The sequence below is a fragment of the Molossus molossus genome, unplaced genomic scaffold, assembly GCF_014108415.1.
Source record: "Molossus molossus isolate mMolMol1 unplaced genomic scaffold, mMolMol1.p scaffold_m16_p_5, whole genome shotgun sequence".
In the NCBI taxonomy this organism is placed as follows: domain Eukaryota; kingdom Metazoa; phylum Chordata; class Mammalia; order Chiroptera; family Molossidae; genus Molossus; species Molossus molossus.
This window is the reverse complement of record NW_023425388.1, coordinates 16,252,208-16,324,296: the sequence shown is the minus strand read 5'-3', so window position 1 is coordinate 16,324,296 and position 72,089 is coordinate 16,252,208. Positions and strand designations below refer to the sequence as shown.

Sequence of the window (72,089 nt, the reverse complement as noted above, 5' to 3'; positions counted from 1 at the left end):
CCCACAACCTGGGCATGTGCCTTGACTGGGAATTTAAATGTAAACCTCTTGGTGTATGGCTCAATGCTCAACCACTGAGCCATGCCGGCCAGGCATCGACCATCTTTAAATTAGTTTTTAAAAACGATATATATTAATATGTAAGATATTTTATTTTTTACATTCCTGTATTGTTTACATATGTTTAATTTGTTCTTTAAAACAATTTCAAATGATATTCTGTATTCTATTTTCTCTGAATTTTCAATTTAGATTCTACCTCAAAGGGCTTATGAAAGCATATTCTTTCAAGTTTTTCCTTTTTTAAATTAGATCAGCTGTGAAACACTATGGTTAAATTCAGTTTGATAGGAAAAAATGCAAATAACAGCAAACAAATATCAAATCCTTCCTTTCAAGATTAGAATTTTTTTGCCAAGTTATTGTTCATAATTTTTGTTTTATTTTTTGTTTATACACAGGAAGACACTTAAATATCAGAGTCCTTATTTTCCTTAGAAATGAGTATTAACCATACTTCAGACCACATCTTGGCAGGCAAAAGCCACCTTACAAATGGTCTGCTTCTGAGTGTGAGCGATAACAGAAATCCACTGAGACCATTGTTCTACTGGCCAAGGTTATCTGCTTACAGCCGGAGGAGATGGGGGAAGACATGTAAGCAGTAAATTTGCAGAAGTCACACAGCTAAATAGATCATTTTTATGATGGTACACATTTCCAAAGGTATTTTTGCTGTAAATATAATAATTGTCTATTATAAATTTAGTGATGTATACATATAATAAGCTACATGTACACATATTAAAAATAATGAGTCTCCCTTTCACCCTAATTTCATTCTTGCCATCACAAAGTCTCAAAAAATAATCACTTTTAAAAGCTTAGTGAAAATTTATACCACTAGAGAGACAAGACCACTAGGTCGTTTTAAGACAGAGACTCAGTACCTTCCTGATAGGTTTTGGTCCTGACTGATAAGGTTGTTGTGAGGACCATAGGGTAAGTACGGTCCTGACCTCCAGGAGCATAGTGAACATCACGTAGGTGTTTGATGTTTTTAAAAACTCACTAATTAATTAATTTATTATTTACATATAAGACACTTAGTGTACAATGTTAAAAAAACAAAAAAGCACAGTCTGGAGCCTGGTGGCTTAAGCTCAGATTTCAGATCACTCACGTACTGGCCATGTGACGTTGGGCTATGTATTTATTATTCTTTGTGGCTCACTTTTGTTCCTTTTCTATGAAATAAGAATGATGCCTGCCTAACGAGTTGTAATAAGGATTAAATAAATTACTGTTTATAAGCTAAGCACACTATGTAACTATTTATGAAAGTTCTACCACTTACAAAATAAAAGATTCATGATAAATCAGAACTAGAGCATTTCAACAAAAATAAAGAAAATCTAATGATATATATCACATAAGACAAAAGAAGATAATTATGTTGTATTAACATTTATCACAAAGATGCCATTTCTTCTTCATATACGTGTGTGTGTGTGTGTGTGTGTGTGTGTGTGTGTGTGTGTAAATTTGAAAAAAATATCTCATGGCTTTGTTTGTTTGGTTGCATTAAAAAACCTATTACTGCCCTGGCCGGTTTGGCTCAGCGGTTAGAGCGTCGGCCTGTGGTCCAGAGAGACCTGGGTTCAGTTCCCACTAAGGGCATGTACCTCGGTTGCAGTTTGTCCCCGGCCCTGGTCGGTTGTGCGGGTGGCAGCCACTCGATGTGTCCCTTTCACATTGATGTTTCTCTCTCTCTCTCTCTGTTCCTCTCTCTCCCTCCCACTCTACCTGAACAAAAAATGGAAAAATGTCCTCTGGTGAGGATAAAAAAAAAAAAAAAACCTATTACCCATCTGGTGTTTAATGTACTATACTATTACATTAATTTAATAAAAAATAAAATTGCAACATGATTGGGAAAATAAATCTGTATAACAATAATAGACATGAACAAAATGAATAATAGTTTGTGTATACCAATTTTATATATACACCAAAACACAATGATAAAATATCCTATAAAATGTAAATGCAGAATATATGCACACACTTATTTTAAATGTTTTATTTGTACTAACTCATTTAGTTCTCACAAAACTATCATGTTTTAAGTTTGGTTATTGCCATATTTAGTTGAGAAAACTGAGGCACTTTGAGTTAAAAACATGTCCCCCAGATTTGGGACCAAGGAAGAGCCCACAGAAGAGAAGCTTCTAAGATAGCTTGCATTTTCTTTTCCGTAATGACACATAAATATTTTACACTATGAGGGCCAAAGCGAATGCTCGTGGGGTCCTAGCTGTGATACTAATCACCAAAAATAATTTGACTTATTTTTAGTCCCTAATAAATGATGGGTAATTGAATTTCTTACTCCCAAGAACTGACTTTCTAAAGAACAAGTACAAAATTTGGCTACATCTGCTGTGTACTTGTGATTACCACTATTTTTAATTTAAAGAATTCTTTTTCTCTCACTATTCCTTTTTATAGCACAAAATTTTTCTTCCAAATCTGAATCAAACTCAGAAATCTTACTGATAAAATACTTACTGAGTTTTAAGTGATTTTTCTTTTATTAAATGCACTGTTGTTCTTTTGGTCCCATCGACTCTAAATTACTTATACTGGTCCCATCACATTTTTCTTGCATGTGCTCAAAAATTAAATAAATTACAGTATAGGGAAAATAGTCAATAATATTGTAATAACGATGCATGGGATCAGGTGGGTACCGAAAATATCGGGGGGGGGAGGGCAACCACTTTGTAAAGCATATGACTGTCTAATCATGATGCTATATGCCTGAAACTAATACAGAATAAAGCTGAATCTGAACAGTAGTTGAAAAACAAATAAATAAAAATACATAGGGATGTAAAAAATAAAATAAAATAAAAGTGGCTCTCAAACCCAAGTAAATAAATAGAGTTGTAGTGCAGTCAGCATCTGCAGCTTGTGTAACACATTTGGGCATAGTGTAGGTCACTGGGGTCAATTCAGATGCCTCTTCATCGCTGCTTGGCATAGTCTTAGGCCGTAGAGAAGCTGGTGTTGATTGCATTCTTTGGGAAGTGGGCAGTTGGGAATGGACGACTGACCGTGCAGGCTTCCCTTCCTTCCCTAAGAAACCTAAAGGATTCAGAGCATGAGGGGGCAACCAGTATAATAAGTACTGCCAATTTCACCGATATTGATTATTTTCTAAGAGCAGAACAATTGTTGAAGTTACAGTTGTGTTATCTATAGAGAAGACCTTGATGACATTCCGGAAGTCCACAGTGTTTGGTGTGCAATGTCCCCTAATGGGCTCACCTCCCCAGCCTCTGCTGAGAGGTCTCTGGCGGATACTTGTACTTCAGGAGAACATGATTGCCTATGGGAAACAGCAACAGGGTTATTTTTATAATAGAGACTATTAGAAAAGCATTCTTGTTCTAACTCTATTTTTTAGATTCTGTGTTGGTGTATTTTATATCCATTCATCACAGGGACAATAATATTAATCATAATTTCTTATTTTCTATATTTTTAAGCTTTTTAAAAATATGTGTTTATTGACTTTTTAGAGAGAGAAGAAGGGAGAGAGAGAGAGAAACAGTGATGTGAGAGAGAAACATCAATCGGATGCCTCCTACATGTCCTCCACTGGGTATCTAGCCTGCAGCCAGGGCATGTACCCTGATCTGGAATTGAACCAAGACCTTTCAGTCCATTGGTTGATGCTCAATTCACTGAGCCACACCAGCTGGGCTATTTTCTATATTTTAATGCTCTGGAATTTGAGAGCCTGCAGACTGAAGGAGAAACGCCCCCTCCTGTGCTAGCTAATTCTTAAAAATAATAACACCTGCCTACAAACAAGTCTTTCAAATATGAGCCTTTTTATTTCAATCTCATACACCAAGCAATATTTTCCCTGCCCTAAATCATCCAAGGGCCACATACCAGACAACTAGTAACAGCCCCTGTAACCCCAAGACTAGCCTTGATGTTCCCGTGGACACCCCAGTGCAGGTTCTGACCCAGGCTTTCCTCTCCTTCCTTCCTTCTGTCTTTGACTGTCCTGATGTTTGTCCTGTGAGTGATATGGTAAGTCATTCTCTCAAGAAATGTAAATAATAAGCACTAAATTCTCCTTTTTTTCTTTACCAGCTTTATTGAGATATAATTGACATACAGCACTATATAAGTTTCAGGTGTACGTTGTACCACAATAAGTTTAGTTAACATGCATCATCCCATGTAGATACCAAAAAAATAAATAAATAAATAATAAGTTTTTTCTTGTAATGAGAACTCTGAGGATCTACTTTCTTAACAACTTGCAAATATACCATACAATACCAATAAAGTCTTCTTTTCATCACACTGGCTTCTCCACGTCATCACTTAGTTATACCTCTATGAATTAAAGTCTGGGTATAATCCTAGGTAGTTCTACTGGGCCACTCCATCGCCCCATGTTTGCAATGACAGCTTGCAAGTGGCTTCCTTAGTTCACTCTATGATACATTTGCTCAATTCTAGCAATACAATGAATTTTCCACCATTCCATTGACTTGGAATATTCAGATTTGTATTACAGTTGATATTGTATCACATTCTCTGGCAGATAGGACTGACATGCAATCAGTTTTCTATAAAATGTAATAACTGATAAAGACTGCTGTTTTGGAGGAGAGTTTATGTTCTCAGACTGTAGTTCATTAAAATATAATACATCTAATAACCAAATGCATGCAGGAAACCAGTGCTTCCTTAAGAGGTCCCGGCTGACCCCAGGGCCGCAGCAAGGTGCATTCCACCTCGGGATGCACTTACATGTCTCTGAAGCCAAGGCAGTCTTCAACCCCTGCTGTTCTCCCTGGTGCTCTCCTCTCTTCTTCCGGTGACTTCAGTCGCTGCTACTCGCCTTAGTGACAGTCCCTGATGTGGACAGGCTAAGCAGCAGTGTATGTGGAAGTGTGACAGTTACCAGACTTGACAGCAGTGAACACAATAAAGTGCAAGTGGGGGATGCCATTAAAATAAAAATGAAGGAGAAGCAAGATGAAGAGGAGAAAGATATGACCTGTGGTTGCTCAGGTGATACAGCTGGATTTAGTTTCAGGATGAAAGGAAACTGTTAGCCCAGGTCAGCAGAGAATTTAGGGTCAGAAGAGACAATAGAGCAAACTGTGGTTTAAGTTAAAGTTTTAATTTAGTCTTACTGCTGCAAGTCTCGAGTGCCTAAGATAGTTGAATTTTTTTAGAGTATCACATACAGTAACTTGAACTGTATTTAAAATGCTCATTTTCTCTGAAGTTCATCACTGAAAATGCCTATTGAGACCCTGCTAAACTCATGTTTGATTAAGCAGCACTAAAATTAAAATCGAGGAAAATCTTCGCTAGCTAATATTTTGTTGGCTAAGCAATGTCAGTTATTGTCTGTCATTCTAATTTCGTTTTCGCCAAGTTTATTTTTGTTCCTTTTGGTTTTAATTATGCTTCCAATCCATTCACTTTTATTTACATTTATATTTTAATTCAATGTTGTATATCATTTAAAATTATACATTTCAAAACATCTGGTTTAATTATGCTTTCCCTCTTATTACCATCTTTGCTGCAGCTGTTTCCTGCATAGACTGCTACCAGAAGTTTATTTTGCCTCATTTTTTAAATTTTGTTTTCCTCCTCTGAGCAAGAAGATTTTTTTTCCCTCTTTAGAACAACTATTTTCTTCGTTATATTTCTAATAGTTGAGTATGTGTTCTTTAAGGAAGAAACAGTGTTGGAACAAGGCGTAAGTGTAACCAAGAGTAAGAGAACTCCATGGGGAGCTTTGCATGCACTTGACTAGGCTTCTACTCCACGTGAAACATACCACCACAGGCGGGACTCTGGGGGCAGAGGGCTCAAAATTGTGAGCACAAGAGATATAGGCAATTTTCTTTGCATCTGACACTACCCAGTAACCCTCACTAAGACCTGTAATAACATAAGAAATGCTTGGGAAACTGATTCACAAAGAGGTTTTCATCTTTAAAGGTATAAATTTCTAATTTGCTGAACTGGCAATCTAGGGAAGCAAAGAGATGAGTCTTATCTAGCTCAGAGAGGGTACAATGTTTAAATGTTCTCAATATAAATTTGAGTTCTAAGCCCAAGATGGATAATGCCATTTTGAGATTAAACATAGATTCCATATTATGCCATCACATTGATATCTCAAAAATTAAAATATTATCACTTAAATGAAACACTTAGTACTACTTCCACATTTGTAACTTTATTTTGGAAACACCTATAATAACAATAATAATAATAATAATAATAATAATAATAAAAGGTTGTGATATTGAAATAATAATTGGTGCTTAATAACCCTTATATTTACACCTTCAGATCTCCAAGACAATGCTAAATCATATTCTCCACCAAGTAGATGAGAAAAGTAAAATGCAGAAAGTGTAATGGACCTACCCAAAGTCATAGATATAGTCCAGCCTTTGGCCTTCAATCTTAGGTTTCTTTTATCTTAATGGGAGTAATCAAATATCCCCAGTCTAAGGGTCAGGCGATTGAGATTCTAACTCCAGCTCTATCATTCATAAGATATTTGACTGTTGGAGAATTATTTTGTGTCTCTGGGACCAGATCCAAGGATTTAGATGTAAGGTAAAGAATTTAGAGTCTAAAATATCCTATTTCAGGGATTTTAAGAAGAGAGTTTCCAAATTCATTGTTAGTTGGGATTATTTTAGTTAAAGTAATTATTTCTTAATAGGTCAACACTTCGTTTTCCATTACTATGCCTTTGCTCTTCAAGAGGTCTTTTATACATTACAACAATCTGGAGAGAAGAGAGCCTTGTAAAATAAAGGATTTTTGTTTGTTTGTTTTTTAACTAATTAATTTATTTATTTTTAACTCATCTTTATTGTTGAATGTATCACAAATGTTTCCCCCTTTTTTTTCCCCATTGACCCCTTTCTCCCCGATACCACGCCCCTCCTGCCTTCCCCACACTATTGTCAGTGTCTCTGGCCAGTTTGGCTCAGCAATTAGAGCATCGGTTCGTGGACCAGAGAGTGCCAGGTTCGGTTTCTGCTAAGGGCACGTACCTCTGTTGCAGTTTGTCCCCGGTCCTGGTTGGGATCATGTGGGTGGCAACCAGTCGATGTGTCTCTCTCACATCGATGTTTCTCTCTCTCTCTTCCTCTCTCTTTTCCTCCCACTCTATCTGAAGATACATGCAAGAATGTCCTCAAGTGAGGATTAAAAAAAAGAGGAGCTGCCTGAGCTCCCACAGCCTCAGCCTCCCTGAGCCTCAGTTCACACTGGTTTTTCCAGCCAGAAGTGATGGGGATTCTCTTCCTGGCACTGGAACCCTGAGCTGGGCACCTGGTGTGGGACGGGAACCCCTCAGTCCTCAGGGAGGACCTTCCCAGCCGAGGTGTCCTCCTGATTTTTATCTGACACACGTGGGTGTGGGACCAGCCCCTCTGCCTCTGCCCCTCCTACCAGTCTCCATGCGGCTGCTGCTTTAATTCCGTAGTTGTAGGACTTCCATTCAGCTAATGTCAGGCGGTTCTGAATGATGGTTGTGCTGTAGTTTAGTTGTAATTTTGATCCTGTTGTGGGAGGAGGTGATACCGTGTTTACCTACACCTGCTGTCCTGACCGGAAGTCTGTAAAATACAGTTTTAATTGTCAGTTTATAAAAGACAGGCATGATGAAAAAAAAAAAAAAAAAAAAAAAAACACTCTCCTACTTTTCAAAATATATATTTGGACAGTTTGTATGAAATTAGAAATCTTATCTTTGAAATAACACACCTATTTATTTGTCTTTATAAGTATAGAAAGCTAGAATGACAAATCACTTCTTTCTAAAAGTCTTTCATTCTTACAGAACCAATTTTTGAGGTTTACATTAAGGAATTCTGAATATAGGTAATTTATCTTATAAGTAAGAAAGGACACAGGAAATTGTTGTAATAGAATATCTAAATAAAACTAGAAAATGATCACATGAATATCTACACTAATTGCTGGGACAATTATTTGCTAGGGAACACAATGACAAAATATTGTTTTAAAAATTATTTTGAGCCCACCTGGTGTGACTCAGTGGATTGAGCATCGTCCCATGGACACAGTTCAATTCTAGATCAGGACACGTGCCCAGGTTGCAGGCTTGGTCCCCAGTGGGTGGCATGCAGGAGGCAGCTGATGGATGTTTCTCTCTCACATCCATACTTCTATCTCTCTCTCCCTTCTTCTCTTTCTAAAAAAATCAATAAAAACATTTTAAAAAATTATTTAGGACACATTGCAATCAACACCTTATATTATAACCAGGTGGCTCAATGTAAGAGGTTATCAGAAGACTTTTTTTGAATTGAGCAGAATTTCAGTGAGTTAAATACATACTCTACTTTTAAATGAATTATAGGAATGCTGAACATTTTAACAGTCCTTAGATATAAAAGTACTGAGAAAACATAATAGTGAATCTCATTAAAAATTTAGGACAAGTTTAAAACTGTGATTTATAAAAACATGCAATTTGATATGAGTTTGTGATTCTGAATGTGTATAGATAAATTCCAGGTTATTATATAGTATCTTCATGTGAGTTATAAAGTTGTTCATGTTTTGACATGGAGACTTTTTTGTAGTTCTGATTGCAAATGGCATTTGTTGTGGGTGGGTGCTTGAATAAGAACATTTTTAAGTAGCAATGGATTATCATATGGATGGCTTATTTTTTTTTACTTCTACCCAACACAACATCCAGCATTACCCAACTATAGGTCTCTCATATATTCTCCTAGCACATTAACATTGGTTGTTCGATAATGTTCACTTTCATGTTTCTGAAACAGTTGTAATAAGGTAGAGAAAATGTACTAACTAGTCAGAAACAGATGTGTTAATACTACCTAAGCCCCAGATTATCCTAAAATGTGTTTTTGAGTACATTCATTGCAATATCACTTTTTTTTCCATTGCTCTAAGTTTTTATTTTAAAACTCTTCATCTTTATCCAACACAATGGTCATAAATTATGTTCTAAACACAGGGTATAAAATGTTTATTTCTTAAACACTAAGAACAAGTAATGCAGAGATTTCAAGCAGGTGCAAGTCTCCACCTAATAGGCATATGTTATATCTTAGAAACTGACCTTGAGAGACTGACCTTCCGTTCAATCATTTGTCATGGAGAAGTCCCCACAAGGCCTCCAGCTACCAGTACTTTTGGTCACATACACCTTCATGAACACACTTTCTTCCATCAGTTTGGAGAATGCTAATGAATTTCCTAATCAAGTGTGTGGGGAAGATATATCTTTTAATTTTTTTTCCATAAAAATGTGTCCAAATAAACAAATTCTTAACTAATTACACATTAGTTCAATTTCTAACCCTTCTTGTGGCTTCATAAGTATTTTGAGTATCTACATCAAAGAGCTTTTCTGCATCCTTTACTTTTATGATGAGTCTTGAACACAGTATCATTTGGGGGAAAATGGTTCTTTTGCCCTCTGGATCTGGAAAAATCCTAGATTTTTATCTTAATCCTATTGTTTGACTCTACAATAGTAAATAACTAATTCAGCGGAAAATAAAAAAATATATATAATCAATAAATTTATATATGATGGTTTGATAGAATTGTATATTTTCACTTCATTTGAATGTGATCATGTGGACATTAGGCGCCGGTCAGAGAACTGCAGTCTGTGTGTCCCTGGAAACTCTAACTGGGGGGTTTTGGGAACATCTCACACCATTTAATGCATGTTTTTGGAGTTTATTCAGTCTGCTTGGTGCACATCTAATGAATCAGTGTTCTTGCAGATAAAATTGCAATCCATTCTTCCCTTGTATTTCACATTATGGGGTAAATATCATTAAGTCAAAGTTATTTCAGGAAGAAATATGATGTTTTCTAAAAATATCAGGCATGTCAGTCTTCAGTACACTTATTGACACCTAATATCAATGTCTTTCGATGTGAAATAGCATTAGAACATTTTAAACATATAGTATTGATATAAATAAAAGTATGTCCTCAGGTTACACTTAGGATTATAACATAGCACAGTGAAGCTTTTCCAGATGCTTTAACATAAGCTTCCAAAGTAAGGTTTTAAACAGCAACAACAAAAAACTCCGCAGAATACACTCAAATTAAGAAAAAGAAAAAAATAATAAAGATGAAAGCAGAAATTAATGACTTAGGAAAAGCATTTCAGTAGCAAAAATCGCCCCACTGAAAACTGATTTACTGAAAACAACTAACAAATTATACAAACCTCTGAGTAATTACTAATAAATAAAGTACATAATAGGAATAAAAAGGAAATATGAAATAAACTGTTACAGCATAAACTGTTAAAGATGGGTTCAATTAATAATTTCATGTCAATAGCATAAAAATTCAGATAAGTTGATGTAGGTCTAGACAAAAAAATCAAAATTAAAGAAATTTTATGTTCAAAAGATATTGGAAGCCTAAACAGTGCTAAAATTTTTAGAAAAATGAGTTGGTAATTAATTTTTTCTTCAAATAACATAAGTCTAGAGGGCTCTAATTTCACCAAGTATTAATAATTAGTTTGTTTTAAACTTATAAAACTGATTGGATAATAGATAAAAGGTTCAACGTCAAACTTATTATACAGGTATAACTTTTATAAAAACAAAAGCACTGGAAAAAAGAATAATTGTACATTTATCTTACTCAAAAAAATTGATTCAAGAATCTTTATGTAAATGTTAATAAATTGAGTTCAGTGATGCATGAAAAAATGTTTATATAGAATAACCCATTTGGCCAAATATCATGAATATAAGAGTAGTTTGGTATCGTTGAGCATTTCTTCATATGTCTCTTGGCCATTTGTATGTCCTGTTTTGGAGAGGTGTCTAGCTCCTCAGCCCATTTTTTAATTGTGTTCTTTTTCTTCCTTTTGTTGAGCTGTATGAGCACTCTATATAATTTGGAAATTAACACCTTATCTGATGTATCTTGGCAATTATGCTCTCCCATACAGTGGGTTCCCTTTCCATTTTGATAGCTGTTTCTTTTGCTGTGCAGAAGCTTTTTAGTTTGATGCAGTCCCATTTGTTCATTTTTTCCTTTGTTTCTGTTGCCTCAGGTGATGTATCAGTGAAAATTCGACTGCATGTGATGTCTGAAATTTTGTTGCCTACATTTTCTTCTGGGACTTTCATAGATTCACAAGTCACATTTCAGTCTTTTATACATTTTGAGTATGGTGTAAGTTGATGGTCTAATTGCATTTTTTTTGCAAGTAGCTGTCCAATTTTCCAAACACCATTTATTAAAGAGGCTGTCTTTACTCCACTGTATGCTCTTGCCACCTTTGTCAAATATTAATTGAGCATAATGTTTTGGGTCAATTCTGGGTTCTCTGTTCTATTCCATTGATCTATATGCCTGTTCTTGTGCCAGTACCAGGCTGTTTTGTATATGTACCCCTATGTTCATAGCAGCAAGATTTACCATCACCAAGATCTAGAAACAGCCCAAGTGTCCATCGATAGATCAGTGGAATACTATGCAGCTATAAGAAAGAAAGATCCCTTATCCTTTGAGACAACATGGAGGGACCTTGAGAGTATTATGCTAAGCAAAATAAGCCAATCAGAGAAAGAAAAGTACCATATGATCTCACTTATTTGTGGAATATAATGAACAAGGTGGGCTGATGAACAAAATAGACAGACAAACATAGAAAGGAGTATGGTTCAGACTGACAAACCTCAGAGTAGGGAGGCGAGGGGGATGGATGAGATGAACCAAAGAAATTATATACATGTATGTATAACCAATGGACATAGACAACAATGCTAGGGGGTATGGGGGCAGGATGGGGAGGAGGGTGTCTGGGGGGAAAAGGAGAAACATTTGTTACAAAAATAAATTAATAAAAAAAGAGTAGTTTAGTATCAATCAATTCATGAATGTGATTTCATATAATAAAAGAAATTATTAGGAAAAAATTACAAATAATGTATCCCTTTCACATCGATGTTTCTCTCTCTCTTTCTCTTTCTCTCTCTCCCTCCCACTGTATCTGAACAAAAAATGGAAAAATGTCCTTGAGTGAGGATAAAAAAAAATTACATATAAATCAATATGTAAAATTTGATATTTAATAACAAATATCACTTTATTTGATCTGATAAGAGAAATTTGCATAATATTTTAAAGCAGAACAATAATAATTGGTGAAAATTACAATTTTTGTTAAATGACATTAATAATACCTAAATGCAGAGTGAGAGAGGTGTCACATGTTTCTGTAAATGAAAGATTTAATAGAAAGAAGATGGTGTTTCCTAGATGACTATTAAGATGAATACAAATTTTTTCAAACTTAAATAAAAGGGAATAGGACAAATGAAGGAGAAAATGGCCAAGAATAACTGAGACCAATAAAAATAACAGTGTGTCATAGTTTCTCTGTCGGACATCAAGCTAGGTAATACAAATTTAGTAATTAAGATTCTTTTTTATTTGCATAGATATAGACAAATGAATCACTTTTTGATTTCAAAGAGTAAACCCATGCCAAATTAAAGAACGTGTGGGAGACTTGACTTATTCCAGAACAGTTATGACACTAACAATGAGTTAATTCCATAATTTGGAAACGATACTGTTTACTCTAGAGAAAAACAATACGAAGACAATAAGTACTTTTGGAAAAATAACTTCTCCAGGTGAAAGAAACTAACCGGATACCTACTTCACAACATGTACAAAACTCAATTTAATTTGCATAAAGAATTAAAAAGATAAAGCTATAAAACTTTTAGAACATAATAGAAAAGGAGGCTTTTGTACTTTTCATGGGGAAGGAAGAAATGAAATGCATACTATAATGGGAAGGTTTATAACATGGACTATATGAAATTCCTAAGAAGCATACATTAAAGAGAAAAACTCCACGTGTCTGGATGAGACTACATCCAGCAAAGAATATTTAATTAGAATATAAAGTTCCATCAATAATTCAAATATATAAAACAGTCAGATGATAAAATGGTTAAAAGATATGATGAGGCATTTTATAGAAGAGAACCACAATGTGTCCATAAACATGAAAATATAATCAAATTTATGAAATCAGGACAAAATAACTGAGGCCCAAGGAAATGCAATTTTATATTTAGAAAATTGGCAACAATTAATTGCAAATGTTGCTAAGAATGTGTAGAAAGTGGCGAAAGTGCTATTGGTACTATCAGTTTGGAGTGTTTAGCAATATCTAGAGAGTAGCACCTGCACTTCCAGCATTGCACATGGGACAATTAGGAAGACCACATGAGAGGCGACAAAGGAACTACTCCCTAATCTAAGTGGTGGGGGCCATAGACCTTTATTTTTCTTTTATCATTTAATCTGAATAGACCATAGAAGTAAATATATGCACACTTTCTTTCCATAAGAAAAAGTAATAAAACAATATGTGCAAAAGTATTGCTAAGTAACTGGTGCACTAGTGTTGCTAACATGCAGCACATTTTAAGTAGTGCACATATATATGTATGTATGAAATGTTCTTATTTAATCCCACTATATTATAAGGAGGGACCTCAAAAATTCAATATCATTTAAACATTCAAATTATTTCCAGCCATATGCATAGGTCACTGAGTGCGATTCAGTGTACATATACAATGAGTTAATAATCTCTGGTCTCACTATATAAAAACTCACATGACATGGTCACCCATCCTTAGTAATTTAAAATATTATGAAATATAAATGAACCAAAGATAAAGCATTAAAAACCCTATAACATCTAAATTATCATACAGATGGTAATCTTTGCAATTTTTGTAAATGTCAGAATTTTTAAATAGGTCTTTAAATGTATGATTTCCTTTCCACACTAACTAGGAGACAGCTTTAAAACAAAAACAAATTTTAAAAAACGAACAAATTCATGAAATGCAACCCAACACAAGTGAAAATATACTCAGTATTTAACCCACACAACATGATGCCATAGGTACTGTCATTATTCCCATTTTACAGATCAGAAAATTAAGGTATACAGAGATGTCGAACATATTGCTCATGGTCATAACCACTAGGCACTGAAACTGGGGTAAAACCTGTATCCAGTGCCTAAATCACTGTGAGCATCACAGTAGCAGGCATAGAGGTAGGGTTCAAGCCCAAGTCTGTGCTTACAACACCCTCTGAGATAACACAGGTATCTCCCCTTTTAATTACCAGTGACAAGATAAAAACCAGATCTGTCTGGTCACAATATCTAGTCTTTACCATCCTCAAAGAAAAGTCCAAAAAGCGACCTAAAGATGCATGTGATGTAACCAGTTTAGCTTCCTTTTCCATGTCAAACATATCTCTCTTAGGCTTTTTTCAACTTGCCTATCACCACTGAATCTGCTATTTAAATACAATGTTTGCTTTCTCGCTGTCTATGTGGATATTGTGCTTGAAACACCTCTTTGCATCTCACGTTCATGGATTGTGGAACTTGCACTTTAGGTTTTCATTTCACTGTTCCCCAGTCACAGGGGCAGCCCAACCCACTCTTATTCAGAAGCTTGTTTCTAAAGAGGAAAGTAGAAGCTTTTTTCTCCTGAAAGAAGGAGCAATGAGAAAGTAGCAGTATACACACTTATCTTTTCTTCACTCAGTGTTTGGCCAACTACTCACTTTCTAAAATAAATTTTGGGGACTTTCCAGAAGTTCTTTCTGCATGTAGCTTTCCCCATCGTGTACGTACATACTGCACATAACACTGTAACTCTACTTCTCCACAATTTTGCAAAAGTTATCTTTTCGATGAAAACTCATCTTATATCTTAACTCAAAACAATTAATTGTACCCATTTTAAACAAGATCATTTAAAAACACTTAACATGATAGACAAGGGCATCTTGAAATTTCTTGCATGTGTATGTTGAGGAATAAAATTGCTTTAGCATCACTGCAGGTATTATCATTTGCCTACCCAGTAGACATTTATGTAATTCTTCTTCCTAATAGATCCTAATTTATTGAAGATAAATACCTGTTTCTTCTACTTCCATCATGCCTCAGGGGAAGCTGAATGTAGCTGCATATTCTGTCTTGGGATAATCTCCAGTATCTTGCCGGAGACTGGTGAGGGAGTGAACTAGCATCATTCTACCATGACTGCTAGCAGCAGATTCTGAAACTGCAGAGAAAGTGTTCTCACTTTGGAGAGAGACTACAAGAAGAAACAGGATTCTCGTTTTCCTCCGGATGTACTTGTACCTGGGGACATGAAAATTGGAATGAGTATATCCATCTTACTACCAGCCTGAGAATGAATTAACAGAAGAAGGTTACAAATAGGTCATTAAATATGCTGTTAACTTGCTAAAAGAACCACCCCTGAAGACTGTTCCACTCTAGACTTCTTTAAGGGAGGAGCATATATTGCATTATTTTTTTTTAAGTTATTTTTTTCTTCTTCTTTATTTTTTAAAGAGAGAGGAAGGGAGAGGGAGAGATAGAAACATCAGTGAGAAAGAACATCAATTGACCGCCTCCTGCATGCCCTCCACTGGGGATTTGGCCCACAACTTGGGCATGTGCCCTGACCAGGAATCAAACTGGTGACCTCTTGGTGCATGGGTCTATGCTCAACCACTAAGCCACCCTTGTCGGGCATTTATTGCATTATTGATTAAACCAATTTGAGATAAAATTTCTATTACTGAAGGCAAAAATATCCTAAAATATATGTAATGTCTGAGGATGATATATACCAAAACTCTCATATTTCCTGGTTTTCCTCAAACCAATCAATCCATATCATTCGTGGCTTCAGGGAGAACAGCATATTTCCAAACAGACTATTTTCATAGTTAGCAGAGATATTAATGCTAAACAGATAGAGTTTTATTATGAAAGCTCGGCTGATTTGGAGATTAACAATGCCAAAAGCCTGAGAGGCTCACAGCCTAAAACATGTACCATAAACTACAGAGTGGAAAGCAATGGAGAATTATGTGAAATCTAAGCTTCCTTCCATTGAGAAAAGAGGTACACGTTTGAACCAAAGTACCAGAATAAATTAGGGATGTTAGAGAACAGAATACATTGTGTTCACAACCCAAAGAGACATAGGGTGACTGCACATATAACAAAATGCCCAGTCCCAACGTGGAGTGACAATGTTTGAGGAGTAATCGGCAAATCAGAAGTCAAGACAAAAAGACCTTACTGTAGAACCACAGAGACCTGGGCATCTCAGTGGGGTTCAGCTCAGTAGTCCAAAAGCCAAGAATGGAAAAAGCCTGAGGATCCTATGATCAGGTGGCAAGGGCTACAGAGCACATCATCATGGGGATTGGAGGCCATGGCATGAATGGATTTCAGCATCTAATTCCAGTGTAAGATCATCCATGGTGATGAAGAAAGAGTAATATGATGTTCAATTCAGTAGATGCCAGCAGATCAGCTGAAGACCTCTCTTCATTAACTGAATGATGCTTAGACTTCCCTCATTACCCCCAGTAACATGAGAACTGTCTCTTGTAATCTGGAGCTTAGTATATTCTGTAAGAAGAATATAAGCAAAAGAAAAGACAGCATATCCATTGCATCACGGAGTAATATTTTTGAGTCAGTAGCATCTAGAATGGGAAACCTCCTATTAGATGTGGGTGTTTGGAATTCTGATATCTGATCAGAATCTCCTCAGCCGCACTTGATTACTCACCACTGAAAGATGATCTTGAGCTCCTGGTTGTAATGATAACTAAGAAAGCTCATAAATTCCTTAGTCACATTCTTCCGTCAACCACCTTAAGAGAGGTTTGTCAATGACTAATTAAGTGCACTGGAAGTATAGGACTGTTTTATCAGGATGGCCATGATGGTACCTCACAGAACAGACTCGGAATTTCATTAGCAAAATATGCCCTTCAAAAATGTAGATGCTGAATTATTTTTCCAGACCAATAATGTATGCGAGCTGGGTAGCCGATGGGTCTGCAAGACAGCAATCTCTAGAGCTAAGATTGTGTAGCAATTGTGAATGAGGTTGGCCTGTGGTTGAAGATATTGAGGAAAGAGCCCCCAAAATATTCATTGTGGCCCTGGCCAGTTTGGTTCAGCGGTTAGAGCGTCGGCCTGCGGTCCTGAGAGACCCGGGTTCGGTTCCCGCTAAGGGCGCATACCTCGGTTGTAGTTTGTCCCCGGCCCTGGTCGGTTGTGCGGGTGGCAGCCACTCGATGTGTTCCTTTCACATCGATGTTTCTCTCTCTCTCTGTTCCTCTCTCTCCCTCCCACTCTACCTGAACAAAAAATGGAAAAATGTCCTCGGGTGAGGATAAAAAATATATATATATATATTCATTGTGGTGAGGGCAACTTCTTGAAACAGAAGCAATCAAAACAGGAAAACAATGCATCGAAAGCAGATGATAAGAAATAGAAAGATGGAGAGTTGTTAAAGATTCCAAGCTGATTTTTGAAAGACATATTCAGCCACTGAGTATGATAAAAAATAGGAAATGGAACATGCTGCTAAGACTCTAGCTTTACTAAACCAAATGAAATGGGATGTCTTAAACCAAAATAACATTAGAATAAATATTCCTTAAGGGATGTTGATGAGAATGCATTTAGTTTTGAGCCTAAAAATTAAACGTTTCCTTTTAAATAGGTCAGAATCCCATAATGAAACAAATGTTGCACTTTTATTGTGAATCTTGAGAAAGTTAATGAACAGACCACTTACAGTGTTGTGTGAATGTTTAGAGAAACCACGGAGGATGGTGAGATGCTCAAGGAGTAAGAGGATGGGGTTTGGGCACAAGGTTCAGAAAACAAACATAGTTATTCTCTTTCTTTGTTGCCTGGCCTTGAAGTTGGTTTTCTTAGCTAAGTGTTCAGATGGAGAACAAGCACAAAGAATTCAAAACAAATTTGTGTGTATGTTCATATGCACATGTATGTGTGTGTATATGCACATGTATGTGTGTGAGTGTGTCTCTATGGCTTGGAGCCAAATGAAAAATATTACATCTTCTTCCTGAACACAAAGCATCTGAGAAATCACCTGTTTCAGGCAACTTCTATATAAATTTTTATAAACATCTTGTTCAAAGCTGTAATCCTTACTATGTGTTCCTAAATCTGTGGTCAAGAATGGCTTTTTTTTTTTTCTCTTGTATAATACGTAAATTCCGACTTAGGCAGGAAGTACCCAAAATATACTTTTTGTATGTAGGTGGTGTGCATGTGTGTATTTTAAAAACTAAAAGTTTTGCCCTGACTGGTTTTGCTCAGCGGTTGGAGCATTGGCCCATGGACCAAAGGGTGTGGGTTCGATTCCGGTCAAGGGCATGTACCTGGGTTGCAGGTTCAATCCCCGACCCCAAAGAATGAAGGAATATATGTACATATCAGCATATGTAAAATAAATAAAATTTTAGATTAATCAACTTATTTTTGTCACTTGTTACTAATATAGCTAAAGTTTCATTTTACCCAGGTTTTTCAAACTAACTCAAAGTTTAGAAACATCATTCATTCTCTTAATATATGCTCACCTAGATTATCTAAAGATTCATCTCTAACTTCTAATATCAATATAGTCACCGTGACTAACAATGTGAATGTTAGTTTTTTTGTTTCTTTAAATACCCTGTAATAAAATCTAAATTTATCCTTTAAAAATCACTGACTTGGTTATATTTCCATTCCAAATTGCACGCTCTCATTTGATCTGATGACCTATTTTTGTCACCATTTACACTAAATATCTTTGTTATGTGTCCTGTAATGATAGCCAAGAGGCAGTAATGTGTACAGAGCAGCAGATGGGGTCTCCAGTCAAACAGAAGTGTGAAGGCAGGCATGCCCAGTGGACACAGAGGTGCCTGATACCTTATCCAGGTGATTCTTCCTACAGGACTACCAGAAAAATAGGGCAGCAAAATATTAGCAAACAGATTCAGAATAATTCAGTGACCTCTTACAGACCAATTCTTTTCATTCTGTCATTGAACTCAGTTAAACAGCTATTTGAATATAAATGCATTCCTTGCTACCCTACTGAAATCGAATGTTGCTTTCTTCTTATCACAGAGTGAATGTGTAGATGTAGTGGTCAAATTAGTCTGAAAGAAACATTTTAAGATCTCAGTCCAGGTGACATGCGTAGGTGGCCTGCCAGACCTCTGTCATATGTGGTGGTGGAAACTGCTCATGGGGTGGATCACAAATGAGAACTTAGGCAGTTTTCTCTGGAAAACTTCAGACCACAGGAAGTTATAGCATTCAGAGTTGCCAAGGGTCAAGGCCAATAGGAGCATAACATATGGGCAGGGACATATCTAAGGGAAAATAAGTCACAACCTTAGAATTGCACTGTGCAAGCTTTGGAGTTAAGGGGAAGAGGAGATTATACTTGTGGCAATGATGAAACAAGAGGTCAAGTTTCTAGAAAATACATATGAGAAAAATTATTTTTCTCCAAAAACCTAAAGAACTTAAATAATGTATATGTGTGTGTGTGTATATATATATATTTATGTGATTAATTAAATACAAATAGTCTTCTAATTATATATTTTAACTTTGCAATGTTGTGAAAGTGATAGACATTTAGTAGAAACTCTATGTCCAATTGTGAATTTTGAATTTTCTGGGGCTAATGATATGCAGTATAATAATTTTCCATGATGCTAGACAGTGAAGTGAAATGATTTTGTCCAACTTTAAGCTCATGTAAGTGTTCTGAGCACATTTAAGGTAGGCTAGGCTAACCTATGATGTTTGGTGGGTTAGGTGTACTAAATGCATTTTTTACTTACAATATTTTGAACTTAAAATGGAGTTTTTAGTACATAACCCCATTGTAAGTTGAGGAACATCAGTATAGATATTTGGCTATTACTGTGATAATTTTATTCTTTTGACTTTAAGACAATAATAACAAAGATAACTTGAATTAATTGAGTATAAATTGTGAGGCATGCATTTTACAGATATTTTCTCTTGGCTTTAAAACACTCCTGAGCCCAGCCGGTGTGGCTCAGTAGTTGAGCATCAATCAATCCATGCATCAAGAGGTTGCCGGGTCGATTCCCGGTCAGGGCAATAAAAGGTCTGAGCCGGCGGGAGATCACATCCAGAAAGCATGGCCAGTGTAGAGCAAAACAGCTTTATTGCATATGCCTGGGTGCAGGTGGACTGAGTCGCAAATTTCGAGCTCAGCAATGAAATCTCTTTATTCTCTAGCTTTTATAGGCCCAAACTACAGAAACATACAAAAAAATACTACATTCAAAATAACCCACATTCTCTTGGCACCGCTTAATTGGTGCCGGGGCTGATACAAGCTGTCTCAGAGGTAAGGAAGAGTTTACTTCAGCAGAGGCCAGGGCCGTCATTAATCGCTTTCTTTTTTCTGGTCCCTCCAAGCTTTCCAAGGCCACCGTTAACCCCTTACCTTCATGGTTCCTCTGAGTGTCATCCCAGGGTTTTTAGAAAACTGCTCAGGTGTTTTCCTGCAAGAATAACTGGTCAGAATGGAGTTTAATTTTGCTAAAAAAGTATTAACCCTTTCAGGCACATGCCCAGGTTGTGTGCCAGATCTCCAGCAGGGGCATGCAGGAGGTGGCCAATCAATGTTCTCTCTCATCGATGTTTCTATCTCTTTCTCCCTCTCCCTTCCTCACTCTCTAAAATTAGTAAAGAAAAAAAAAAAATTTAAACACTCTTGAGCCTGGCCAGTGTGGCTCAGTGGTTGAGCATCGACCCATGTACCAAGATGTCACTGGTTCGATTCCCGATCAGGGTACATGCCCTGGTTGTAGGCTCAACCCCCAGTGGAGGGCATGCAGGAGGCAGCCTATCAATGTTCTCTCTCATCAATATTTCTATCTCTCTCTCCTTTCCTCTCTCTGTAAAACCAATAATATATTTTAAAAATTAAAGAAAAATAAAACCCTCTTGAAAGATAACTCTTATCATTCTTATATTACCAAGGAGACTCTAGATATAAAATCTAGATTCAAAACTTTGCTCAACAACAAAAAGAAGTAATTGGCCAAACAATAATTCAAACTTAGAAAAAGTACTTATGTTTTCAAAAGTTTAGTCGTATCAAAATATATCATACCACTTTCATTTCCTCAATATCAGATATAGATATAATCATGTATGATGATGTCCAAATTATGTTATATTATTTATCTCACAAGAATTGTTGCCATCTGGATCATTTACATAAAACAGATTATAAAACAAAAAACAAGACAGTTGCACAAGGAGATTATAATAACTCTGAATTAATGTGCAGATTCAGTGTTATTCTTTGGATGACCATGTGAAATAAGTCTGATGTCACAAACCAGCAAGAGGGAAATGGAACACTAGGATATAATTTTCACAGGAAATTACATTCTTAAAATAATCACCAACTGCTTTTTCCTCTCTCATGAAAATGTGTTTAAAGCTACAGAAGCAAACCAAATCAAGAATGCTATAATATCTTTTGAGATATGAGTCATTTTTTAGGTGTGGTACAGATATACTCTTGAATTTCATTTAGATGAAGTATATATATTATATATTATGATATGTTATTTATATAAAATAGTTATTGCAATATCATATATTAACCTGTTACATTTATTATATTGTATACATGTAAATAACAGCATCAACCAAAGCTCTAAGACTCAGACCTACTGCAATCTGTTTTTGTTTTCTTTTTTAGTGCCATTTTATCACCATCATTTGCACCCATGCAAAGTATATAACATTCAAACAGGATCAGTAACACCAAGACTTCGAAGAGAATCATTCTTTCCATGTCACGTGCTAATAGCATATACTGATACTGATCACATGGCTGATGCCGAATTGGTATGATATATTAAAGAAGCTGTTTAGATGGAATTTACTGGGGAGACTAAAGGCAGAGGGATCAGTAGAAACATTTCAAGATACTTTAAAAAACAATGTAAAACACATCAGCACATCCTCAGCTTGCCTGGGAACTACAGGTCACAGGAACCTGGGTTGTTGTCAAATTGCAGTGACTTCTTAAGCCGAAGCTCCAAAAGTAATTCCATGTTTGCAGTCTCCAGCTACAGAACAGACAGCAGGGAATATATCAGCCTTTCTGGCCAGAAATGCTCACATAGGTGGGGATCAAGGTCAATGGAAAGTAACTATTTCATTCTCGTCAGAGCCACTAGACAAAAGAAAGACAACCTGCAAGGAGAGTTTAGCGCTGCAGTATATCAGAGGGGGAGGAAACATCAAAGTCATTTTTAAAGTTTTCCCCAACCTGACTGATAATTCTAACCACCTGGAATGCTTTGAAATTTATTGATTTATTCCATTCAAACTTCCCCATTCAGAATTGGCAGTTCAGGTAGTGGGACTCAGGAATCCACATGTTTTTTGTTTTGTTTTTTTTTAAGTTCCCGAAAGGATTGTAATGAAGATCCAGGTTTCAGGACAACTGATTTCCTCTTACCTATTTCCACCTCAAACTTACCACTTTAGACATTTGATGTGCATAAATCCCAGATAAATAGATCTGATTTTGCCCTGAGAAAAAATAAATGGAATAAAGGTAGACAAAAAGGAAAGAATTAACTTTATATATTTAGCAACAAGTATAATTTTTAAAAACTGTATTTCTTTGGCATCACTGACAACCTGGGATTGTTCTTGGTTTTTTATCACCCTATATAAAGTGTTCATTTTCATGCCTTGTTTTCCCACCTCTAAAATCTCTCCTTTATTTCCAACATAATTTTATTATATTAAGTAATTTGGTCACAGTTTCTAGAAAACTGAACACATACACACACACGCACACGTACTCTGTAAGCAACCCCACTGATAAGGTCCTGAATTTTTGGAAATCCATGTGAAAATAAAATTACACAATGCCCAAGGTACACATTAAGCTCTCACAAAGAAAGGGGATAGAAACTAATATGGCAGATATGGATTGGGTTTGGGGACGAGGTAAACTGGATAGTGTGTATTTCTGATCTGGATCATTTTGATTCATTGTTATGCTTAATACAACAAAACTTGACCTGTCATCTAGGCACATGTAAATGAAAATGCCTAACAGGATTGCTGGAGAATGCAACCCCCAGTGAAAGGATTGTAAATTAAACATTGTTCTCCCTGATGTTGATAAGCCTGAAAGTAATGCTTTTTACACCCCTTGAGAATGATAAATTGCTTCAGCTCTTTTTTTTTCTGATTGTCCCATGTTTTCCTAAGGTTCTACATATCATATCTAGTATATTGTTTGCTACCTCATTAATAAAATGTGGTAAATTTGCCTTTTCTTATGTCCAACATCAATAATCCCACCAGAGTCACTAAGAACCCCCACAAAAGAAAATTAAAAACCCAATAAACCAAACCAACTTCTATTGTTATTGAGTTATTCCTATTCGGTTTCAGAAGAAAACAAAAACATCTAGTTAACTAATAAAGCTGCCAAAGTGGTCCACAAAATGTATGGGAAAATGATAAACTATTTATTTGTAAAGACTAAATCTGGAACTCAGCTACTATTTTCTCTCTGTAATGCAAAGATGATAATAAAACCCAACTCAGGAGCTGTTGAAAGGGCGAAGTAAATTAATTCAAATATAACCTTTAAAAAGTCTTAGCTATCATATTTAGTGTTATAGTAGACATGATATATGTTGAAGATATTTTGTAAGATAATTGCTTGATGTGTTAATCATCTTTTCTTTAAATTTATCAATCCATTCATTTATTGATTGATTAAATATTTTCTGAGTGCATCCTGTATTTCAGACAATGTTCTAGGCAGTGGGGATTTTACCAAGGTAAAGATTCCTGTTCTTATAGAGATGACATTCTAGATGAGGATAAATTCTACACATTCATAAGCAGCTAAATAAATGAGTGCTCCCAGGAATGACATGCATTATTGAAAAGGCAAGTCTTCTGCAGACAACCTCCTTAGGTAGTGCAGAGACCCCGCCCCTGGCTGTTGTAATTCCCTTACATCCACCAACCGCCTAAACTACAGTGAAACTAGAAAGCCCCTAAACACCCCAAGCTCAGTGCTCAGCCTATGGAGGTGACTCCGCTAGGCCGGCACCAGTACGCATTAAACAGTCATTGTCTAATCCTCCCAGTGCATGTAGTCTGTCTCTCCCCACCGACCGAATGTCTGCCACAACATTATTAAGAAAATAAGACAGAATAAATTGGGACTGCATGTTAGGTAGGCTGCTCTGGAAGTCCTGTTTGATGATCTGACCTTTTAGCCGAGATCTGAATGGACTGAGGAAATAATGTACATGACTGGTAAGAGACGGTTTCAAGAGAGTCAACAAAGGCAAAGGCTAGTGCATTCTTGATAAGTCTGAAGAAAAGCCAGAGGGCAAGTACGGAGCATGAAACCGTGGGCCAGGAGCTGAGACATGAAGTTAGAGTGACTCAGGAGCCAGGTCGTAGAAGGCTTTGAAGAATATACTTATAAATTCTGGAAACAGAAATGAAAAAATGAGTCTTTAGAAGAAATGCTTTTCTTTCTAAATGGAAGGTTATATCAATTTTAAAACTATGTTATATAGAATATTAACTAATTAAAGAGTTAAAACCTTTTCAAATCACAGGATGAAAAAGAGAAATAAGCCACATTTGGTAATTTGCTATCTATTTGGAATTGATGAACTAGGGCTGGTTTAAGAATATAATATATGCAGTGATTTATAATTGCAGAGTTTAAATTTTAAGAGAGATAAATAGTTCATAAATGGTTATATTATTTTATTAGAATGGCATAAAAGTTTGAAATTTCCTCCATGTAAGTCAAGTTTTTTCATTTTATGATTACGAGTGTATTCATTATCCGTCACTGAGTGAAGCAAACATTTTGTCGTGTGTGTTCCCACTGTCACTTCCTAGACTTCAGGCAGTACAAGAAGTAAGTATGACTGTGCTCTCAGCTGGCACAGTCAGAGTCACTGAATTTACCTGACTTGCAGATTTTCTGGGTCCAAAAGGAAAGGTTATTGTTCATATAATAAAATATTGCTTATTATTATATATATTTTATATTCATCAGTAATATTTTATATGCATATAAATAAATAAAATAAGGAGCATTTTGTGTGTGCAGATAGTGTGTATTTATAATTGATGCCTGACCATAGTCACTTTTTTATGACTTGTAATAGCAGTATTTGCTTCTCTTTGTCAAAGAGCTTCCTCTCATCACAGAATGTATGTTTCTGTTTCAGGCGAAGGCAGTTAAGAGCTAATCAGCTCCTTTCATCTTTCTCTTCTACTATATCAGTGCTGGAGGTACAATGTTTTACCTGACATTAAGGAAAATTATTTGCCTACTTGAATTTTTTATTGATGAGAAATAAGTTATTTTTGTGTTACTTATTGAAAAATTAAAATTAATTTGTACATTATCATAACCTAACATTGTAATAGCTATTATAGAACTTGGTAGCACTAAGTAGCTATCTGATTAAAAAAATCTCAAATATAAGGTATTATCTTAGTGATGAGAAGCAAGAAAATAACATGTGAAATATCACCTTGACTAATATACAAGATATCCTATTTTTTTGATTACTCCCAATCACATCTTCAGCCCAGCTCTTATTAGTTATTATTAAGGTAGGCAAGTCAGTTAATTTCTCTAAGTTTTTACATCAACAAAATGAGTATATATGGTACTGATTTCTCAGGCTATTTCAATAATTCAATAAGACACTTGTAGAGTTCTTACCATGGTTTTGGACACAGAGAATTTTCACTAAATGTTTGTTATCATTATAGTAATTTTTCATTGTCTCTGTGTACATGTAATAGACTCACATTTTATAGGTGTATGATTATATTCATTATTTGTATTGTTTTTAACCAGTCATATTATATTCTTCTCATCAATGTACTCAAAATATAGATATTCTCCCCACATAAAACTTTTATGTCATCCAATTTATTTTAACCAAGTGCACAAGAAATCCTATTTTTGTTCATCATTATTAACTTTATCCCCATGCAGAAATTTATTTAGTATATTTTACATTCACTATTAGTCTTTCACAGATCACTGCTAAGAACTTGAGCTTAATTATAAAATCAGTAAGTCATGAGAATGTAATGTATGGCACAGTGACTACAGGTAATAATATTGTAGGGCATACTTAAAGGTTGCCAAAGTTTTCATCACATAAAAAAAAAAAAATGTACCTTTGTGTGATGACAGATAAGTCAACTTGCTGTGGTGATCACTTTGTAGTGCATAAAATATTGCATCATTGTGTGTACATATGAAACTAATATAATGTTACATATTAATGATATCTCAATAAAAAGCACAAAGTTTTCTAATGTAGAGTTGCTCATAGAAATTACCTTGGTACTTTTAAAAATAGTTTTAGATTATGAAATATAAACTTGCTACTCTAAACCTTATAATAGGGGCGTGGCCATTGTTACACTAACATCTTTCTAGTGTGAAATTTCTGTCCCATAATACTATGTCTGTATGCTACTTCAAATTGACTTTAATAATAAATGAATATTTTGTATTTTCTTTAAAAATTGTATTTCTAAGAATTTTAATTAATTGATTAAATAACCAAATATTGTTTAAAGCTTATTTTATGATATTAAAAATCTATGATTCATGGTTAAAATGTTGTTTTGTATATAATGTATAAAATATATAGGCTAATGGAGCAATGAGTACATATTTTTATATTATATATAATAATAATAAATAAATTGAACATGATCAATGATAGATATAGATAGATAGATAGATAGATAGATAGATAGATAGATGATAGATGATAGACAGATGATAGATAGATTAGATAGATAGATAGATAGATAGATAGATAGATAGATAGATAGATAATAGATTAAACGAGTGATAGAATGTGTGTACCAGGAGCTTTGGCCTGACCTGGCAGCTTGTTGAAAATGCAACATTCCATTTCCCATTCTGACGCACTGAATCAGAATTCATGTATAAAACAAGATTTTCAGGGAAACCATATGCACATTACAGTTGGAAAGGCCCTGGGTCATACTATATAATAGTGCATATGTTATCGTTTCATGAACAAGTCCTGATGAACTTATTTCTCCAACCCATATTTTCTAAATGACGTTGTGATTAGAAAAATGTTTTGTAAGATTTTAAAAAATGTAAAAGGTAGGGGGAGCTACTGCCCACCCTCATCTCCCAATCTCAAAGAATGACATGCCTTTGAACCACTTGCAAGAATACCCATATGGAAATATAATATGAAGTAAATTTTATAGATTATTTTTTACTAATTTTTAAATGGTGGTTTCAAATAGGACAAATCACATATTATTCAGATTAAGCATAAGAGTAAAATGAATATACAGGAGAAAGGCAACTCTTTTCTCCCTATTAGAGAGATACCACTTGTAATAGTGTAGAGGGGAAAACGAGGCTAATGTGTGTGATACATGAGAACACACTATGCACAATATGCTCTTTACACAAGCATGCTTTAGCTAGCAATCAAATAAATTAAAGTTTTCTTTACTGTACTAGGAATGATTTGGATAGGAATATTTTCTCTAAGAAAGCTTAAGAAGCTGATTGTGCACAACAAGAAGAATTTTGTCAGCATATTATTTCACTGGACTAAATAATACATTCCATTTTTTTTTTTTTTTTGCACAAGTTTTAAAGCAACAAAACATTAGTTTGCAAAACTGGAAAAAGACCTCAGAGAGCAGTAGGAGATGATGAAAATTATCATTCCATATGCACAAAAGAAATTTACCCTGATATGGCCTTTCCTTCCTAATATTAGTTTATTCTAAAAGTAGTCTTAAAATTGGTTTGTGGATGAACATAAACATTACTGGTAAAACTTATGAAAATGGAAAATGTCCTTTTAATATTGCATATCAGCATGTATGTTTCATTCCATTATTAGCAATTCATTCCTCTTAGAATTACTTGGTTTAAAACAACCAAAATATAATTGCAACTATTGTGTTATACCCTATAATGTAAGTGTGTGAAATAATGTATATTTTCCCACTGTGTAACGATATCAGGGAGACTAAGAAGCACTTTTGGAAGTTGTGCTCTTTTAGGCCACTTGGATATTATTTAAGAAATTAGCACTCATTATACTGAATGACACCCTGGGATGTAGAAAGGTCAAAATTGCTTTCAAAAAGTCTGACTTGAGAGATTATGTATCTAAAGTTGTTGCATTACTTCATATACATATTATTAAATATTTGCAAATAAGAATCTTGTTTAGTGATAAGACAATAAATTCATGCTCGGATACAGCTACCTCAATTTCTGGAAAGAAGATGAAATATATATTTATATAAATAAATAAAATAAAATATTTATAATGCTTTTTTTTTCACAAAGACAGAAATTTCTACATACATTAAAAGTAAATTAAAGAACTCATTACTATTTCGATGGCCATATATTTATATATCTCCAGTTTAATGGAGAGAAATAATCCATCTCCATTATCATGAGCCCCACTGAGAGCCTAATTCTGCACACATCAGCGGCTCAGAAAATTACTGGATATTCAAATTTCTATAAAATTATATATATTTTCTACTACTCTGTGCAAACATTTTAATATTTATCTAGGTCATGATTTTAATCCTTATAAAACACTTTAAGGCAGATTTTATCATTTCTATTTAATAATGCAAGAAAATTTGCTTCAAATGTTTAATGTAGTAGACTCCTTAAGAGTTGGAAATTCCTTCTTTATGTCTATGCATAATGTCACTTCATAGCTTTATCTATTTTAGTGATTAATTTTATATCTACTTGGCCAGAGATACTCAGATAGTTTTAAGTTTCACCATCAGGGCATAAACAGGGAACACCTTATATGTACACGTTACATGAACAGGAAAGAATTACATGACAAATTTCATACATTAAAAAACTTACAAAAGACTATTCTAAGAGCCCCACCTAATCCAATTAATGGGGTGCTCAGCTGCATGCACTGTTTGGCATCGAAATCATAACTTAATTTTACGCCTTACCACAAAGTAACAGTATAATAAATGTGTTTATAAGAAAAAGAGGCAAAAATATCTAATATTATTTTGCTGGAAGAAAAAATTCTGAATTAAATTCCAGTATGCGTTTTTTGAGAACCAAAGATGGGTCACTTGTTGATCACTGACTACACGCCAACCCTGCTATAGAAAACAAAGTGATTATTTTCATAGCCCTGCCTTCTAGGAAGATAAAAGATAAGTCAACAAGACATTTTTTTAAAAAATTGCAAGTCATATAAAATTACTTCTAAGACAAACATTAAAAGACACTTCAAACATTAAAGAACTAATGGAAAGCAACCCAGATTGTTCAGGTCTCTGAAGATCTGTTTTTGGAACAACTAGGAGAGAGCCTGGCCTAATTGAGAACCCCTTGGGCCTCCCCAAGAGCCTGAGAAAAATCAGTCTCCAGGCAGATGTGATGACCCTCATCAAATCATCCTCACGGAACTTCTGTGAGGTGTTCGCAAAGATGAGACTGTCAGAATACCCATTTGTGGGGGCATGTTCTATTTTTTCTTATTTTATAATACAAAACATCCTCTGAGAGGTTATATCCTAAGCTCTTATCAATTCTTATTTTTATTATATGTTTGTAATAAACACATTTCTTAGACAGAAATGAGATAGCAGACAGATCCTCTTCCCATCAGAATAAAAACAGCAGAGAAAGGAAGAGTGTGGGAGATAGGAGCACATGCATAGACCTTATGTAGCAGGTGTCTTCAGATCAAAGCCAATACAAGACAAGAGTATAGACACCCACTTTATTTATTTATTTTTTTTTAGTTATCTCAAAAGTCCCATCCCATGCTCAACTTTAGGGAAAAACTAAAACAAAACAAAAGTACAGCATGATTTGGTGACTCGTTGTAAGTTTTTCATAAAATATATACTGCCTTTAATTTAAAATGTTTGAAACTCCTATTTACTTTTGTTTTCAGTGAATGTACACTTTACATTCAAGTATACATATAAACTAGATAAATAAATCCTCTTTAGGAACATTATTTATCAATATTCTAATTGTACAAATATTATAATAATTGCAAATCTTTCCTAATATGATTCCATAACTTTTTTCCATAGACATTAAAGGTCTTGATAAAGTGAAATCTTATTTTTCTCTAACTTTCAATATATAGAAAGTTGATTTTTTAAATGAGTTTAAAATAAATCTCTTTTGACATTTAATTCTATTAAAATATTTTGTTGTATTCAACCAATGTGATAATCAGGACAGATTTTATTTTAGATAACCTAGTCATTTATGTATTCATTTACTTCAGAAAATTCCATTAAACACCCATAATGTAAGAGTTTTACTTAATGTTGTTGTTTTTTAAATTAAATCTATTGAAGTAACTTTAGTTAATAAAATTATATAGGTTTTAGGTGTACAATTCTATATAATACATCATCTGTATATTCATTTTGTATTTTGATTTGCAACTTTTTCTTGCTTTATTGATTTTAGAGAAAGAGGAAGAAAGAGGGAGAGAGAGATAGAAAAATCAATGAGAGAGAACATCCATTGGCTGTCTCCTGCATGTCCCCCACTGGGGATCAGGCCCACAACCTGGGCATGTGCCCTGAGCAGGATTCGAACTGGCGACCTCTTGGTGCATGGGTTGATGCTCAACCTCTGAGCCACACCAACTGGACTGATTTGCAACATTTTTATATTATAAAATAAAGTCTGAACCTCAAGTTCATACTAGGCCTATGTTTACAGTTTAAATCATATTTTTTAGTCATGTATATATTTTTCAATCAGCTTTGCTTAAATAGATATTAAAGAAAGGGGCAGAAGAGAATAACAGAATAATAAAGAACTAATCATAGTGGGGTACCAGCCATAGTTATAAGAAATGTTAAACATCCTTGCTCTGTTAATCTTGATTGCTTTGTTCTGATTAAAGAAAGCCTTTTCTGACATGGCTGGGGGTTGTTTGCCCTGGGAGTTTATCTCAGGAATGCTGTCTTCTCCTTATCTGAGAACAAGAGAAAACTGCTCAACATCATGGAAAGACCAGCAACCTTAGGGCCCTGGAGGTGGTACACTGGAGACAACCCTTGTAGCCCCCAGCCCTCATTACTTTCCCAAGCCTGTACTCTGTAACCATTTTACCCATTGTTATTCTTTTTTACCTACCTGCCCTTCCCCAGGGAGCTACCCAAGAAAAATGACAGGCTATCCTGGGAGTAGAGAGCAGATTTTTGCAGGATGACCTGGCTGCTCGCCCACACTCCTGGCATTATTGGAATAAAGTATAATTCAACCTTATCTCTGCTTAATTGTCTCAGTCGTGATAGACAGCCTGGACCCATTCATTATCTGGTTTTATTTGTAAAATGATATTAGAACTAATAATAATTAAAATATACTATTATTTTACTACCTGAAAAGCTTGTTTTTATTTATGACTTATAATAAGATAATTAGAATAATGGATGGGGTAAGAAAGAGTTCATGTAAGAAAATTAAACTTCTGGTAGCATTTATCCCCATGAGAACTATCTAACTTGTACAGAATTTTTATGAGAATTTATTTGAGTCGATCTGAGGACAGTTGCCAGGAAATAAGATCTCAAATGCTCTGGAGAAGGACAATTTTGTGGCTTCTTTTGTGCATTTGAAATTAGGGAGGGAACCCAGGAAGATTACATGGAGGTGGGGGAGAGCAAAACCGGGCCTGGACTGCAGGAGAGTTAAGATTATGTGCTCTCCTGAGGGTGATTAAACTTGTTTCAGAGGCGTGTTAACCTAGATGCACAAAACAACGGACAGGGCTTTAAGACACAAATAAATCCTTTACTAAAGAAGTTGTATGCCTGGGGCGTGACTCGCCGCCAGGGCCTTCCCAGTTAGGAATCTATGATCAGATTATTTCGTGAGTTTTCTTTTGGTTCTATTTATTAAAGCGCCACTATTTCATCCACATATTCTTGGGCTCATCTCTGAGGGGCTCAGATCTACATGTTACAGAACTAATCCAAATATAAATTCCCTATCCCTAGGCCAATTTGAAAAACAGGCAAACCCAGCCGGTGTGGCTCAGTGGTTGAGCTTCGACCCATGAACCAAGAGGTGGCCAGTTTGATTCCCTGTCAGGACACATGCCCAGATTGTGGGCCAAAACTCCAGTGGAGGGCATGTGTTGTAGACCAATGAGACAGACCAGACTCAGACTCCGAACTGGGTTCAAATTAAGAGAGCTTTATTAGCCTCGTGGCGACTGTCCCATCCTACTCAGAGGAGAGAGCAGCCCCAAGCTCAGGGGGAGGGTTTCTTATATAGTTGTTTTAGCTCCTGTGAAGGAATTTGGATTAAGGGTATGTGAGCAAGCAAGCACATACAGAAGCAGATATTTGCAGTTAGCTGTTATGCCTGAGGGAACAATCAGTTTTCTGTGTACACAAAGCAATGGTTATCTATACGATGCAGTGGTTATCTATATAATACAGTGGTTATCTATTAGCAGATAGTTCTTGCCATTCCCTTAAAAATCCAGGGGGCAAGGTCATGTGTTTGTCCTTTACACATGCAGGAGGTGGCCAATTGATGTTCTCTGTCATCAATGTTTCTATCTCTCTCTCTCTCTAAAATCAATTAAAAAAAAAAAATTTTTAAACTATAGCTGGCAGTTTATTTTATGAGTTACAAGATGTTGCCTACAAAACAAAGACTTAGAACATACATACACAAAATCTATAACTTTTTGAAATAAGTTATCACAATCCTTGGTTTAATAATGTTTATTTTCAAGATTATAAATATTATAACGTATAGTCTGTATAATAATTAAAACAATTTCTCCAAAAATACAGTATTCCTCCATAAATTGTCAAATGTACAAGTCCAGAGAAGAAAAATATTCATAATATAAGTTATGGTAGAATAGGTAAATATTTTATTAAATTTAATTTTCTGTTGCTATAAACGTATAGCATCAATTAATAACCAAATGCTTGTCAAAACATATCAAAATATTAGAGTCATAAATAAAAGAAAACAACATATTTTCAAAAGTCAGAGCACTAGAAAGACTTTTTCTAGAGGACTGGGCATTGCTTTGAACAAACTCCAGGTTACTAAGGTCTCCCTAGACCTCCTCCTCCAAGATATTTCCTGATCTTTGTAACTCAGCCAGCTCCTAGCTCCAAGAAAATACCTTAACCTTCTGACTTTTCTCCATCGTCATTTCACTTTACCCTTTCTTTCAATTTTGCATTAGATTTTATTTCTCTTTCTTGATTTTTAGAGAGAGAGGAAGGGAGAGGAAAAGAGAGATAAAAACTTCTATGAGAGAGACCATTAATTGGCTGCCTCCTGCGTACGCCCCACTGGGGATTTGGCCCACAACCTGGGCATGTGCCCTGACCAGAAATCAAACCGGTAACCTCTTGGTGCATGGGTAGACATTCAACCACTAAGCCACACCGGCCAGGCTACATTAGATATTTTAATGGATTGAGTTTTAGTCTTAGAAAATATGTCAGTATAAAAAGATGAGTAGCTATTTCAAAGAGAAAGCAGACAAGTGGTTGATATTGGATGGGAGTGAGGGAGGTTTAGTTGCCAGATCCTAGGGAACCGAAATCCTTCTGTGGATTATCATTATTCTTAACATAATGATTAAAACCTTTAATATGGTCCAGGAAGCTCCATGTGATCTGAAGAGTTTTCTAGCTTCCTATTGTGCTGACATGTTTATAACCCCATAATTGATGATTGGTAAATTATTGTGCTGACTTGTTTATAGCTCCTTAATTGATGATTGGGAAAGTCACTGTGTGCCCTCTACTTGAACCTGTTTTGTAAAGAATTTAATCAACAGGATAGAGATAAAAATAACCTCAGTAAATTGGAATACTCCCTGAACCAAGAAATTGTTGGGAGCTGGCTAGTGTCTGCCAGAGTCTACAGAGCCGGAGTCTGGAGGTCTTGAATCGGAGACTCGACCTCTCCCACAATCTCAAGGAATTAGGCTTGCATTGTATTTGTGCAGCTCGGGGCTAAGTGTGACCCAATGTACCTTGAATACCTGGGTGTGCCTGGGTGTGCCTGGGTGTGCCTGGGTGTCCCTGGTGTTCTTGTTATCCACAAGGCAAACTAATTCTATACAGCATTGTTGTAGCCCTGGGCATTATATCAAGAAGATCCTATTTTCTTATATTATTAAACTTTTGCTGTAAGGCATAAAAGGCATGTAATAAAGTATATTAAGGCTGATCTCTGAAGACACTGACACAGGGGTGTTCAGAAATCAGACACCGGCAGGCTAATAAAAGGCTCTTATTTGGACTTCAAGTGTCTAGTGGTCTTTCTTTGACACTGTTGTGCCACAAAACTATGATAACATTTCCCTTCTTAATCAAACTCTGTCTTTTTGTAACTTGTTTTGAGGCGGTTCAATTGGGTCGAAATATATTCAGTACATGTACTATTTCTCCTCTCTCATGGGCCCACAACAGCTGTTATAACACTTTTGAACACAGTAATCCAGGTAGCCTCTACCAATCACTCAGAAATGATTTATGAGATTAAACATACTTATCTGAAGTCTGAAACTCTATAAATGTTTAAAATTAACCTGGCATAACTGATAGGTACTAAGAACTGTATAGTAATTGAAAATCTCAAAAGCTTTCTTGGTAACATCCTGAAACAATGGTATTTTAATAGCTCTCTTCCTAATACTCATTATAAAAACCAAACGAAATGACTAAAGGCAAACACAAATCAGGAAATATCAACCTGATATGGAGAGAATACTATCAAGAACCAAAAATTATTAAAATATTTGAAATTTTCAAGAATAAATTTTTGCATATAAGAAAAAAGTGAAATAGAAGTCATGCTAATCCTTCTTTGGGGGGAGTGGGGGCATAGTTTTTAAATGAAACCTAAAAAATCCACTAGTATTTCCAAATTGGAAATCTAGAAATAGCACAAGTCACAGAAGGAGGAAGCTCTTCAGATGAATTGTGTCACCAGCTGCAGATCATTAATATCTGACATCTATAAAGCGTGGGAAGGTCAATCCACAGACAAAATTCTAAAAAGAAAAAAAAAAAATGTGCTGTTACAGTCTCATTGTTCATACTAACTGTGGAGCAGTGTAATCTTAAAAACATATTAATTTTGATTCAATACGGATATTCAAATTTAGTAGAGTGATTTCATTTCTACAACTTGTGCCATTATATTGGAGTGTAACTCTAGTAGAAATTAATAAAATCATTATTCAGTCTAATACATAGAATATTCTTTCTGACCAAGCCTAAAATCAAGACTCAGAGGCCAAAGGCGCTGCTTGAACCAGATAGAAGGGTGAAGTATGTATGTACCCACCACAGTGATATCATGATGGAGGGAGAGGTTCATCTGCAGCTTCCTGTTTAGAAGTTTCAAAGGGTTTCAGCCAAACAACAATCACTGTGCAGGCTGGTGGGAATACTTCCTGCTTTCCTCTGAAATCAAAGACTTCTCGATAGAGTGTCTTGAAATTGGAAGCGAACCTACTGTGAGAAAACTGGTAAATGTTTGCCTACTGGGTGACAAAAATGGAAGACCAAATAATCCTAAATCCATGTGTACTTTGATTTTGTATTATGCCTGACATTTACACAGAAACAGAAACGGGATATACGGCCAGAAATCAGGAGAATTCTGTTTCTGGCAAGCGGACAGTGTTTGGTTGTAAAAGGTCACTTATATCTGGAGAGCTTGATGGCTCCAGAATATTTATAGACCCTGCAGCTGCAGTTTGGCTCATCATTTAAACACTGTAGAAACTCTCCACATCGCTGAGGATTCCAGGACTCATGCAGGAAATAGTAATTTGCTTCAGACAACAAAGACTGTTTAAAAATTTTGTCATGTTTTACTTAAATAGTTCTAGAATTGCATCCAATTTTTAAAAAAGCATTTAGCAAAAATAACTAGATAAACTTGATATCAAGGAGAAATTCCAACCTCTTTCAAACATCTTTATCTGGAAACGCAATCTTTTTTTTCTTTTTCCAATTTTTATTAATTTGTTTTTGTTAAAGACGTTTCTCCTTTTCCCCCCCTGGACACACCCCTCCTCATCCTGCCCCCTACTCCCCAGCATTGTTGTCTATGTCTATTGGTTATGCATACGTGCATGTAAGTTCTTTGGTTTATCTCACCCACCCACCCCGCCCCCCTCCTCTGAGGTTTATCAGTCTGAACCATACTTCTTTCTATGTCTCTGGGTCTATTTTGTTCATCAGCTTATTTTGTTCATTATATTCTACAAATAAGTGAGATCATGTGGTATTTGTCTTTCTCTGCTTGGCTTATTTCGCTTAGAATAATGCTCTCCAGGTCCCTCCACGTCTTCTCAAAGACTAAGAAATCTCTTTAGCACACCTATTGGCATATGCCTGGCAATCATTAGGCACTTTATTTTAAATCTTGAACAATTCTGAACAATTCCATTTAAATGTTTATATTTTTAAAAATCAACAGGGAGTGCTTGCTTCGGCAGCACATATACTAAAATTGGAACGATACAGAGAAGATTAGCGTGGCCACTGTGCAAGGATTACATGCAAATCCCTGAAGCATTCCATATTTTTGAACATAACAGTCTGAGGAACAGGGTAGCCCCAGAGACGTGGAAGTGGGGTACAGACTGACAGTCCCCAGAAGAGGGGGTGGGAGGGAGAGATAAACCGCAGAACTCATATGCGTGTATACATGAACAATGGACATGGACAGCAAAGCTGGGAACAGGGCGGGGAGGGGGAGGCAGGTATCAATGGGGGGAAAAAGGAAAAACATCTGTAACAAAAATAAATTAATTAATTAATTTAAAAACAACAACAGGGAAAACTGCTCTAAAGAGATTATAAAACATTGCTCGTAAATTGCATTTTTATATGAAAAGAGGTGGAAATGAATACTGTGAAATGTTACCCACAGCCTGAAGATCAACAAGAATTACCCACTCAGAAATGCCACAAAAAATGATAAATCAAATTCCGCAAAAGGATTTTGCTGTAGGCAGAAGCAGTTTGAAGAACTTAGTCAACATATACAGATAGTGTGACAAGACTCAGGTTTCCCATGGCTCAGTGGAATGGATGGAACGCACTGCAATCAAGTGACCTGAAAAAAAAAAAAGAAATGCTTACCTGGCCAGATTAATGGACGGTGCCCTCCTACTCTGCAAAGTGCATGATTTCCAAACCACTGTGCTATACATCTGAAACTAATACAGAATAATACTGAGTATAAACGGTAATTGAAAAAACAAATAAATAAAATGTTAAAAGGAAAGATGCCCTCCCAGTAGTATAATGCAAAAAGTCTGATACCAAGACGCCAGCTTCCTGGAGGGCAATATAAGTTTTGGTTCCTGCTGCAACCTAGCACCTGTCTTAGCTTTAATGCCTGCCAGTAATGATGCTCAGGGTGCATCTGCTCGCGATGAGGGTGCCCAATGAAACTGGAACAGATAAAAATTGAAGAAGACAAAAATTCTTTCTTAGTTGTAGCAGGAGTTAAGATAAAAACTTTGTGTATTTACTTTGCATATTTGAAAGCAGACTTTTAAAAATGTATATTGATTCTCAGGAAATCTTAGGGGCAGTGACCATTAGAGGTAAGATTAGCAACAGAATAGAATGTGCCAAATAATATACAATTGTTCCTCATTATTCAACAAGTGTGACTTGCATGTGGTATGAGCACTCATTTACTATTTGCTTAAAGGTTAAAGTTTTTAAAGGACCAGGTCTATGATAGTACTTTGTATTACATGTTGCTACAAAATTAGATAGGTATGAATTACTGACCCACAAAAAGTAGGTAACACACACAATAAATATAATTACTGGAGAGTTTATAAAAATGTAGGCAGGATTTGGAAAAAAAAATCACAGAAAACAACTCAGCAACACATCAGATTGATCAGAGTGTTGCTCTAACTAAGACAAGAGGGGCAAATGATTACCTAGACCCAGGGGAGAAAGTCTAGTAGAAAAGACCGCTGGAAGGAAGCAGTAATTTTCTCTTGAAGGACACTGTGGACCCCAAGTAAGGGAACCAGGCAAATCTGTACACTGACCTCATTCTCATTCACCATTGGCCAAATTCAGTTGGTGTTTAGAAGACGAGAAATCATTTGAACATGTCCTGTGAGTTATTTTCTTTACATTGAGAAGAGTAGAATGCAGTGTTAGGGATCACGTGGGTGGTAAGAAAGCATAATATTAAACTCTTAACAAGGGAGGATTTGTAATTATATGCAAAATATGTGTTTTTCTCTTTAAGGTATTTGATTCTATATTTACACAAATAAATATGTATAATAGACCTATTAAAGTTCTAAGTGCACCAAGAATATTTTGTTTTTCCATAGATCTAAATCTACTAGATGGAGGTTTGCTGGAGTAAAGTAATAATTGAATCAGCATGATCATAATGAAGAGTGCGTTACATCACACAGTCCAAAAGTTAAAAAGTAAGCCTGTACAACAAAATCTGAAGGACATTCATCTTGTTCTTGGAAATCTTTGTTCCTTTGCTCTTTTAAGCCCCTATACAATACATTTAGAGAAAAGAGAGTGCTAGGTTCTTAAAATGGGTTCTCAAGTTTTAGATCTTACAAAGAATAAAAAAAATTTTCCTGTAATAGACCATTATGAATTCATATTTGTGAAGTACTTAAGAAATAATTCAATTAATATGTATTATCGCCATTGGGCATTCATCTGTTTTATTCTAGTCATTCATTTTAACGATCACAAAAAGTCATAGGGGTTCTATATGCAATTTAAATTGCTCTAAAATACAAAAGAAAAAGATTGCTTGCTATTTCAAACTGTCTGAACAATGACTTATGGCTATATTTCCTCTGGGGACCTTATCATTTTGGACTTTAGAAATATATTGATAGTAAACTCTTAAGCCTTTTCATTTTTGTAAGTAATTAAATGTAGATCAAACTTTGTAAAGGTTTTGACTAGGATGGAATTTAAAAGTCATCTCCTTCTTTCTTACCCTCATTATTTTATCTGATGTTGAGAAAGCTAAAAGTCACAGAGACCAAAAACTTACAGTTAGCTATAAGCTGCATCAGGATAATGCTGGTTTTCTAAATTTGGACCTGGGTCTTATTCTAATGGTTTTCAAAATGACTGGAGGTTTTCTTGGGAATTTGGAGACTCCTAGTAGAGAGAGGTATTGAGAAAGGGACAAAAATACAGACTCTGGACCATCCTATCTTGATTCAATCAGCCCCTCCCAATGTTATTCTACTTTACATATCAGCTTTGAGTTTTTGTCCATTCTTTTCTTTGGTATAGTTTTATATGGTTTTAAGTATATAACATATTTTAAATTAGTACTTTGCCACCAAAATATATAAAAACTTATGCACTAGAAAATAATTTATAACCAATATTATTATTTGACACCTATGTATTTTCTTAGAAACTAGAGCTATTGTGGATGTCATTAGTCCTTAATAAAGAACATTCTGAATTTTGAAGACAGTAAGTAAAATTGTGACTAACATTATCTGCTCCATTTTGGCATCTCCTGCCTGCCTTTGAGTTTCAAAGAAATCGCTGGAAACCATTCACTGAAAATATACAGAAGGGCGGGTTTAGTAGGTAGTCAAACCCCAAAATATATTTCCCAGACTCAGAGATGAGAGCAGTAGCTTATAAGCAGAGTCTGGGCATAGAGAAGTGACAGAGAACTACAGAGCAGTATTAATGCTTCAGTAATGTGTACAGTGAGATGGCCAAAAGGGTAATGGAAAGAATTATCAAGAAACAAATTGTGGAATGCACAAGAGCAAGGAATTTTGAAGGTAAATGATTTAGGATTGCATGTTGTTAAAGTAATTGATTGCAGGGTACTAAAATTTTGGACCTTTCAGAATGAAGGAAGTCTGCTACTTCCAGACCTAGAATAGAAAATGTGGAATTAAGAAAGTCTTTGATTTTAAAAGACCCAAAATGATTCAAGACAATATTAGACACTCTATTTAGTGTACTGTAAAACTGTTAGTTAGACGTGATTCTGTGCAAAAATCAGGTATGGTCATGCACCATGCTTTTCCTTATTACTTGAAGATAGTTATCTGATTGTTACTTTTAACTTTACTTTTTTTATTATTATTATTCCTTATAACCAAATAACTTTAACATGACTACCCTTACTGATAGAGAGAAAGAATTGACTACTCAAACAGCTCTTGGGAATGGGTGTCTATTTGTAAATGTAAACTTAGTCTAATGCTCACATTCTAAAACATATAATAAAGTACAAAGCCAGATAGACAGATACGCAAAACAAAATGCCAAAATTAGTTTTTAATGAGAATTTTTAGAGCATTAAAATTAGTATCAATCCAAAGGAAGACACAAAAGAAACCACAAAACAGAAGAAGAATATATTTGATCATTAAAAATTAAATCGTTGTTTAAAAAAAAAAAAAGGACATAATTGCAATTAGAAAAATGAATTATGTGGTTGATACAGGACATCTCCACAGAACGGTCGTCATTCCCTATATGGCACATTGCCCTTCCTTGCTACATTGCTTACATCTCCACTAGAGTTTGCTAGCATGCTTGTTTGGAGCCCTATAAAACTGTCTTCTGCAGAATCTTACTTCAACCTCTTTTCTCTACATTTGCTTTATTTTCAACCTTACTGGACAATGACATCATATAGAAAGTGGTTATTTATTTTGTTTGTTTTTTCTTTTCTTTTTTTATTAATTTTTGTTACAGATGTTGTTTGTTTGTTTTTTCAATGTTCATGTGTCCATTCCCAGTTAAATTAATTCAGAGTCTCTGAGGTTGGAGCATGGCTTTTGCTGGCTGCATTTTGCATTCAAGCATGGCCTGCCATGTGTGATTCCATGGGAATGGTCCATGCTCCATTTAATCTATATGACCTAAATTCCTTAAATTTAGCAAACAATATTTATGTTTCTTATTTGTGATAGCTTTCTCTATTTTATGTTATCTACCACTGTGTCTATCTACACTGTACCATTTTTTAAAAGTTCACCCTTTTTTTTTTTTAACATATACCGTATTTGATACTTTTACTAATTAATTCTGGTAGCTTTATGTACTCAAGATAAAACATAATAACTATATAAACATGGTCAATATATTTAATATATCTGAGCCTGGTTTCCCTTGTTTATTAGCTGAGGGTAATATTTATTTTGTATGATAGTTCTGTTTTTATATTTAATAGTTATATATTAGAGCAAAAAATCTGAAAACTCACTCTCATATAAAACTAATTACCTCAATCAGAATGGTAGTTTATGATGAAAGCAATTAAAAGTGAATACTAAGATCAACTCCACTTAGTCCATTAAAGAATGGCAAGCCATATTTCAAAGGATAGAGTTTTTAAGAGTTACAGTAATGAAATAAATATTTCTATGTTAAACCAATGATGTTCTGATTAAAAGTTAAATCCTGTATAAAATAGATGAACAACAGAGGAAAACCCAAACTATTCTGATACTTTAAAAATATGTTATTTAGTCTGGCCAGTGTAACTCAGTGGTTGAGCATTCGACCCATGCACTAAAAGGTCGCCGGTTCGATTCCTGGTCAGGACACATGCCCAGGTTGTGGGCCTGATCCCCAGATGGGGCATGCAGAAGGTGGCCAATCGATGTTCTCTCTCATCGACGTTTCTATCTCTCTCTCCCTCTCACTTCTTCTCTCTAAAATCAATAAAGAAAATTTTTAAAAAGATATGTTATTTAAAAAACTCTCCATGCTTAGCCCTACCTTTAGTCATTAAATTTAAATACAAAGTTATTGTAAGGGGTTCACAGGGCAGTTAGGTTTTGTATAAAGTATTAAATTGCTGCCTTACATAATACGGGTCAAAATAAGTTAAAATAATATTCAAGGGACATAATACATTCTTTTGGGAAAGAAATTACATTACACTATGCAAAATATTCTTAAAAGTTAATTTTCTTAGCCTTGGCTGATTTAGCTCAACTGTTAGAAAATTGGCTTGTGGACCAAAGGGTCTCAGGTTCAATTCAGTCAAGGGCAATTACCTGGGTTGCAGGTTCAATCCCAGCACCAGTGGGGATCATTCAGGAGGTAACCAATCGATGTGTCTCTCTCACATTGATTCATTCTCTCTCTCTCTCTCTCTCCCTCCCTCCCTCCCCCTCCTTCCCTTCCACTTTCTCTAAAAATCATTGGGAAAATATCCTTGGGTGAGGATTAACAACAACAAATAAGTTAGTTTTCCTAAACACCATATTGTCATTTGTCATTGTCTGGTTTAATTTGATTCAAAAGTGCCTAAATTTACTCAGGCTTAATACTTCACTGTACCAAGTTTAAACTGACTAATTTACAATCTATTTCTCCTCCTTCTCCTCCTGCTTTGTTTCTTATGCACCAGCCATGACAGTTATCACTTTATGATGATCCAAATATGTTAAACATGCCCCATTATAAGTTTTTTTACATCTTCCTCCCCCAGTTCCCAAAGCAGTCCTCCCTCTTTCCAAAACATCCCCTCTCTCCAAATTCTTCTGAAGACCTTCATGCCTCACATTGTATTTCACTTCCTCAAAGAACTCTTCTCCCTACTTCTAAATCACTATGCAAATTTTTTCTTGATTGTCTTACAGGATTTACTTTAACTTTTAATTGGTATTTGTCCACTACATTGATTTTATTTTTCAGAACTATTTTATCAGAAAAATATAAGCTGCACAGGGGCAAGGAGTGATATAACTACTATATTGTGAACTCCCTGTAACCTATGCAACTTGGTATGTAGTAGGAGTTTAATAAAAATTTACTGGAGAAGTAACTCAATAAATCAAGGATAGCTATACAATGTAGAAACAATAATGATAACCTACAAAACTAACAATTATACTAAAAACTGCTAGAAGTTACTGAGTGTGTGTTATATGTAAGGCGCAGAGCATAGCTTTATGTTTACTATCTCATTTACACCCTATGAAAAAGGTATATTTCCCCATTTTTTATGTAGAAAAGGAGATTCATGAAATTGCTCTATATCGCATGGCTAATAAGTACATTTAGATCCATTCGCTATCAGATCCTATGAAATGAATCGATGCAGCATACTTACGTAGCAGTAGTAAAACTATGTCCTAATCTTGTCATGGCTCTTTTTATTTCTTCTTATCTTACTTGGAGTTTTGTAAGTTATGCTTTATATGCCATTTTACAGCTACCTTAATAAACATTTAGAAATGATTAAGGATATGTTTATACTGGATTGATATAGAAGTAGATTTAAACATAGACTTAGATGTAAAGAAATCACAACACCAACAAAATCCATTCTCAGGAAACTCCTACACGTGAGGCACTCTGTATTCTACTGAGTTTATGTGAAGATGTAAGACACGGTGGGAGCCAGAAAGAAAGTAAAACATTGAACCTGTTGTTTTTATATTTAAAAAATCAATTAATACTGCAAAGTAGACATGAAGTAGATATCCGGATTTGTAGAGCTCAGAAAAGGGGAAGTCTTCTTATCAACTAGTCTGAGGCACAGGCAATTGGCCAGAGGAAAACTTGTAATCCAAGGTGGCCACGCAATGACTTTCTCCTGGATGTGTGCACTGGGACACTGCCCTGAGCCAGATGATGTGGCCACTTGAACCAAATAATGTACAGAGATGGTGTTGGAGTTGTTGCCTTGACCAGTGGGCAAAATTTTGGGGAAAAAGAATCTTCAAGAGAAGAAAGGGAGTAATTCTGTAGAGAATAGCATGAGCATGGAGAAAAGTAAAGCAACAATGCACAGAAGAGAGAGAAGTTTGGCCCCATCAGAAAAAGGAAATGATTTCTGCTTTTCCACTCAGCTGTATCTTTTGGCCTTGCAAAACCCACCTTATTATCTGTTTATCTAATGTGCAAATATCTGTTTTCTTGAGCTAAAATCAATGCAAAGCTATAAAAAAACAATTATCTTTAATTAAGGTAAGAGAGATGTTCAAAGAATTGAATGTGTAGTAGATGTTTAGGAAGTTCTCAAAGAAAAAAAATCAGAGTAACTAATTTCTGGTATTTAAAATGTATCTTTGGAAAAGATTCAGAAGTAGGGCAGAACTTTTTTATTTTATTGATCGAAAAAACTTTAGAGCAATAAAAAAATAATACTAGTTGATGCAGTAGAAAGTGAAACTATTTATTATATAAATAAAAGCAAAGTAAGTGTAATTTTGTTAAGAATTTTTTTTTAATCCAAATCTCTATATAAATCTAATTAATGTCATATGAATTAGGACTCTTAAAGGCAAGAATAGAAACCCAAGTTGACTTAGTTGAAAAAACTAAGTATAGTTGACCCTTAGAAAACAGGTTTGAAGTACATTGGTCCACTTATAAGCAGATTTTTTCAATAAATACATTAAATACATTTTGTCTTTCTTATGCTTTTATCAATAAAAGTTTATTTTCTATAGCTTACTTTGTTGTAAAAATACAATATGAAAAATATGTATATGTATATATATAAAAAACACATAACAAAATATGTGTTAATCAACTGTCTATGTTGTCAGTAAAGCTTCTGGTAAATAATAGGCAATTATTAGCTAAATTTGGGGGAAATCAAAAGTTATACATTGATTTCTTTGATTATACAAGAGATGACTGCACCTCTAACCCTCAGTTTTTTCACAGGTCAAGTGTACCTAATATAGGTCCCTAATTCAATGGGTAATAGAACTATTCAGGTATAAAAAGGGCAGAGACAGAGCTGGACCTCAGGGGCCATATGAACACTTAAACAATATCAGACTCTCTTTGTCTCTGGCTCTTGTCTCTTAATCACTCTGTGTGCATTATTTTCTTTACTGGTATGCTTTTTTTTTTTTTTTGAATGGGAAGAAACACCATAAATACACACACAGAAAGGGCCATGTGAAGACACAGAGAGAAGGCAGTGGTCTACAAGCCAAGGAGAGAGGCCTCATGAGAAACGAAACCAGCTAACACTTTGATCTTGGACTTGCAGCCTTCAGAATTGTGAGAAAATAATTTTTGTTGTTTAAGCCACAAAGTCTCTGATATTTTGTCATGGCAGCCCTAACAGATGAGATGTCTCTTTCCGCTTTACATGCTAAGTTCCACTGTGCAATATACTTAAGATTATTTCTACGGGATTATTTTAAAGCAATAGATCAACAGCATCATTAGATATGCTATATGTTTGCAAGAAGATCATCATATCAAAAACATTGCCGGTGTTAAACCATTCACTCCTTCTTCAATAAGAGAGAGAGATTTGATCCCGTACACTGCATAATACCAGGAACTAAACATTTGAGGGTTATTCAGAGAAAATATAGATGGTACATATGACTGTTTCTAAAATTGCTGCAATATTTTCACAAATATTAAAAGCAAAATGCATGGTAATAGACATTGTTAGATAAATACTCATTAATTTTCATTACTCAAGAACAGTGAATAGGATTCTTTCCCTCCTGTTCTCCCTTATCCAAAGCAGCCTCATTTTATGTGTTTTACACTTTTTACTTTGTCTAAGCAGTTTAAGGACAAAAATAACAATTTGCAATTACTACTCAAGTGATAGATCCACTAATCCAGGCCAGTTTGCTTAGAAATTACAACAATAAAAAAATAATAGAATATATAAACAAAGATAAAAATATTGAATAAGCTATCACAACCTTCCAAAAGCATCAGACACAAAGAATTTTACTGATAACTTTTTTTTTTTTTTTACTGTAGAAACTGTATTAATTGTATATTACTTACCTTAAGAGTTTTCAGAGAGACTCACTGGTTACAAACTGTATATACTCATGGAGCAACTGAGTAGACAGTAGATACAATAGACTAATAGCAGAAAGGGGTTATGCCTCTTTGTCCTTCCATTACTGGGTCCCACTGCTGGCTCTGTCAGATCCCACACTGCCGGGGCCTGTGTGCACCAGGTGCCAGGCAGGAAGCTCCAAGCTGGCTTCTGGTGGGAATTTATCATAGTGAGGTGGTCACATAGGCACCTTCCAGCTACCTGAACTGTATTAAACAGCAAAACACTCAGAGCTTAGGGACACCAAGTGCAAATCAGAAATCCAATTACTACCACTAAATGACACTGAGGAGCTTGTACATCGTGCTATAAAATAACTCATACTACTACGGGTACCAAATATCATTTATATGTAGTTAATAGAGTCCATAGTATTCCTCGAGTGTTACTATAATGCTCCAGGGAGTTCTGCTTAAAGCATCCCATGATGTAAAAATGCATGGCTGTCCCAGTCATTGATCATCTGACCCCCATGTACCTTCCTACTTTTGTTTGTTTTTCCTACCCTTCTCCTGCCATCCCCAGGCTCACCTGCTCATCCTGCTTTGTGATGCAAACCACCTAGCTCTTTCCCTAAAGCTGTCCTTCCCTCCACCTGTCTCTAGGGCCTTAACCCTCCTTGCAAGGCTATCCATGAAATCTTTGTAAAAACAGACCTCATCATAGATCCACACCTTCTCAGAGAGACCTTCCTGCAAAGTGCTACCCAAGAGTCTGCCTTACGGCACTGAACGAAGTCTGATATTGTGTATTCTTTGTCTCTTCCACTTAAATGTAAGACACATAAAATCAGAAATATAATACGCCCAGTGCCTAAGTCTGTGTTTGCCGCAGTTATTACACTGGCATACATTTGCTACTTAACGATGAATCCACTTTACTTGGCTCACCACTTAGATAAATAAAGCAATTTGGTTTGAAAATAGTATGATACTTGAAGCGATTCTACATATATATTAGTCGACAGAATTCATCTCCAGACTGACTCATACGCATTCAATGTTAGTGTTATAGATATTGGACCTACCAAGGTCACCTGGTTGTTTTTTTAATTATTGTAGATATTTAAGGATTGACAACATCAACTATACTCTGTCTCCAGGTTTTTTACGCTGTCAATGTGCAAAAACATGTCTGCTACATCTTTTGCATTGTACATCAATGTCACAGGTACTGTGCGTACGTGCTTTTCAAGTGACTCTCTTCTGATTGCTGATGTATTTCAGTGACCATAAAAAGTCTATAGTTGCAACGATTCTTCTATTGGTTTATTTTTTTATTTCTTCCTTTTTTATATTTCAAAATTATCTTTTGAGAACCTACCCAGAAACAGAATATCATCTAAGGCAAAGACTTGCCTCACTTTCCAGATTTTTGTATAACAATACATTAATACAACAATACATAAATTAATATAATTGGGGGAAACAATGTGTAGAATTGCATTTTTTTCCCCATTTCCTTAAGGAGCCACGCCTAACTTCTTTAAAACCACACTGAAAGAAATGGTACGTGGGCTACAGGCTGCTGCTGAGTTTTGGGGAGGACGTGACTCACCTTTAAACCTGAGGTGTTGCTCTGAACACGGAGCCACTGATCCGGAACCTGAACCATAACTCAGATTTCCCTGAGCCTCAGCCACTAGTTCAGTGACAAATGGAACAGATTCTACAAACTGCCTCACACAAATAATGCGCCCGGATTACTTGTTGTGCTCACTTGCAGAGCCGAGAGATCTATTTGTCTTCTAACCCTTAAGGACTAAAATGCATTAGTCTTTCTACTTCTAATCCAATCACTGCCATGTTTCCTCTGTGAGTGACTAGCTGTGTGGAACATCTGTCTGTCATTTTAACCTCTGGCTTACAAAAGCTTCAGTGTGATTCCGAACTCTGTATTCTTCTGTAACCTTCAACACAGGGCTTGGACTGACTGGAAATAAAGACACCTCAAGATCAAGTTGTTTTTAATCTTGGTTATTCTTTAGCTAGCTCTATAAAGAAAGAAATCACGGTGGTAAGGGCTTTGTATGAAAAAGTAATTAACAGTATCTTTAAAAAATATTTTAATTAGTCCAGCCTGTGGGGCTAAGTGATTGGGCATCAACCAATGCACCAAGAGGTCGCTGCTTTGATTCCCAGTCAGGCACAAGCCCAGGTTGTGGGCCTGATCCCCGAGGGGGACATACAGGAGGCGGCCAATCGATGTTCTCTCTCATTGATGTTTCTCTCTCTCCCTTCCTTTCTCTCTAAATATCAATCAATAAATATATAAATAAATATTTTAATTATATATATTAAGTTTAAAATGTAATTATATCAAGAGGTAGCATAATATATTGGTCAATAACACGAACTTAAAAAGGCAGATTACCTGGGTTCAAATATCAACCAAACCAACAGCTCACTGTATGACCTTGGACAAATTACTTGTAATATTGTTGTTAATCACTCCTGTTTTTTCACCTACAAATGTTAATATAAGAGTAAGTGAATCATTGAGAAATGCGGCCTCTGTGTGTCTGTGAATACCCCAAATGTGTATGTAAATTTTATCTCATGATGGTTTAAAGTTATTTGTTGAAAAAAAATCTAAAAAACCTGAATGCGCCCAGTATTACCTTGCTCATAGTTTGTGCCAGTTGAGTGTTCAATTACTTGAAAAAAAATAGCATGCAAAATGTACATTAATTTTGTCATACGAATTGTGTGCTGCTTATAATAGCACATTTATGTTATACTGTCAAAGGAGATGTTCAACTACTCTGAACATGCCTTCCATAATCTTCCAGGCATGTGATCCCTGATGCAATTTTACTTTGGTGTCCTTATTTAAGCAGGGCCGGGAGGTGGTTAATAATAAAAAGCTACATTGGCAGATTTCCACTATGTATTCTTGGACCCAACTTAGATGTATCTCAGAGCCAAGCGTTCTCACTTTGCACCATAGCTTAGTACCCTCCATAACCCCAGTCAGCTCTGTCTAGGCGCAAAGAGCAGTACTCCAAAAGGGGGAAGCTAGACTACGAGGCAGTGATGCAGCGTGCAAAGATAATAGCTATCGAAATACCAAACTGCTTACAAAAGTGGTCATTTACATTCACACAAACAATGTATGAGGATTCATTGTGTTCCACAGCCTTGCCAGCACTTGATATTACGTGACTTTCTCATTATAGCTATGCTGGTGGCTATGAAGTGAAGTGATGTCCCAATGTACTTTTGACTTGCAGTTCCTTGATGACTAGTAATGTTGAGCATCTTTTCATATGCTTATTAGCAATGTATATATTTTCTTTAGAGAAATACCTATTGAAATCCTTTGCCCATTTAAAAAATTAGGTTATTAGGCCAGTGGGTTTGATCCGGTCAAGCGCAGGTACCTCAGTTGTGGTTTGGTCTCCAGCCCTGGTCAGGGTCATTTGGGAGGCAACCAAGTAATGTGTGTCTCTCTCATCAATGTTTCTCTCTCTCACTCTCTCTTTCCCTCCCACTCTGTCTGAAGATAAATGGAAAAGTATCCTCGGGTAAGGATTTAAAAAAAAAATTAGGTTATTTGTCTTTTATTAATGAATTGTAGGAGTTTGGCTTCTTTTTATTAATTTTTTTTACCTTTATTTATTTGAAGCTTTATCGAGGTATAATTGACAAATAAACTATACACATTTAAAGTGTAAAATGTGACAATTGGACATATGTATACATTGTGAAATGACTACCAACATTGAGTTAATTAACACATTCATCACCTCACATAGTAACCTTTCTTTTGTGTGTGGTGAGAATGCTTGAGGTCTAATCTCTTGACAAAGTTTAAGTGTATATAACCATATTAATTATAGTTACCATGTTGTACATTAGATCCTGAACACTTACTCATCTTGACTGAAAAAACTTTTTGAATAACGTACCTTTTGAATAACGTCTTCCTATTTCCTCCCAAGTTCCTGGCACCCACCATTCTAACCTCTTTCTATGACTTTGACTTTTTTTTTTTTTTTGAGATTTCATATACGTATAAGTGAGATCATACATATGTTTTCTTTTCTTATCGGCCATAATTCACTTAATATAATGTCCTCCAGTTTTAACCATGGTGTCACAAATGATTCTTTCTTAATTACGGCTGAATAATATTCTTGTGTGAGTATGTGTGAGTGTATGTGTGTATACACACCAAATTTTCTTTAGCCATTCATCCTTTGACGGACTCTTAGCTTGTTTCCATATCTTGACTATTGTCAGTAAAGCTGTAATGAACATAAGAGTACAGATGTCTCTTTACAATATTGATTTCATTTTCTTTAAATAATTACCCAGAAGTGGAATTGCTGAATTATATGATAGTTCTATCTTTTGAGAAACCTCTATTCTATTTTCCATAATGACTGTTATCAATTTACATTCCCATTAAGAGGGTGTAAGGATTCCCTTTTCTCCACATCTTATTCAACACTTATCTTTTGCTCTTTTGATAATAGCCATCCTAAGAGGTGATAGCTCACTGTGGTTTTGACTTGCATTTCCTTGGTGAATAGTGATGTGACCACCTTTTCATAAAGCTGTTGGTTATTTGTATATATTTGAAAACTATCTATTTAGATCATTTGCCCATTTATTAATCAAATTATTTGTGTGTGTTTTTTTGCAATTAAATTGAATGAGTTTCTCATATGTTTTAGATATTAACCCCTTATCAGATATACAGTTTTCCCCAAACATTTCCTTCCATTCCATAGGTTGTCTTTTCATTTTGTTGATGGTTTCCTTTGTTGTGCAGAAGCTTTAAAATTTAGTTTAGTCCCATTTGTTTGTGTTTGCTTTTGTTGCTTGTGCTTTTGGTGTCATATCAAAGGATCATTGTTAATACCAATGTCAAGGAGCCTTTCCCTATATTTTCTTATAGGAGTTTTCTGTTTCAGGTCTTACATTAAAATCTTTAATCAATTTTGAGTTAATTTTTATGAGGGGTATAAGTTAGTGCTCCAATTTCTCTCATTATCTTATGGATACCTAGTTTTAATAGCACCATTTATTAAAAAACGTATCCTTCCCCCATTGGGTGTTTTGGGCACTTTATTCAAAGATTAGATAATCATATATGTATAAAGACATTCTTGACATCTCTAATCTATTACACTGATCTATGTGCCTTTTTCTATCTAGCACCATACTGTTTTTATTACTACAGCTTTGTAATATAGTTTGAAATCAGAAAATGTGAGGCCTCTAGCTTTGCTTTTATGTCTCAGGATTACTTTGGCTCTCTTGTAGTCTTTTGTGCTTTCACATGAATTTTAGGGTTTTTCTTTTTTTCCATTTCTGTGAAAAATGCCTTAGGAAAAATGATACTGGAATGTGTGGTAATGAATAATACTGTGGAAACACCAGCTGTCTTGGATGCCCTAGAGGCCAGCTTGATCACCTCTACTCAGATCATTGTGCTCCACCTGTTTCCTCTCCCTATGCTGCAACCTGGAAATTTTTCCTACCAGTAACTAAACTGATTGTTACTGAGGAAAAATCTGGGATATTTATCCTCTGAACTCATTCATTTCTAAAAACTTTTACCGACACAAGATCAATTCCAAACAGGCCTCACTTAAGATTTGATAATCCACATGCGCAGGTTGTGGGGGCCATGCAGGGGGCGGCCATTGGATGTTCTCTCCCATCGATGTTTCTATCTTTCTCTCCCTTTTCCTTCCCCTCTCTCTAAAGTCAGTAAAGAAAAAAAATATTTAAAAAAATTGACAATCAATCAATATGCCACTTGTTTATTTTTAAGATTTTAAAAAAATGTTTTTATTGATTTTTTAGAGAGAGAGGACAGGAGAGATAGAAACATTGATGTGAGAGAGAAACATCCATCAACTGTCTTCTGCACGACCCCTACTGGGGATCAAGCCCACAACCTGAGCGTGTGCCCTGACCAAGAACAGAATCGGGACCTCTCAGTTTATGGGATGATGCTCAATCACTGAGCCCCACCAGCTGGGAGCCACTTTTTATTTATAGGCAGGAATAAAGTAGAAATAAAACACCTTTTCGAAAGAAATTCTTGAAAATGAATAAAGTCCCAATGTTCCAGAAAAGAAGAACTATATATTATTTTAAAACCAAATGTAATTTTTAATGGAAGTGATCCAAAAAAATGTTAAAATGATTCATTTAGGTCAAGAACTGCTAGGGCAAGTTTAGTGGCTGAATTATCTATTAGTGACACTAAAAGAGACTCCTGATAATCATTAAATCAAAGAAGTTTTAACTTATAAGTCCATAGAACTAAAAAAGGCATTATTGCCCTAGCCAGTTTGGCTCAGTGGTTAGAGTGTCGGCCTGTGGTCCAGAGAGACCTGGGTTCAGTTCCCGCTAAGGGCACGTACCTCGGTTGCAGTTTGTCCCCGGCCCTGGTTGGTAGTGTGGGTGGCAGCCACTCCATGTGTTCCTTTCATGTTGATTGTTTCCCTCTCATTCTCTCTCCCTCCTACTCCATCTGAACAAGAAATGGAAAAATGTCCTCGGTGAGGATAAAAAAAAAAAAGGCATTATTATCTACTCTAAGGTAATATGATTTGCTAAAGGGTCTTTCATTGTCTTTACTCATCCCCGTATCTGGCCTCTGTAGCCATATTAATTAAAATACATTAATAAATGTTGTTGACGAAGGTCTGATAAACATTTAAAAAGCAGTCATCAGGAAAGATCATTTACATACTTAGTTTTTCATAGGGACTCATATTTTAATTATTCCAGACTTTTGAGCTATTGTCAACTGTATTGCCTCTCAAGCCATATATTTTGAAGTGTTCTGACTAGAGAGATATCTAGAAATTGGAATTAAATGTTGAGTCTACTAATTGCTGAGTCTTTTCTTCGTTTTAAGTAGAAAACAGATCATGCATATACCGAAAAATTTTTTATTTTATTAATTTTAGAATAAAAGACAATATAATTCAGCATGTAAAATAATATATATTAGGGTATCATGGTGTTATACAGTAGTGATATAGTTTACACTAAAATCATAGAAGAAATTAACACAGAAATTTATATGACAGCTGTTTTGTTTGGTTTTTAATTTTATCCACGGGTACTTTTTATTGAATTTATTGGGACAATGGCTCATAAACCATACTGGCTTCAAGTGCACCCTCAGTAACCTGAAGCCAGGCTCTGTCCCCCCCCCCCCCCTGCTCTCTCCTTTCCACTCTTTCACCTCGCCCAGCCCCTCTTTCCCTCTGGGAATCGCCATACCGTGTTCATGGGCACTTCTACATTCTGTATTTTCCATGCATTTATTTAGTCATGAATGTAGGTTTGAAAATTATTATTATAAATTTCAAATTTCTACATCAACTTACAAATTGGGAAATTAAAATTAATGATAACAGACACAACACTTTGTATTATTTTTGCTTAATACAATGTGTGCACCAGAAAATAATTCAATATAGATGAAAAGACATTAAAAGAGAGATGGAAAATTCCTACCACAACCTGGTCCCAGCAGTTGATTTATGTGTGGATTTATTTATTAACAAGTGAAGCACACCTTGTTGTAGTGTCTTGCATTAATTACCAGGCCAGACAAAATCTCAGGAAGAATATAGTAAATCTGAATGACAGGGTTAACAAAATCAATTTAAATGCATTTAATGGGGAAAATGCACCTAAGAAACACTAATTATGCATTATTTCATGCTGTCATGAAATATTTGCCAAAATTATAGTTAACTTATTGTAAAATGAGACAAGCTCAATTAATTTCAAAGAACTTAATTAGTTGTTTATGTTCTCTGACCAGAGCAGAATTATGTATATTTAGAAAGTAAGTGATATAACTGTAAATAATCTGTGGGTAAAGAATTTACAAAGAAAATGATAAAATATGTTCAAATGAATCATAGTGAAATTATCAAATAAATCAAAACCTGTAAAATGCATTATATATGCTTTAAGAAAATATATTGCCACGTCTACTATATTAGGAAAAAAATGTTAAAATAAATGATTCAATAATTTGTATCACAAATGTTTTTAAAAATTAGAAGCAAAATTTAAACCCAGAAAAAGTAAAAGGAGGCAAATAATGGAGATAACAGGTATCAATGAAACAAGGCAAAACATAAAAATAAATATTCAACAGAGCAATCACCAAACTATAAATTGTTTCTTTATAAAGGTTAATAAATTTGTAACTAAAAAGACTGATGGGGGGTGGGGGACAAATATCAAGATTGGGTCCTAGAGATATTATACTTTTATATCAATAAATGTAAAACACATACAGAATAAAAATTAATGGACACAAACATCCTGCAACTCTAAAAATATGTAAAATACACAGATAATTCTATATTCATTTTTAATCATTGAATTCCTAATGAAAAACCTTCACAGAAAGTAACTCCAGGGTTGGACACCTTCATTGGTGATTGTTTTCAAATATCTGAGAAAACAGCAACATGGATACCATACATATTTTTCAGAAAAGTAGACAGAAACACTTCCCAACATATTTTATGAAGCTCAATTTATCCACAAAAAACATATAAATATGTTATATGAAACAGCAACAACCCCCCCAAAACCACCTAAATGTTAATATCCTCATAAACATAAATTCAAGAATTCTGAACATAACATTAGCATATTAAATTGAGGAAGATTTAAGAATGCTGAACACTGTGTCCAAGCAAGTTATCCAAGGAATGCAAGTTTATTTTAAATATAATAAGTGCCCTTATAGGTGTTGCACAGCATACAGCAGTACAATTGAGCAAATATTTTTTTTATTGAGATAAAATTTAAACCAAAATACTTTATGTAAGTTTAAGGTATATAACATGTTGATTTAGTATATTTATATATTGCAATGTGATTAGCTAACACCTTTATCTTGTCACATAATTATCGCGTGTGTGTGTGTGTGTGTGTGTGTGTGTGTGTGTGGTGAAAACATTTAAGATCTAGTCTCTAAGCATTTTGAAGTATATAATACAGTATTGTTGACTATAATCACTAAGCTGTACATTAGGTCTCCAAATTTTACTCATCTTCCAGTTGTAAGTTTGTACCATCACCTATAATGCCCAACAGCTAAAAATGTGGTTGGCCTGATGATCCAGTAAAAATAGCATGAAAAGTTAGGTATTAAGAGTGTAGCAAGAATTTCCTTGCATGATACTAAGTAGATTCCTGCACACAGACATGACAGTCTCTGCACTCTAACGCTGACTAATGAAGCCCGCCCTCGGCTGCTTGCTCCTCCCAGGCTGGCCAAACGCCCCTCCAAGTTGCCTCTATAAGGAACAAGGCAAGAAACAAGCAACAGGTCACGTAAGGTCTGGTTTACTCTGTCTCCTCTTTTGTACTGCCCTTTGCCGGCACAACTGTGTACATCAGTGAACTCGCTCTTACACTCCCTGCCTTCGTCTCCATTCTCTTCCATTTTTTAACTACAGACGGACTTTGTGGTGTGGACTAGCTAATGAGCATAGAAAGACTTAGCTAGTCACATCACACACAGATATATCATGTTTCTATAATTTTGAAAGGAATATCCTTTTACTAATATAGTTTATTGACATTATTTCATGACAGGTACAGCGATTTCCCTGTGAAAAATATGCTATTTTATATAGTTTAATAATTTTACAAATTATCTTTTATAATTTTAAAATAACTTTTACAAGTTTCAAATACTGTTCATAATTTTTATAAGTTATTATCATACAAATCTATTTTCAAGTAATATACATGAAATGCTTTACGGACACAAATAAGTTACTAACCAAAGTCTTCTATTTTCCAAGTGTTATTTCTACTTCCTACGACAATATTCTGGAATACAGTAACGGGATCTCTTTGTATGTTCATCTGTGTTTTTAAACATTAATTAATGCTTTTTGATAATCATTGAGGCTTTAAAAGAAATAATGTCAACATACTGACTCACTTTTCTCAAGCTGCCCAAGGTGGCCGGATGTTCCTGCGTCAGATTCTCTGAACTTGTCCTCTGTCATCTCTGCCACTTACTGATTATCTGACCGAGGTTCTGACGGTCCATCTGTGTCTAGTTGTTCACAACGGCAGTTGGAATTGCAATAACTATGCTACTTTCTTAGGATATAATTACATCGTACGTATAAAGTTTTATTGAAAATCGCAAAAAAAGTTTTAAAACACTAAGAGATTAAACTGTCATTATTTGCTCAGGTTGGAGATTAAAATTGAAGACAAAAAAAAAAAGAAGAAGAAGAAGGCAGCCTGAAACCAGAAAAAGAATTTTGATCATGCTCATTTTGTGCTATCTAGTCACATTTAGATATTTCAAAAGAAAGACTCTTTACTGGGTCATGATTGTGTTATAAACTGTATGGAGAAGCTCTGCTTGCTTCCCCATTATTGCTATTTGTGGGCCATTCAGGATTCTGCCGTATTACCTTGAAAATACAAAAAGGAGCGTTGATAACATATCACTTAAGCGTGACAGCTTAATATTGCAATCTTATAGCTGAAAGCCCTAACAAAAATGTGATGAGATAAAATCAGTTACTTCTTACTTTGGTTATTAACTTCAATTGACATCTTATCTTTTTATGAAAAAGAAAACAAAATGCAACTTTTAAGTTCTGGGATTTTTTTTTTTTTTTATGAGAACCGGTATACTTTAAAGAAACATCCTACACAACTAAACTCATTGGATGCAGCAAGGAACATTCTTTTCCTCCTTTGGTATCAAACACTGCTACTGGTGCAGCAAAAGCTTAGCTCAGTACTTTTGGTTCTATCGTTCTATTTCCATGCTGAAATTTTAGAAAACTGTCTTAACTGGATGACCCATTACTCATTTTCTTTTTGTTCTCTTCTTTCATAAATTTTTATAAATTTTTCTGTTTGTTTTTTATCCTTACTTGAGGGCATTTTTGCATTTATCTTCAGATAGAGTGGGAGCAAGGAAGAGAGAAACATCAATGTGAGAGACACATCGAGTGGCTGTTACCCACATGACCCCAACCAGGGCCAGGATAAACCACAACTGCTGTACGTGCCCTCAGCAGGAACGAACCCAGGTGTCTCTGGTCCATGGGCAGAAACTCTAACTGCTGAACCAAAGCGGCCAGGGCTGTTCTTGTCTTTCAAGTGTATGGATTACTTCATTATAGCCGTATTATTAGATCTTCCTGTGTATACCTTCCTAGTGCTGTTCAAAGATGAACATTTTAGCCCGGCTAGTGTGGCTCAGTGGATTGAATGTCATCCCATACACTGAGAGGTCCCGGTTAGATTCTTGGTCAGGGCACATGCCCGGGTTGTGGGCTTGATCCCCAATAGGGGTTGTGCAGATGACAGTTGATGGATGTTTCTCTCTTACATAGATGTTTTTATCTCTCTATCCCTTCCTCTCTCTCTCTAAAAAAAAAACCATACTGAAAAAAAAAAAAAAGGATGAAGAGTTTACTTTCCTCTCTTTTACAAGATCTAGCTATTCATTGAAAACCACTCCTTAAAAATACCTACTCACAGTGCAATATATGGATGATGTAGCATTGAATTGCACCCTCGAAACCTATATAGTTTTATTAACCAATGCCATCACAATAAATTTAATAAGAATAAAATAATAAAATAAAATGCCAAAAATACCTATAAAATGACAAATAACAAGTTATATGAAAAATAGGTAAATCTCATTTAACCCCAGTGTCAAAGATTCTGTTGAAATCAAAGAGATTTTTAAGGCTAAATAGGTATTAAAAATGTATGTACGAAAGCCCTCTGTAAACTCAATAAACTGAAGAAGACTAGGCAATGCGAGTCCATCGCAGCTCACGGTGCCGATTTCAGGGCCTGACATTGTAGGTTATCTATGAAAAGCAGATGTGAATGAATGCAGACCCTTCGCCTCCCACTGCTGCCCAAGTACCCTCCTTTACACAAAGAGGGAATGCAAATCCAAGTTGCCTATTACAAAAATGTCTTCAAATTAACATTTCGAATATCTTTCTACGTTGACCTATAAAACTTTAGAAAGTAATGAAGGTTGTTGGGTGAGAAATAAAAGCAAGCAAAAGCTTTACATCTTTCATAAAGAAATGCAACAATACTGCCATCTATTGCTTCAAATATTTGTATTTCTTAGCTATCACAATGCATATTACCTGTTTTGAATAAGAAGAATATATGACGTATGTGCTGCTTTTAAATAATTGTATACCGAAGTATGTAACATATCACATTTAAATACAAATGAGAATTTTTATACAATACTATAAATGTCATATAAAATGATTATTATTCAATAGATATAATAACTTTACCAAACTGTATTCACTTTCTAAGGTGTTCTTCTGCTTAACACATTAAAGGTGGGAATGGACGATGGTATTTGGTGAATCAGCTATGAATAAAGTATGTGACATTTAGAGTAGAGATAAAATCTTTAAAATAAACAATAAATTTATAATTATATGCATAATGATAACTATAATTAAAGCTACTTGTAATGTTTATAATTATTATTACATTTACACCACCATACGGCATATTTTAGCTTTAATGAAGGTCTGCATGAAGAAAAAGAAAAAAAAAAGACTAAAATTCTTTTCTGCCAGAGAGAGAGACACACACAGAAGATTGTCACTGCTCATTTCTTTCTAAGTTCTCTGCTTGACCATGAGCTAAAGTCAGCCTCAAGTTCAAATTTATGAAAATGAGTTGACAGTATTATAAACTAATCTGCCTTCAGGACTCTGGTGTAGACTCAGACCCTGTTTGAAAGAGCTGGAACGCAATCTCAACACCTTTATCAGATCTGAAATTTCAGGAAAATAACTTTATAAATAAAAAATGAAAACAGACTTTTTAAAAAAAATCTTCACCTGAGGATATTTTTCTATTTATTTTCAGATGGGAGGGAGAGAGAGAGAGAAACATTGATGTGAGAGAGCCACATCCACTGGTTGCCTCCTGCAGGACCCTCACCAGGACCAGGGACGAACAGCAACCAAGATATGTGCCCTTGACTGGAACTGAACCTGCGATTGATTGGTCTGTGGGCTGACGCTCTAACCACTGAGCAAAATCGGCCAGGACACAACTAGATTTATTTCTCTTTGTTTTGTATTGATAAATTTATGCCTTAGAATAAATTACAAAAGGACTGGGCATATATCTGTATTCAGAATTTTTAAGTTAAATCTTATTTATATTGTTGTTCAAAAGCAAATGCTCTTCTGCTATTTTATTTTCATTTTGTTTCTGCTGAAACTGCATATTGTACCTTGGCTGCTTTGTGGTAAAAGCCTGAATCTCTGGGGCAGGTCGGTTTGTACTACTCTATGTCTGTGTTGACTCTGTCTGGTAGACCAGATCAATCCAGATGTATTACTATGCACGGATTCCACTAATGAGAACTTTTACACTTGAATCTTGATTCTTGGAATATAGTAACTCATGTTCAAATTTTGTCTGTTTCCCATCAGTTTCTATTGTTCTGGTGTCATTAAATTTGGTTATATAGTCTATCAAACTCATGAAAAGAGATTAGTCTGACAATCTTTGCATTAAAAATTATGAAAGTGTTGATGCTTGTTTGTCCCTTCACAGCTTTCTAATCAAGCAGTCAAGAACATCAAAAAGAGATGTAAAGTTTCAGTACAGAAAACTTAGAAAATGGATCAATAATCAATGAACAGTTTGGGGGAGAAACAACCACTTAGACAAACCCACTGCATGCTTCTCCCTCTCAGAAATCAATGTTTCAAATAACCACAAGCACCCATTATCCTCCTGTGAAGAAGCTCCACCTCTTTCTCCACCACTACCCCCACCTCCACCCCACCCCCAGCCAAGAGGTTAATATCTATCTAAAACTTAAAGGGTTAAACAAGACAATCTGACTTTAGAAATAAGTGGAATTAATTCCATAATTACTTCCTTGTTGCTGCTGAAACTAGTCATCAAAAACTTAGGGGCTAAAAACAACAAAAAATGTATTATATTACAGTTCTGGAGGTTAGAAATTCAAAGTGTTTTTCAATGAGCCAAAATTAAGGTATTCACAGACATGGATTTCTTTGGGAGGCTCATGGAAAGAATTTGTTTCCTTGATTATTTTCCAGATTCTAGAGGCTTCCTGAATTTCTTGCTCATGGGCTCTTCATCCATTCAAAGTGCATCACGCCAACTTGGTGTCCTTTATGATGTATCTTCTTCCTAATTTTGACACTCTTAAATGCCCTCTTAAAAATCTTTGTTATTATACCGTATATACCAAGAAAATCTAAGGTAATCTCGCCATCCCAGGATGTTAATTTGGTCATCTCTAAAGTCCCTTTGCCATGTAAGGTGACCTATTCACATAATCAACAGACGATAGTTGGGTTGCTTTTACTTTTCAGAAAACAAAGAGAAATGTGTGTGGAATTCATGTAACCATTGCTGCTTTCTAGTCCTGTATTGATTCATTCAACCGAGAGTGGACATGAGCAACAACCCTATCCTGAAAAGAATATATCTACCAAACACTCAAATTCTTTTGTAATGAAACTTGGTTCATACTAACAAATAAGTCTCCAGAAACTACTGAAGTGATAGCTGGATAATGTAATTGAAAATTAGTTGTTCAGCTGGGAGAAGGGGAGTACCCATCACAACCTGAAGACTATCTCCAGAGACAGATCTGTGGCTCACCTGTTAGAATAGAGGAGCTGTTCTCTACCCTCATCTGGAAAGTAGATCTCTGTGTTGCAAGTGGTAGACAGTGTCCACCATTGGAGCACAATTGACTGACAGCCCCAGCACTGATCTATTACTATGCAACACATAGGAAACAAAGACAAGAGAGAGAAATCGTCAACATATATGACAGGTTGTCCACTTCAGACATTTGCCAAGTTATGAACCTTCAGGTAGTGAAAGTTTAGAGCTCAGCTCAAAATCTCCAAAAGGTAGAAACTTCAGGAAGAACTGACAACGATCTGCCAGGCCCCAACAGGTCTATACCTAAAGGATGAGGGTTGAGAGAATGCTGTACCTGAAAAGCAGTGAGAAATCTACCAATATTATACACTTACAAGACCCCACTGAAATTTCCAATACACATCAACTCACACTTTCAGAGTATTAGCAATGATGGACTAAGTTTAGCTACAACCCATCCCTGCTTGAAACAGCCATTTTTGTAGGAACTTAAGGTGACCTCTCACACCTCTGTCTGTTGATAGAGGGATAAACCAACTTTCCTAAGGAATAAACAATGGACTCCATAGAGAAAATGATCAGTGAATTAAAAAAGTGTTCAATACAAATTATCTTCAGTGAAGCACTGAGAGAAAATAAATGAGAAGAAGAAATCTGTGTGTATGAATGCATAAAAGATATAGTCAAATAAAAACTTACTGAAACGTAATGATAGCATACATGGGGAATATATATATTTGTGCATTCATCACATTTACTGTATTCTTTTTTTTTTTTTTTATCCTCACCCGAGGATATTTTTCTCTTTATCATCAGACAGAGTGGGCAGAGAGAGAGAGAGAGAGAGAGAGAGAGAGAGAGAGAGAGAGAGAGAGAAACATCGATGTTAGAGAGACACATTAACTAGTTGCCTCCTGCATGACTCTACCAGGGCCAGGGATGAACCACAACTGAAATACATGCCCTTGACCGGAATCCATGGGCCAATGCTCCAATCGATGAGCCAAACCTGCCAGGGCACATTTAATCTATTCTTATCCTTTAGTTTTAATTTTATTTTTTATCCTCTCAGCTTCTTTCTTTCTTGTCAATATATTTGCTAGTTCACAGTTAAGTAGAACTGAATATATTTTGATCACAGTTATTTTAAACAATCAAATTAAGCTCAGCCGGCATGGCTCTGCGGTTGAGTGTCAACCCATGCACCAGGAGGTCACTGGTTCGATTCCCGGTCAGGGCACATGCCCAAGTTGTGAGCACATTCCCCAGTTGGGGACATGCAGGAGGCAGCCAATTGATGTTCTCTCTCATTGATGTTTCTATCTCTCTCTCCCTCTCCCTCTCCCTTCCTCTATCTCTAAAATCAATTAAAAGAAAAAAAGTAAACTAATCAAATTAAAATGTAAAATACAGATATAAAAGGAAAACTGAGAATAATATTTATTTATTCATTTTTTTCATTTCTACAAACTCTATCACATATTTTAGAATGACTTAAAATATAATTCAGAGTTCCTATAAGATCACATGAAGTCAAGAGAAAAAGATCACATAATATACTGTAAAATAGTGTAAGATGATAAGAGTCAATTAACAGATACTTGGTGTATTAAACCTGCTCCTGCCCAGTCAGGTGTGGCTCAGTGGATTGAGCTTCGTTCCATGGACTGAGAGGTCATGGTTCCATTCCCGGTCAGGGCACATGCCCTGGTTGCAGACTCGGTCTCCAGTAAGGGGCATGCAGGAGGCAGCTGATTGATATTTCTCTCTCACATCAATGTTTCTATCTCTCTCTCTCTGTAAAAAATCAATAAAACATTTTTTTTTTTTAAACTGCTCCTACCTTGTGCACTGCCATGTAGCTCAGCCCTGTGCCAGGCCAACATGCCCCTGTTCCTGCATACCTTCACTTCTGCTCAAAGGTGCACTGCATTCGGAAAGCTGCAATGTGCACGTGGTAAATGAGATGTCACCGAAACTGAGCCCCAAACCTAGCTCTGAGCACAGTGATAGTCAAAGCTCAAGGAACAACACACCACAGAGATTTCATTATCAAGCACAGAAGCATATTTTCACAACAGCAGAACTTTCTACTTACAAAAGAGGAAAGAGCCTGTTTGGGGTAATTTATTTTGGAATTGCTCTGTCAAAAGCTAATTTCATTTTTATTCTGTAAGGCCAATTTGGCTCATATGTTTGTGTTTTGATAAAGGCATTGGAATAGCATTAAAATTCTAGCAACTCTATGGAGATTACAAAACTTTCTCTAGGCACAAATCTTGTCTTTGGAAAGAATGAATGATGAATAATAAGTGATGGAAGAATTTTAAATAAATTCACTCAACAAAGACTTATTGAGTGAATGCTGTCTGCCAGACATATGCTAGGCATAAATCATCTCATGCTAAACCAAGTCTGCCAGAATGCAAAAATAATTAACAGGAAACAACGATTGTTATTTAAAATGTCTAATCACCTTGCAAAGTTTCAAATTTAGTGAAATTTCAGAATGGTTTATGACTTATTTGTCTTCTATGAATTATAAGACCTCAAAATATAGTGGCTTAGAAACAGTTCTTTCTCACCAGGCAGATATTTAGGGTTTTTTAATAGTTTGATCAGATGAGGGGACCAGACTTCTTTCATCTTTCACTCCTTCATTACCATAGGTCTTTGTCCACAATGTGAAAGAGAGTTCCAGCCAGTGGGAAAAAGAAAAGAGAAGATGGAAAGGTTACCAATATCATTTTAAGAAAATGATCTAGAATTTGACCTCATCATTTCTGCTTATATCACATTACCCAAAACAGAAATTAGGTCACATCTAATGAAGCCAGAGGACATAGCGTCTACCTGGACAGTCAAGTAGGTCCTTCTTCCCGTAATATAATGCACTCATCTTTAACACAATAATAGCAACACAAGGATCCATCTGCTCACTATACCAAGGTAAAACTCCATAATACCCCAATGATAAGCAATCATTTCTAGCAGGTTTTTAACCCAAATAATAAACTTAATTCCCTTTTATATGAAATAGAACAGGGTCATGATAACTATCATGGTATTCCCATTTGGAAAATGAAAACATAGGAAACAAACATCCTTTGTTCCACAGCTATTGTTAATTACATATCAGGCATGGATGTGAAAAGTCCCTGCTTATAATTCAAGGAATTCCCCATGATGAGTTTATAGGGGAGTTCTTGGTTCTACTCTCCCGGAGAGTCTTCTTTGCTCATTTTACTTTGTGACCACAGCTATGATGGTGTTGGGAAAGGGACGTTATATCCTTGAGAGCTGCCCAGCGTGTTCACCTGATGCCTGTGCGATATGCTTCACAGACTTTTGCAGTCCAGGTAATTATAGTTTGTTGGTTCATTTATTTCTGTAATACAGTTCCCATAAAATACAAGATCGAATTCCAGGTTACGTCTAATAAGTTCCACATGCCAGTGACTACAACAAAAAAAACTTCTCTTTAAGTAGCAGGTTTATTTAGTTATGTGTCTGTTTTCATATCTGACTCTCTCCTCTTTTTGCATTTGAAAAAGAAAGTACTGGCCTCAGAACTCTGGCATCCCTCTCTGTCAACAGAAAGACAACTACTTTGAAGCAGGGCTTTCAAGAGAGAGTTAGAGGTGAGACACCCATCTGGGTGGACAGAACAGAAAGAGCTCCTCCCACAGCACTCCCACAGACGTGGGGCAGCGAATGGACAGGAGGGCCTTTGTAAGGGGCAAAGGGTCTCCCTCTCGCTGCAGCCAGCCTCGTCGCATGCTGAGTGGAGCTGAAGCTAGATTTCAGCCCTAACTCGCCCTCTTCACTGGTAGTCCTTTTCAGTCCATCACTCAGCTGTGCCCACTGTTCTTGCATGAAGGTCCTCTAAAACAATAGTCTAAAGTGGTTAAAAAAAATGCATTTAATTTTATACTTGCAGCTGGACTGGTTTCCAAGTCTAACTGAGGAAGTGGAGGAAAGCTTAAGGTTATACTCATGCTGCCACTTTAGAGTAGTGCCTCTTAAAACCCATACTAAGTTCTGCTGTGGTAGAATTGTGCTAAAAGTAACAAGAAACAAAATATTCTGCATATGTCCAGCCATTTCTGCTGAAATATGAAGGTCTGTTGGTATATGGTCTTCCTTCCACAGGATCCCTGGTGACATTTTTACCATGTTACCATGTTACCAAAAGTCACCGACTCCAGCAGCAATGGCTGTGTCCTCACTCAGCCTTCTTTCTGCTATACTAGGACAAGCCACATTTTTTCCCCAGATTTTCCCACATCTTTCCACTAAATCCTTTATCGGTTGGGATAGAAGCTAGGCTATTTGCAGAAGAAATCGCAAGCTACAATGACATGAAAAGTATATACATTTGTTTCATTCCTACACAGCAGGTATGTGGGGTAAACAAAGGCAGGCTGGAATGTTGATGTTTTGGGAGACGCAGACCTTCTGTAGAAGGGGTCACTAGTCCACTTGGGGGAGGTTAACTCAACACAGTATCTTCTAGTCCACAGACTCGGGAAAACAGAAGGGAAGGCACGCCCTTTCCTCCTAAAGGCACTTACCAGAAACTGCACAAAATGACAGTCTTCTGCTCAAAATGACAGTCTGCAGTGGGCATTTGTGTATCCTGTAAAAAATACCTTCACTATTAATAAAGGAGAGTAGATGTTGGTAGAACTATTGGCAGCCACTTTTAACATTTGGTCTAGCTTTGAATGTTTATTTTGAATATTTATAGGAGCGTAATTGAGAAAGCTAACTGGTTACTCATTTTTAATCTAAATAGTTTATACTGCCAGGTTATATTTTGATAATCAATTCTATGACAAAGTGCAAATGCCATTTTTTTCTTCAGACATTTTCAAATCAAATTCAGAGAATAAAGGTCAGTTTCCATTAAACACATAAATATGTATTTGCATGAAAAATGCACAGATTCAATGAACTATTTTGCTGAAAATTGAATTGAAACAAATGGAATATTTATAATTATCTCTAAGCAAACTACTCTTTTCCCCGTTCTTTCAACCTGGCCTCTTGTGTAACATTCTCTCAACAACTGATTAAAATAAAATAAATTCAAAGTTGTTAACATGAACGATTTGGATTCTGGCAAGAAGGTGTATAGACATAGTTATATTCAGCAATAACTATGTTCATTATAGTTGAATGTAAATTTAGAAAAAATATTAAAACATTCATAATAAGAAATAAATCTTCTATTTCCACTTTTTCACTAAAACAAATTTCTGAGTGCTTAACTTATAATAGATCAGGTACTTTATCTCCAAATTAGTATTCAATTAAAAAAAATTATAGATGTCTGTATTCATCAAATCTTGAAACTGATTATTTTTGTTGCAATCAGCAGACCAGCTCAAAGTGTTTCACAGGAGACTACTGACTAGTTTCTTGTCTGCCTGAATAAGAAATATTTGGAAGTAAAAGGCAACTTTTAAATATTTGAAGGTTGGCAATATCAGGAAGCAGGTGTGGACTGGGAGTGTAATGGAGTGGACAGTATCACTGATATACATTGTTAATATTGAACAATACCTTTTTTCATAACTGATTGTCAATCACTATATTTGGTGAAAAATTCAGCTTTCTGTCTCTAGTATAATGTGACTGAGTTAAATGAGTTAACATAGGTAGACTTACAGCAATGCCAGGCTCTTAGGAAACACTCAATAAATGTCACCCTTCTGTGTGTATTTTACTCCTAATCTTGTTCACTGCTCTGTGAATGTTAGTGAAATATAGTCATTAATACATCCTACCTCAGATGGGGATAGCATCAGTCTGTAGTTTGTCTTTCCTTGCCATGGATTATTTTAAAAATCAATTTCAATTAATAGCTTGTAATTTGTCTTACAAAAATGTTTCTTGTTCAGTCAATTCAAGGTACTGAAGAAAATAAAATATATTGAAATGTTCAGAAGCTTTACATAAAAGCCTACTTGAATGACTAGAGGAGAAAGAGCTGTGAGGGAGAGCATTTGACTGAAATTGTTACTTCAATCAATGACCAACTTGTATAAGTGCTTTAAATAATTAGAACCAGAAAAAAAGATATAGGCAAATGAGTATTTTATACAGTTCAAAGGTAGATGCTTAGCCATAGAAAATAATCTAATAGTAGGAGATGCAGATTCATAACTTTTGAGATAAATTTATGAATTAAAATTACAGAACAAAAACTGAGAAAAATAAACATGTAATTTATATCAAGATTACATTTATGATCTGACATAGAGTGTGGGATACTATTCTGCTGTGGGAGACAGAAGGATAGTTTTCCCAAGAGGTCCACTGCCCCATCCCCCAAACCACAGGTCTGTTACCTTGCCCTGCAAGGGGAAATTTGTAGATATGATTAAGTTAAGGATACCGAATGGGGGAGATTGCCCTGGATTATATTTGTTACAAGAGCAATAGGAATGTAGAGTATATAACAAGCGTAAAGAATTTGAGAAGACGAGGTTCTAATTTAGGAAGTACTATCAGTCTTGGTACATTCGTTTTCCTCAGCAGCCAGATGCGCATCGTAGTGCCAGTCTCACCTTTCTCACAGTGTTATGTTGAAATAACATTAATCGAAGCACTGCATTGTGTGTTCTATAGTTCAGATAGCTTGCTTCCGTACTGAATTTGCTCAACATGTATTTATGAGTTTCATCTATGTGTTGTTGGCCCTGAGGATAAAGCATTGAATAGTCAAAAACAAAAAACCTGTGTCTGTGAAATATACATTCAGGTGATAGGAAGGTAGTTAAAATACAAATAAATAGAGCACATAGTATGTCAGATGACGTTCAGTGCTCCAGAGGCGAGGGGGTGGGGGGATGAGTATGAAAGAGAGATAGGAAACGGGGAGCTATAATTTTGAGTAATCCTGGAAGTCTCAGTAATGGGATATTTGTGTAAAGACCTGAATGAGGTGAGAGAGAGTGAATCTTGTCATATCTGATGTAAAGTGCTTTGGTCTACTAAAAGGTCCTGAGACTGACATGTGTCTGGGCTGGAACAGAGAAAAACAGGTGTTGGATAACAGGAGATGAGGGCAGAATGTAAGTAAGAGGGAAAAAGAATTGGGCTTTCTTGGTCTTAATTAAGACTTTGATTTTATGCTGAGAGAGAAGAGATACACTCAGGGGCTTTGAACAGAAGAGTAACATGATTGGAATGAAATTCTAAAAAGATTATTTTCAGTTTTGTTAAGAAAAGATCTGAAGTTGGGTGGAGAGAAGTTAAAAGAACATTGCAATCATCCAGACCATTGATATTGGTGGTTAGGACTAAGATGATACTACCAGAGGCAGTGAGAAGTACTTCAAGTTTAAATGCATTTTGAAGGTAAAGCTAATGCAATTTGCTAATACATTGGATATGATATATCAAAAAAGAAAAGAATCAAGGATGATTTCAAAACTTTTAGCTTGAGCAGCTAGAATATGGTATTACTCCCAACTCAGATAGGCAAGACTGAAGGAGGGGTAATTGCGGAAGATAAAGTGTTTTGTTTCAGATAAGTTAAGTTGCAGGTGCCTGGTTTTACTCCAGGAATGGATGTTTTGAAGGCATATGCAGCCTGAGCTTTATTGATATGGTCTAGATCAGAAACAGAAATTCTTTTGCATAATGAAATCATCATTTCATTTATTTTTTATAATTTTGTAAGGTTTTCTAAGTAAATGTTTAGTGCAACAGTACCTTTCATTTTTACACTAATTTGGTTTCTCACTATTTAAAAAGGATAAATGGAGCCTACATATGTTATGTGGCAATGTTAAGGTAAATAAACTCTGTGCAAAAAAAAAGAAAATCATATTAACCTTTATCATTAAGATCCTTCATGCAAATTATTCATATTGGACTTTTGGAAGATACATATTGATTTTGATATTCAGGCTAAGTGAAACAGAAAGTGAAAAGCACTCAAGATGTAAATTATTCATTTAAGTGAGGATGCTAACTTATTTTCATAATTAAACTATATAAATTATCTCATTATTCAACTGTAGGTTTCTTCCTAAAAGTTCACTTCATTTTACTTATATAATTTGAAGTTCAAAAGCACTTTGAAAACATGCCTCTTGAGATGCAACACTGAAGATTGAATTGTGCGGTTAAATAAAGATTGTATCCCCATAATCATTCTGGATATTTTCTTTAGATCTACCAAAAAAAAAAAAGTGGAGGATTTCCACTGACTTGCTTTTATGTGCTTTAGTGCATTATATGTTTTGAGAGAGAGATACGTAACGTTTGTATGTTTTCTTTGCTGTCATAGTTGCAGTAGTGCACAGAACAAAATTTAATGTTTAGCTAAAAGAAGAAAGTTTCAAAGAGAAAGATGATCTGGGATCAATGATCCAAAAAACAATCTTGAGATAGAGGTTTACTTGAAAATGTTAGAGTGAACTTCTTGGAGCCAAGATACAGATATGATCTTGTTAATCTTCTGTCCAAAATCTTCAAGAAAAAAAAAATATATTTCTTCTTAATAATTTGTGGATTTCCTGCCCCTTTTTGGTGGGTATTGGGAATGTAATGTTGGTGGGAGAGACAGGGATGCAAAGAGTTATGCCATAATTGAAGCATAACATGAGGTAGAAATAGAGGCTGTTTTTGAGGGATTAGTGATACACGGTTTATGTAGGCAAGAGGACAATACTAACATGAATAGCAACATTGCTGTGATGGCGAAGATGGACTGAGAAAAAGGCAAAAGAGAAATTAACCCTGATTTCACATGTCAAAATAATCTTGGGGAAAATTATATCTAAATTAAACTTAGAATTAGTTTGGGGGCAGAGCACAAAGCCTGAGGGTGTAAGGTGGTCTAGAAGGCAGTTGCGTATGAGTAATAAGAGTTAGAGCAGCATGTCTGAGAGCCCAACAGGAGCTGGAGAGAGGAGGAGATGGGCAGGAAGGGCAGGAGGAACATTTAAGGATGGTGCCATAAACAACCCTGTCTGGATCTGTAGGGGTTTGCACTTCAGCCTGAGGGCAATAACCAAGTCTACCCTTTAATAGGAATTGAGCTAACTGCAGTAAAATCCTAAGCAAAGTGAATACAGTCCTTGCTTTCATAAAGTCTAAATTTCTCTAATAGGCAAAAGACATTGGCCTATTAGTCACATAATAAGAATAAGAATATTCCTTTTTTTTTTGGAGATCTAAAGAAAATGTTCGGAATAACTATGGAGATTTTATCCTCACTTACCTTGCAACTTGATTTTTAATGCAGAGTCTCAGCAAACAGTTCTTCAGAGTGATCGGAATATTGCTCTACTAAAGTAAACTAGTGTTTCTAGAAAGAGAATTGGAAGAACCAAATCTAGTTGCAGGAAAAGAGAAAAAGTTCACTAAGCAACTACTGGGTGAATTTCCACATTGTCTTAGTCATCCCATGCTAAGTTGACTTAAGTTTAATCATAGTTAAGTACAGCCTGGGCGGTGTGGCTCAGTGGTTGAGCATGGACCCATACACCAAGAGGTTGCCTGTTCAATTCTCAGTCAGGGCACGTGCCCAGGTTGTGGGCCCATTCCCCAGTGGGGGTTGGGCAAGAGGCATTCGATCATTCTCTCTTGTCAATGTTTCTATCTCATTCTCTCTCCCTTCCTCTCTCTAATATCAATAAAGAAAAAAAATTGTAATCATAGTAAGTACAAACTTTTTTATTCCTGTATTAATCTAACCTAGTAATATATCTTCAGCATTCATTGTTTAATAGGAAATGCACTAACTGCTGGAGATATAATAGTGAGTGAAGCAGATAAATCCATGTTTTCATGAAGTTTAAACTTCTCCGGGTGCAAAAACATTGAACTATTAATAACAAAGGTAAATTTATCACTTTACTGTGTATTTATCGTGTGAAGAAAGAGTGGAGAAACCAATGAAAATATGATATAGTGAAGCATAACTTTGACCAGTTTTGATTTAGTCACAATTCTAAACTGTCTTTAATTCATGATATTTTAGAAGTATCAAGAGATCTATTTGCCTACACAGTTCTAATCTGAGTAATTTATCTTCCTTAAAAAAATAATTGATTTTGCCCTGGCCAGTGGTGCTCAGTTAGTTGGATATTGTCCTGTGCACTAAAAGATTACCAGTTTGATTCCTGGTCAAGGGCACATTCCCCTGGGGGCTTGTAGGAGGTAGCCGATCGATGTTGCACTCTCACATCGATGTCTCTCCCTCTCTCTCTCTCTCCCCCCCTTCTTCTCTCTCTAAAAGTCAGTAAGCTACTCTTTTAAAAATAAAAATAATGATAATTAACTGGAGAATGAGAGCGATCCACTACACAGTAATGCAAGGATCTGAATAACAAAATATTAATATATTTTATGCATTTCCAAATATAGGCCTGTTAACTCCAGATAATTAAGTCACACTTGCCAAGAAAGTTATCTCTTTCATAGATTTTCTTTTACACATGTACTTACTTTTTCAGTTTTCATCTTAGAAAAGTAATTTAGATATTTTAACTCAAACTCCAACAATCATGTATTCATTTACTACAGAAAATAGACACTAGTCTAAAGTATTCTAGTTTGTCTCTATGTTTGAGCTGAAAAAATCTTTGAATATATTTTTCTAGTTATATTTTAAAATTAGGTTTATAGACTTAAATGATCAGATGTGCTGCTAAAATATCCACATAGCTATAATGAATGTAAACCTCTATAGTCATCGCGATGTATGAATGTTCTTGGCCTCTGTATTAGTCCCCTTATCTGCAAGAGGAAACCAACAATAATTACGAACTTCTGCACATGTATGCAGAAGAAGCTGATAAACCGTCCTTATTTTTTAATTTATTTTATTGTTGAGAGTATAACAGAGGTCCCCTATTTTCCCCAATTTACCCCCCTCCACCCATCTCCCACCCCACCCCGGGTATTGTCTGTTTCAATGGGATATACTTATATGCATATAAATTCTTTGATTACTCTCTTCCCAGCCTTCTTCCCACCTTCCCTCTGAGATCTGTCCGTCTGTTCCATGCTTCTATGTCTGTGGATCTATTTGGTTCATCAGGTTTTTTTGTTCCACATAGTGAGACCATGTGATGTTTGTCAAACCAGGAAGGGGTTTTGTTATAGCATCACTTCTTTCCCTTTTTCAAAAAAGGATATTCTTAGGGTTAAAAAAATATATTCTTCTTAATCTGCTCTTCAGTTAGTGATGCAAATTCTGAATCTTCAAAATGACTCTAACTTATTTTCCATGCAAGTAAAGAGTGAATGATAACTAATGCATTGTTTTGAGATGTGAATGCCTTTTTAAATCTAAATATATACTTATTCAATATCT

At 35.5% G+C, this 72,089-nt stretch overlaps 1 non-coding gene across 1 annotated transcript; it reads left to right on the top strand.

The window, feature by feature from the left end:
• Positions 1-36,665: 36,665 nt before the first annotated feature.
• On the top strand, positions 36,666-36,772 carry LOC118617912. Its single transcript, XR_004956874.1, has one exon. It is a non-coding gene; the product is annotated as a U6 spliceosomal RNA (small nuclear RNA).
• The last annotated feature ends 35,317 nt before the right edge of the window (positions 36,773-72,089 follow it).